This window comes from Falco rusticolus, chromosome W (assembly GCF_015220075.1).
Source record: "Falco rusticolus isolate bFalRus1 chromosome W, bFalRus1.pri, whole genome shotgun sequence".
In the NCBI taxonomy this organism is placed as follows: domain Eukaryota; kingdom Metazoa; phylum Chordata; class Aves; order Falconiformes; family Falconidae; genus Falco; species Falco rusticolus.
In genome coordinates this window covers 12,794,581-12,866,669 of record NC_051209.1, presented here as the reverse complement: position 1 = coordinate 12,866,669, position 72,089 = coordinate 12,794,581, and the positions used below count along the sequence as shown (strand labels likewise).

General features: G+C 40.3%; 1 long non-coding RNA gene across 1 annotated transcript; it reads right to left on the bottom strand.

The window, feature by feature from the left end:
- Window positions 1-29,289: 29,289 nt before the first annotated feature.
- Window positions 29,290-38,726, bottom strand: LOC119140637. The gene is made up of 3 exons (XR_005101663.1): window positions 38,715-38,726; window positions 29,966-29,967; window positions 29,290-29,541 (listed from the first exon to the last, which is right to left on the bottom strand). It is a non-coding gene; the product is annotated as an uncharacterized LOC119140637 (long non-coding RNA).
- Between the last annotated feature and the right edge of the window lie 33,363 nt (window positions 38,727-72,089).

Sequence of the window (72,089 nt, the reverse complement as noted above, 5' to 3'; positions counted from 1 at the left end):
CTGGTTGTCCTGCATGTGCCGTGTGGTGGCACTCAGGATGATCTGCTCCATAACTTTCTCTGACACCAAGGTCAGGCTGATAGGCCTGTAGTTTCCCAGATCCTCCTTCCTGCCCTTCTTGTAGATGGGCATCACACTGGCTAACCTCCAGTCTTCTGGGACCTCTCCAGTTTGCCAGGACTGGTGATAAGTTCATATGGACAATGTATTGATTTCTTTTAGGCTTACATTCCATAAGGAAGCTAAAAGTAGAGTTTTTCTGATGTAATTGCTGTGTCTGTAGGAATACTCTTCCTGAGCAAATGCCAAATGGATTTCCCCACTTCACAGCCCTCCTCAGCTATTTGCTCTGGATTTGAAATTGCAGGAAATGTCCATATCTACCCCAACTCTGTCAGAAAAAGAAAGCACAATAAACCTCAAAGAGCAGAATTTCCCATAAGATACAAGAGACTTCATATTTCAGTTATGAGAATCAATTACAGTGATTCTCATTGGATCTATTATTTATGTAGTCGTGATGCTATGCATAAAGCATCAGATTTCCACATTTTTGTTGGAAGTATTTTCTTATGTCCTGAGTTGCACGAAGATAGTTGCCTAGCTTGCCTGGGTTGGTAATTCCTGCAGTCCCAAATTGGACTCCAAGCCTGTGCAAATACAGACGGTACTTGCCCAGAAAATTCTTAATGTAGCAAAATGTATGTTCATACTACTGTCCATAGATATAAATGTAGACATAGCCATGTATTAACCTTAGATTTGATGTATTATCCTGAATAGGTTTGCTTCTTGTTGAAGGGAATCTTTTTCTTTTTTCTCATCTTTGCACTTTTCACAGAGAGCAGATACTCTGGGCTTTAGCACACACTGCTTCTTTCTAACTGGCCTGATCCCAAGCACTCTTGATTTTTATGAAACCACATCCTTCTCAGCCTCTACATCATGAGAGTGCTCTTGTCACTTCCCTGTTCAGCATTGGTTAGCCTGCTGTACTTAGCTCTTGCCCTCATCTGTGGAAAGGCTGCCTCTTCATGAGCTGCTTGCTCTGAGTTTTGCCTAGGGAATTGTATCAGGAGCAGAACTGATGATGCAGTGATGGAAGGGAGGGTATGAACCCCTGTGAGGATCCTCCCACAACCCTCTCTCCCAGGAAAAAGAGCATGGATAAAAGTAAATGATGTAATAGCCTTTTCTGCCACAGAGTGGAAGGTGTAACTAAACCCTGGGGGACACAGATGTAATATTGAGAAGGTGAACACCTTGAGAAGTTCTTTAATATATCTTGATAAAAGTCAGTGGCTGAAAGACACATGTTGCAGAGTGGAAATGTCAGTGATATGGGGCAATCGAAATGTAAAGAGAGCAGGTGAGGCCCCAGCTTGGACTTGTTGAATTCAGATGGTGTTTGAGCCAAATTAATTTCTGGTGTAGTCATATAAAGAATACCAGCCCACCAGCTACTGAATTTGTCTGGTATTTCAGATCACAACAGATACAAAAAGCAAAGACAGACATTAATGGTTATTAATGATATGTCAGCATACATTTGAGAGATACTTTTAAGATATCCTTATTAATATTTAATTTGTTAATTAATGAAGAAAACAAAGGTATATATTGTGGAGTGGCTGGAAGACAACAGACATATGAGCAATCCAGACCAAGTAACTTTGTTGTAATAGCAGGCCGAGCAGGCTGAAGCTGTAACAAGCTGCAGGTGTTGCGAAGGACATATGCAAGGCTAAGGGAGATAAAGAAACTATGTATTCACAGAGAGATAAGAGAGGTGGACAGAAAGATGATAAAAACCAGGATGCCTGCACAAGGGGGGGGCAGCGTGTCACCGGGACCAATCATAGGGGAGATGGAAGCGTGTGAACGAGTAGTTTTAACCTATCACCTTTTACATAACAAAGTGTGCGTAGCGTGTGTATTTGTAGCTGGGGGTATAAATTGGTGTGAGTCTATTAATAGCATCTGTAGAGTATAAATTGCTGTGTATTGTTGGAAGAAGGGTTCGCCGGAGTCAAGAAGATGCTCAATATGAGTTATGCATCTTGCTCAACTTTATTAGTTTCTAACACTACTTATATAGACTTGATACACATGCATATTCGTAAAGCAGAAATATAATTGGTTAGTAGTCTCTAAACACGCGCGGTTCTCACACCCCTAATTATCATGACTAAAATAAGCATTCTATCCATGCAGCTATTTGCGTTGCTGTGCTTCAGCCTTGAAGTTTGTTACTCCCTATTTTCCCATACCGGTCCCTAGCTTTCTTGGCCCTGCACCTGCTTTCCCAGCAGCTGTATCTTGTTACAGCCACGGCCTGTTGGCACAACATAATTACTTGGTCTCAGGATTCAAGAATAGCTCAAGGCTACCTTTCTTGTTAACTTCAGCACAGCAACTTCAGTACAATTCTGATTACAGGCCTATTCTAATACCAGGCCTGGATTGTGCAGATCTTCAGAGATTCTAAGGCCATGCTTCTGCAGCCATTCTTCTACAGTGTATCCCTTAATAAAGTGGCACTAACTTGATCATATTGGTCGTATAAGTTGTGTCCAAGCCTTCTGTGTCAACAATATAATGTAAAGCATGGGAGACGGTTGTTATTTCTATTGTAATTGTGGTAGATGTGGTAGTAATAGCATTTACTGTTGATATTATTACTCATGTATCTATTATCATTACTAATATTTAATATACTGCTCACCTGTAATAAACATCTTACCCATAGCCTAAATGGATTATAATACACTATATAGCTTTTATAGTGTTACAAGACTAGTGGAGAAGGTCTTTTGTCATGGCAAGAAAAAGATTTTTTATATATATATATATGTGTGTCTGCATGTATGTGTATAAGCATATATATAGTTTTTCTCCTAAGCAGGTGATAAAATGATCATACAGCTAGTTTCATAGTTTAATTTTATTTCCAGCAGCTTCAATAAAAGGAAACAGAGAAGTAGTGATGGCAGAAAAAAATTGTCTATTTGCTATTTTATTTGATTGCTGGAAAACAACAAGTGAACTTTCTGTTGCTATTTTATTTTGTTACAGATGTTTCTAGTTGGTATGGCCACATCCTAAGCTGAGGCAACTGCCATAGACTTTCAAGTTGCTAATCCCTGATAACTCTAGTAAATGACTCCTAATTAAACGTGATTAGGAGTTATTCCCGCAGTGATACATTCTAAGAATCAAGGAACACACTCAGGATTCTTTTGACTTGACAATAATAATGAAGAAACCATTCACCTCATTGTTTGGTCAGCTGGGATCCCTTGTCTTGCCTGGGGAAAAAATCTGTTGTGGAGTTCCTAGGGGTCAATAAAGTTCTTAAATTAAATGGGATGATGGGGGATGTAGCAAGAGATACAAGAGCACAGAACGTCATTTGTGCTCAGCTTGATAACATATTGACAGGCAGTATAGCTTTGTGTGTGGTTTACATACAAATCAGCCACACATTTTGAAGTAGTTTAATATGAGAATATTTGATCCACAGGTGCCTGTGACCTGTGGATTTCTAATAGTGTCTGGAATTAAATGTAAAAATTCTGAGCATTCTCTTTCCCTATTTATGTATTAATCCAACTCTTAAGATTTTAGGAAAGAGTTAATGAAAAGACACAAATATATGCCAGCTAGAGGAGGAAGGCACAGGTTAAACTTAAAGTCCACTGGATACTTGTAATATTTGTGGCTAATGAGTACTTTGAAGTGTGTAATGTACCATTTGCTTGCACAGTAATGGAAGCAGAAGTAATCATAACTGATTATGCCAAGCTAATGATAACTTACTTTACCAAACTAATAATTAGGTAAAATGATCATTAATTTGTTCTGCAAGTGGACTTAGAAAACCTGTTGTTTTCTGGGACCCACTGAGATCTGGTTGCCATCATGTTCTGCTCAGCTGCTCAGTAACATTTCTGACAAGTGAGCCCTGGGTTTAACTGCAGTGATTTACCAGTTACCCATCTCAGCCCCTGCTAGAAATGGCCATTGCCTCCTTATTAGCTTAAATGGCTGGTAAAATAAACATGTTCAGATGCTGGATTGTTAATTGCTGTGGCATCCTATTCTGGTACTCCTTTGGCAGGACAGAGCAGGATGAGTTTACACACAGCTAGATCCCCACCCTTCCGGTCCACAACTGGCTCTGCCAAGACAGCCAGCTCAGAGAGAGAGATAAGAAGCAAAAGCAACTATTCTCAGACTAATCCAAATATTGAAAGTATGAAGAACCTCATTAATTTAAAATTATAATAGTATTTTGTTCATTCTAGATATTAGCAACAATGAAGATAATCTCAAATCAAATTAAACAGAATTTCTTAAGGAAGGACTATTTACTGAAAATTCAGGTCTTTTTAGTCTTCTTATCCTGCAAGCGTCATATGTCAGATTCCGCAAGAGACAACTATATGGGGTGCTGAGAAAGGAAGAGTAGTGCTTTCCCTGCCCTTGTCCCCTCCCCATCCCTGACTTTCATCACAGTTCTACTTCATAATGAGATGCTGTATGCTCCCACAATACTGTGAAGGGGAAAATGCAGTCTTGGATCAAGGCACCACTTAGTAGTAGGCATGATGTGGCAAATCTGGTCACCAAAAAGTAGGCAGAAGAAAATAGCATACACTATGCTACCTGAGGTAGACAGCCCTGAGCCCTCAGTTCCCCTCTTTCACCAGCTTTTTACTCATACTACTGCTTAGGGAAGTCTAAAAGGTCCATTTCTGAAAGCCAGGTGGACTTAATGAATTGTACAACAGTCTGGTAAAACCATGCCCCCCGGTTTAGTATCACGCTGGGGGCGATGGTGGAAGTATCCACTCTTGCGTAGGGGAACAGCACCTGTGGAAGGGGCTGGTGCCGAGCGGGGATGCGGTAGGAAGTGGGTGGAGAGCGCTCAAGCTGCGCGTGTGGCGGCGGTTCCGGCGCAGCCCGCCAGGTGGCAGCACGGCACCGCAGGAAGCCTCCGGACAGTTCTGCCCGCCAAGGTCACGCTGCTGCACTGCCGTCCGCGCAGCGGGGAAAGGGGCCGTTGCTCCGCACCGACAGCGGGTCGTCGCGGCAGGATCTGATCCTGGGGGGCTCAGCGGAGGATGGCGGGACGAGTGCAGTTTGGGGTTTAAACCGGGTGTAGGAGCGCAGTGGAGACCAATCTGTGCATTAATCTGGTGCAATTAGCGTGCCAGCTCAACACCCACTAAAGATAAAGCTTTGTGTAAATCATTTATGTAAATCGCCCTTCTCTTCCCGAACCCCTCCCCCACCACCCCCCACCACCCCACCACCCCCCCCCCGCTCCCAGGGTCTGACGCTGTTTCCCAGCCTGGTTTTAATGATACGGTACGCAGAGTAACTTAAAATTAATTATAAGGTTCTTGGCTAAAAGGAAGGAGGGAGGTAGTGTCATTAGGCGGATCTGGTATTCAGAGCCTTGGCCACCTGCGCTTGGCAGCAATGCCCGGCTAAGAACAGCGTGGAGGGTGCTAGCGGTAGTGACCGAACTCCACGGGCTTCTTCAGCTCCATTTTTTGAGCAGCTGTGTGGGTCGGAGAGCGGGCAGCGGTTGCGGAGCCCAGCGAAGGTACGGTCCTGGGGCGGGGCAAGGCTGGCTGTGGGCTAGGGAGCGCCCAATTGGAGGAGTGATTTTTGGGGTAGAGAGTGTCTGGGGGATTTGTAGGTCTCCTCGCTGGGGCTCTGGATTTTCGTCTGCAGACTCTATTTTTTTGAAGACCTACATGATTTCTTTCCCTAAAAGCTGGCTTGTTGATTTCTGGCATATAATTATTTAACCCCCTCCCCCGAAGAAAAATGCTTCAAAATACTGAGAGGACATGACTACAAAATGCACTGTGCTGTAGGGAGGACAGTAGGAAGGATGTGAGGGCTAGTGAAATGCTGAAAAGAACAGCGTGTAATATGAATGTTATTATACAAACTTCTGTGTAATTTAGTCATAGGAAAAATAATAATGGGTCTGTCTTATAAGATTTTTATCTGCATCTCTCTCTTTTACATCTTTCTGTCTCCTCTATGTTCTGCTTTTATTACAAGTTTTGTTAATTCCACATTTCAACATTGCTAGCTTCAGACTGCACTACTATAGGAACTCTTTTTTTACAAAACTAGACTGAAAAAAATCTCCCAAACCTCCACTTAAAGGCACAACTGGTATGTATAAATGAAATCTTCATTTTTTAAAACGTGACGTGGATGTGGTTTACTCCGTAGCCTCAGTAATTTAAACAGCACCTGTCTGTTGCAGATAGAGTTGCTATGCATGTCTCTACTAGTGAGTTTGAAAATTTGAGCCCAACTTTTAGTTCCTTTCTATCAGTGATTAATGCACCATAATTAGCTAATCTCAAAGCCATTATTTACAACTGGGCAGACAAAAGGAAAAACTGATGATCCAGCACTTAATTCGGTTTGAAATTATGAAATGGAAATAAATGTTTAGGTCTCTGCTCGGAACCAGAAATCACAGCCCCAGGGGTTTTGTACTAGTAATAATAATAATTAATAATGTCAATATTTTCGTTAATCCATTATTGCTGGCATTTTTTCGGCCGAAAATGTACTCATATCATCTCTGGGTTAAAAAAAATAACGATCTGCTAGGAATCTTCCCTCTCCCTTTTTGTTGCTGTGTTAAGGAACTAAATGTGTGCTGCCCAAATGTGCGGGAGGTGGGGACGGGCACGGAGGAGGAAGCCCACGGCTCCATGCATGGTGGGGCACAATCCATGTGTGCCCGTGGGGAGCTCCACGACAGCTCATCGCTCCCTACACCCCCATCCCTGTCCACAATCACGTGGCGGAGTGTGCCGACCTGGGCGCCGACCTGGGCGCCGGGGTGACCACTCCGAGTGGGATGGGGCTGGTAGGTGGTGAAGAAAGGCTGGAGGGTGGCAGGCCCCGCCGCATCCACGGCCGCCTGCAGGGTGCACAGTACTCTGGGCCAGCCTGTGTGGGGCTGAGGCTGCGGTGCCCTTCCCGGCGTCACCCTGAGCTGCCCACGGGTGTCCGCCGCCTTCATCAACATTTTCCGGAAGAGTCCTGACTCCATTAAAACCTGAGACTTTTCTCTTTCTCTCCCTTTTTGACTGTGGGAATCTGGCTTTATAATAATAACCTAATCTGCCACCATCATCACCCCAGGATGGTAGGGAAGCTTTCATTTGATCTGGAAATTATAGGGGAGGCGGGAAATAAAATATCTATGAAAACAGCAGGGAGGGAAAGAAGCGATTCTATTAGGAAATTTGAATAAAATAAAATAAATAATAATAATAATAAAAAAAACCACAAAAAAAACCACCAAAACCTGAGGCGTGCTGGGAGATGGGCAGAGCAAAGGTGCCTGGTGTGAACAGGTGCTGATTGTTCAAGAGAAGAGGTGCAAATTATCTTTGTTCCCAAGGCGCCTTGTTAGAGGGGAATGAAAATCATCATTATCGTCAAAAACTATTAGCACTTACAGGAAAGAAAAGAAGAGGGGAAAAAAAAAAGCTAGCAAAGCAGAAACCTTGGGGGATATATATTGTAAGCTAAACAGCCTCCCCACCCTGTATATCATTCCGGGGGGGGGGGGGGGGGGGGGGATCTGCAACCTTTTCAGTTGCTACTCGCTCTTCCCCTCCTCCCTTCCTTGCTCCCTTCCTTGCTCCCTCTCAAACAAACAATGAATTACGGATAATTGCCCTGTGCCCGCTGTAACGAGGTTACATGGAACAAACCAGGAGGAACTGGGCACAGGAAGGAAGCGAAACGTTGCAGGGATATCCCAGGGTAGCACAGGACTGGCCTCCCTCCGCGAGGACTAAAATCTCCCCTTGCTTTTCTTCTTCCTTCTCTTCTTGCCTAATGAAGGATTGATTGAGACATATGAGCTATGCCTGATACTACTTGGCCCGTAAAAAAACGAATCTAGGCTCTACATTCCAAAGAATTTTGCATGGGATTTTGGTTCTGAGAAATTACCACCGTTGTACTAAATCCAATCATGAGGGAGGGGGTTTGGTCGGGGGACATCTGTTTAATTGGAAGTAATAAATATGTCGAATCCTTGACGTTTTGGGTGTTTCCATTTTTAAAGATGATTAATCCCACTTCCACCCTGCAGGAGGGGGCCTGGAAATCAGGACCATAAGTAACAATCAGTTAGCTGAAAGGAATGTGCTCGAGCTGGTAGGCCACAAACCCTGGGAGGACAAGGAATATGAATAGATAATCAACAGGATGAGTCATGCTGAGAAAAGATAAGGGAATGAGGAACAGATGTCCCCAAGGAGAAGTAAGGCCTTGCTGTTAATTGATGACTGTAGAAACTTACTTAAAGTGTCCTTTGTTTGTAGTTAACCAATTAGGGATTGCCTAGTATGTAATGCTTAGCTTAAAGAACCAATCTGTTTAAAGCGTGCAGCTTCTGAAAACATATATAAACTCGTGATTGTGTACAATAAATCAACATCTTGCTTGCATCAAGCAGCGTCCCGTCTCTTCATTCGCTGCAAATTGGTGACCCCGACTTGATCCAGTTAAGGATCCGACGTGAAGGGCTCTCGAATCGCTTAACTGAGAGACTTGCAGCGAATCCCACAGAACTTTGAATGGACCGCTGAAAGGAAGCAGGAGCTGGTCGGCCTGAAATCCCTCCAGAGTTGAGAGGTGAGCTGTGGGAAATCCGTAATGGGGAATCAGGCTTCGTCCCTGGAAAGAGATGTATATGGACTCATAAAGGGTCTTCTAGTCAGATTCAGGAGTCCGTGCCTCAATCTCCTCAAATGGTGACCCCTAAGGAGGAGTTCTGAAGCCTTGGAAGAATAAGGATGGAACTGGTTGATAAAAAAGACAGCTCGTGGAAGAGGGCTGCGTTCCGGAGGAGACATCTTGGCTGAACGATCGTCTTGCTGGCTGGAGATAAAGCAAGTGTTCTTATGAAATGTTCGTGAAGGTTATGCTGTTTTCTAAAGAACTATAGTCTAATTATTGAATGCAATGATCATCTGGCTATTCTTATTTTTTTATCATAGCTTACTGTGGGTTGTTTACCATGAGCTTTCTGGAAGACATTTTCCCCTTCGGATTTATAGCCCAACACTTCGCAACAAATTTTGTAAATATTCTGTGGGGGCTTGGTCCTGAAACATAAACACTTCTTCCTATTGAGGCAAGGAGGAAAACCAGACCCCCTCATTTATTATGTGATATCCAGAAGGCTAAGGAGATTTTGATCTCCTTTTTAAGGAACATCTTCTTCAGTCAGAAAAATGAAATGTCATCATATTAAGGTGAATCATAATAAATGCTATGTCTTGGCTGACACTGAAAAATAAATCAAAGTTGTGAGAAATATTGGTGACTTTTTTTCCCACAGAGATTTGGACCAACTTTATAAATTAAACAGTATGAGATGACACCTTAGGGGTGGTAATGAAACCATTCAGTAGATAATCTCCATAGTAACAAAAAATGTTTAACCATCTCAAACCAAAATAGCACATCTGGACTTAACATATGGCAATAGGGAACATTTTATTGTTGTCTAAATCACAACATATAAGAAAACTGTGCACAGTTTAATCCTTGTTAGCAGAAATTGGTGAAGTGCAAGCAATGTTTTTGGGAGGATTTTTATCCTATAAATTATTACATATTTGTTTGACTTTATGCTGTGTAAGGGTCCTGTTGCAATCCATCTGCTGTTTCCAACTTTGGAAAAAGCAGCCTTTTCCTTAATTAATATGGACTCCAGTCCTGAAAATTCTTGCTCTTGTTGGTAGTCCTAAGTCATGATGTCAGAATTCATTTGAGTAATAGCTGAGGCACTGGGTTCCTTATTAGAAGTATTTAATTTTAATTACACTAAATGTCAAAGTTGAAGACCTACTTTACAAGAGAAATGCAAAGATGGAATAGTTTAATTGGTGTGGGTGCTGTAACAGAGAAAAAAGCAAACTGCTGAAATTTTATTCAGTAAGGACAAGGCTGTGTGTGACACTCCATATCCCTGCCTGAGAATAAAAGAGAGCAAGGGCTCCACTTTGCACCTTGTTCAAACTGCATAAACTCTGGGTCAAACCTTGCTAAACTGTGTAGATGATGGCAGTGGGTGGTTGGCAGGAGCTGCACGGGGTCCAGCTGCTCTCTTACTGCAAAATTCACTTTTGTCCACTACATGGTGTTAATTTGCCCCTGTTTAAGGCAGCAAATACTCAGGGAAGGAAACAGGTATAATCTTTATTCTGTCTTTATGGTGAACTTGCCGTTCCAGACAGGTCATTTGCATAGAGGGATGTAGCAATTTGTAGGTATGGACTATGACACAAATTGTGTTTCTGAGAAACTGTTTTAGAGATTTTGTACTTCCTGAGGCTATTCCTGGACTGGGATATTCATGTACCTCCTTTTGCTCAGAGTTGAGCTCAAAGGGACACTCTGGGGCTCCAGAGCTGCAAAATCCTCCATCACTAGCCAACTCTCCAGTACTGTGTGAGAGCTCTACATTCAGTCTAGATCTCCTGAAAGTAGTCAGTTCTGCATGCTTTCAGCTCTTCCTCATCCCTACCTCGATACAGCTAAAGCTCTAAGATCCAGGAGGTAGCTCAGTCTCCTTGATTGATTCAATCCTTTTCATCTATTGGAGAATGTCAGGACAGCTAAAAAGAGCCAATATGGGTTCCAGTATTGGGACTAGAGAGATCCCTAGATTTATGTCAATAATAGTTATGGACAGCAAAGATCACACAGCATCACTCATTTCTAGCACCATCTCCTTCCTCATGGGGCTATAACATGGTCTATGTTTCTGTCTTTCTGCATCACCCCCTTCTTTAGCTCAACCATTTCCCAAGACAGGTCCTTGGACATATCCAGCACCACAGTCCTGTGGACTAGGAATGCTCCTGTGTGAATGGGTGCTTTTTCCCCCTCACATGCTTGTAGGAGAGGGAATCTGCCCATAGCAAAGCCTCCTTGTGCAAAAATCTTTAACCATGGTTTAGACCTCTCTAAAGAGTTCTAGTATGAAGGAAGAAACCTGCCTGTTTCCCTTGAACACTTAAAAACTATTCCCTAATCCTGACCTAAAAGGATGGCTACAGTTGCAAACCAGGATTTGCAGTCTCAGGACAGCAATGTATGTGGTAACAAATTATTTGATATAAATCCTTCAAAGACAAAACAAGCATGCAAAGTAGAGGCAGGTTTATAAAGCTAGGTGATGAAGGAAGGTCAGTACCTCTAATCTAAATGCAATAATCTTTGCATTGCATCACAAGAAGCCTCCTAAGCAACCTTTCCATGGCTCACTGAAATCATACATTTCACAATCTTCCCTTTCATGCTTCCTTTGTTAAATAATTTAGTGGGGATATTTTGGATGAGATTATCATTGGCACACATTTATCTTTTAACACAAATGGTTCCCCTGTCACCTCCCCCTCCCTTGGACTATGTGAGCATGCCAGGCATTGTGTGTTGTTGGAGTGGAGGGCATTTGGGTAATTACTTTTTGTTATTACATTGCACAACAACATCCTTTACAATTTAAGGTTGTCAGTACTTCAGCAAATCTAAGATTCCAACTCAGACTTTAATAATGTGTTGCAAAAAAGGGGGTTAAATGTTGTTTATACATTACATTTCTGGATGTGGCAAATTTCACTTGCACATGCCAATGGCTTACTGATAAATATACACTGGTAGAAGTTCAACAGCAGTGGGCCAGTGAGTTAGATAAATATCACATGACACCATAAGCATTGAAGGATAGTGTTTTCCCAGCTCTCACACTCTGGTAGACATAAACTCTTTTCTTAAAACAAATTAGAAATAAATAAATCCTCTCTGCAAGGTAAAAAATAAATAAAATAAAATGCATATTCAAAACACAAAATAAATTTATTTTAAAGTCTATCACAGTCATCTGCTAGGTTTTCTGCCTCTTGGATATTAATTATGGTTTACTTAAGTTTTGTGGTCAATTTTTACGTATAAAAGCATCTCATATGACTAGTTGCCAATTCTGAAGCCTAAAGGCCTTGCTTTATATTGCTGTAGTAGAATAGAAAATATAATCAAAGATTGACCTTCAACTTTAATGTTATAAACAGAGAATTTGCTTACTTTACCTTGGAAACAGATGTGATGCATCACAGTAGCCCATAAATAACATGTCAAACTGTTAGACTGATCAATGAAAATACGTTATTGAAAAATAATGTGATTGTAAGGTGTCTATGTAAAATAGCTTAGTGTTATTTTTAAATGAAGAGTGCTTTCAGATTGGAGTAAATATATATATTTTTAATGAGGATAGTTACTAGATATTAAATACAGAAAAGATTAAAGATATTTGGCCTACGCTAGCTATTCTTTTTCAGGAAAAATACCTTAAAATAAATAAGCATTATGCCTTCAAGAGGAAGAACTGGGCTCCGCCCAATTGGGCAGATCAAAACTGCAACTAGCAGGTTACCTAAACTGCCTGTTGCTTATCACTGTGCCTGAAAACAAAAAACATAGGGTGAATGCTTGTCCACATGGGAGCCCACAAAAATGGCTCAATCACTGAAAATGTGCATTATAGACCTCAAGGCTTCAAGCAGAAGTTCTGGGAACTGGATGAACTAAGTATCCACTTTTTCATTGTGGATACTAACTCTGAAGTCTGACAACAGCAATTTAAATAGGAAGCTGCTAACTGTTTCATGACTTATGTTTTCAACAGGAATACCCAGATAACGGAGCATTTCACAAAAGCCTTTCAGGTGTCTTCTTGGCTCCAGAAAGTCTGATTTTAAAATTATTTGATGTAGTAGCACAACACTTATTCAAAGAATATGCCTCACACTGAAAAAAACCCCAAACATGGGGATACTGAACTGAATTGAATATCAAAATATATAATCTAACTTTGGTGCATGTGTATTATTGCAATTTTATTATTCAGTTAATCAAAAAGCTATTTTACTGAACTGGAGCCTGAAGCTGATTTTAGTGTGCTGTATCAGAATTAGACTTTGTCCAGCACTTAGATCTACCAGCTGGAGAGTTTGCTTGCACTCTTCATGTCAGTAATAGTGGAGATATTTCTTATATCTAAAAATTAGGCCAGCTATTTTTATGCCAAAATATGAATAACATTTTTTAGTCTACTTTATTCAAAAGTTCTTGTTTGTATATGATGGAGTCTTTCAATATAAATAATTAACATATGAATCGACTGTTGCTGTTCAATGACACTGGAAGGCAATGGAATAATACCTGATGACGGCTATGTACATTAATTTTTTCTCTCATTGGTGTCATAAAAATAATTAAAAAATAAATACTTTACCTCATACAGGAAAAATTCTGCAGAGATTATGTTGTGAATTATGTAGTGAAATAATATAATATAAACAATTATGGTCATGAGAATAATTTTCTGAAAGAGCAGCTCTTCAGTACTTTTTGCATAAATATGGCTTTGTATTTTCATTGTTAATATAAATGGAACATAGCTGGAATCAAAAGCATTCCGGATTTGCATCATGATAGATGGAACTCTCTCCTGGACTTTTCCTTTGTCATTTATAGTTTATTTATTTACTTAAACCTCAAACCTGATGGAAGAAAATGAAGAAATGTCAGGAATCCCATGCAGACTCCATGAATCTCTGCCAATAACAAGCAACCCCAAGAACTAATGTGCTGAAAGCCTCTGCCCCTAGTGAAACAACACCTTCCTTGTCTTTTGCAATGCTTTGTTCCAGATGTAGCCTCTGCCTACCTTGGTGCCACAGCCATGGCTTCACCAGTGTGATGAGCTCGGGCCCCAGTTCTGGCAGGGGTGAATGGGCTCCCAATGAGCACAGGATACTGCTTTAGGAGAGATCCCTCCTTATAGCAACAGCAAAGCCAAGGTGACACCTCTATAATATTCATTTGCAACACTACTGGAGTGCAGAAGAACAGTAACTAAGGTCCAAGTGTGCAGGACCCTGAAGAGAAAAATCTGTTTAAAGTGACTTGTAGCTCAAGCAGAAAACAAAAGATGGTTTAAGGACATGGATGGGGCAGAGCAGAAGAACAGAGGGAGGGTTAGGGGATGGAGTGTTGTACCTCTTTAACCAAGGCACCTACTTTTCCATCCAAGCTAGTCAGTCTGCCCTCCCTCTGGAGATGGAGAGTCTGCTGTCAGGTATGACCCATCCAACATGAAGAGGGAGGGTCTCATGGCCCTGTGCTGTGCACCCACCCGGGCAGCAGCCCAGTGGCCAGGGCAGTCCTGCAGAATGGGAGCTTGATTTTCATCACAGCATATGGAGGCAATATATAAAAAGGCCGTTTTAAGGAGAGGTTTGAGGAATTATAATGAAACTGTTTCTGGACTGTTTATGTAAACCTTCTTGCGGATCTGCAAGATGGGAAGAGACAAGGCACAAAGATGCCTGCTTGATGATTTAACAAATGGAGTTGCCATTCTCAGCTGCCTGATATCAACACTTCCAGCTCTTATAAGTTGCCTGTAAAATGAACTTACTACTTCAGTCAGCATTTACAGACATGCTTCAATATATTGTAATTGAAAGAACCTTTTATAGAATGTTTACTATATATAATAAAGCTTACTTTCTAATAGAATATTTTTAGACAGCTGCATGTTAAAAATCATCTGTATATTCACAAAACATTTTAATGTCATCCTTACTGTAACATCACTTAAAGCATCTACCATATTATTTTCTAGGTTCTACTTTAATATTGTTTCTGGGTTTTTAGATTTTTATTTTGTGTTTGAACATTTATGTGTGGAAAGAGAAAGACTTCTGATATGAATACTGTAGTATCAATTCTTTGATTGGTGCAGGGCAAATTTAAGCAGATAAACCACTTAAGGTTATGAGAGATTAAAATAGAAATTGCTTTCTGGGGATGGAGAAGAGACTCCTCCCTTAAAATGTTTTAAATTCCCTAAGAAACCAACTTCTTTTTAAAAAAAAAAAAAAAAGAATACTGAGCATGAAACAACTTTTTGTTGTTATTACTATTTTTCATTTATTAAAAGAAACATATGTTTTAAGAAAAAATAACAGTATCGTGTCATTACTCCTTTCTCTTGCATCTGTCTCTTCTCACCCAAACATATGTTATGGATCAGAAAACTTTTTTGTCATTTATACTGATAATATAACTAACTCACCCATGCATGCTGTACTGGTCTCATAACACATGCGAGTTTATCTCATACATTGCTCAACATTTAATGGAAAAAAGAGCCTGAAATATCAGAAAGAAAAATTGAAGAATATGCAACTGTGACTGAGCCAAGAGAAGTGGTGCAGAGGTTTATAGATGTAGTTAATAATACTGTGAGCAGTGCTGTTGCTGGCAGTCCTATCAATTTAAAAAAAAATAAATCACTGAGTTTGTTGTGTAGGGTCGAGCAACTCACTAAAAATAAATCATCCATTCCTTTCTACTGCCATGAAATAGAGGAGAAATGTAAGCATTGTAGTTAACAGCAAGGCTGACCTAAGAGATTCTGTTGCCCCGGAGCTGACAAAATTATAGGGAAAGGAGAGTTTATAGCAGAGATTTTAGAAACAAATACTTTAGGATTTCACTCCACATTTGGGGGAAAAAAAAACAAACCAGAAAAACATTCTTTGTCTGTCCTTTAGGACATCTTTCACTATTATATCTCCTCCCATCAAGATTCATCTTTTATAAAATCTTATGTTGTGTTTGTACTGCATTGTTGCCAGCTCTCTCTATTTTACCACAAAACTTTAAATAACTGATACCGGAGTAAGGTCGCTACCTGAGCATCTCATTTTTCACAAAGAAACAGCAAAAAAATAAGTGCCCAGCCCATGGATCAGTAAGCAGGATCATTAATCATGCTGACACCAAAAGACCTATAAAGTAATTACTGTTTTTTAAATTTAATGATTATTAATAATCTTTGTGATATTATCCATACAGTTTGTGAATAGGAGTTAATAAAGGACAAAGCAGTTATCTTTTCTCTTTCATCAGAAAGACAGCACACAAAAACTGGGCACAATAAAGGGGGTGCTAGCAAAACTTCATGTATTTCTACTCTAAAAGTACATTTATATCATCTTTGAATGTACAATCCAACTGTGAGATTCCACAGTTGGCTATTTTGAATTGTATTGAACAGTTTCTAAATATTTAAATTCTTGCTTTTAGAAATTAATTAATTAAATTATTTGCATGTTGAATTAAAACTAAATTTATTTGGAAATTCACAACCAAATTGGTATTCAGCGGGTCTCTAACCTATACTAGCATGCCTGCAAAAGGAAAATACCTGTTTTCTCAATACAGTTGAGTTGGGAGTGTACATAACATATCCGGTAAGTTTTAAGAAACTTTGAGAACTACAGCATGAAAAGGGATACTAACACATTTCATTCATACTCAATGGTGGAAGCAAGATCAAACACTCCATGGAATTTAACAATACATGATATTCCTCTTAAAATTCCTCAATCTGCATCCAGATTTTTGTCATGTTTCAAGCCTTCACTAATGTCAGTTTTCTAGAAAGTCCAGATTATTTTAGATGAAGTGGCAGAAATGGCCTTCAATAATTTGTTTGCTGGAAAATAGTTTGAAAATATATATCTGAGCGGTAATAAATAAAACTGAAATTTCTTTCCCTTTTTCAGTTTTGCTGTGATATATTTTTGGAAATGATTTACATTTATGGCTAAGGATAGTGTCATCAATAATTTACCCTTCAGCAAAATTCATTATGTTATAAAACTGATCACACACCAGATTATTCTAATTTTAAGATTGTATAATAAATCCCCTTTTTTATTGGGACAGATACAGTATTCAGCCATGAGAAGTGCCTTTGCATTCACCCTTAAAGAATTAAGTTATTTCAACAAGCCAATATGTAGCTAAAAAACTAAAGTAACTTCTAATATGTTGGGAAATGTTAAATTTTGTTCCTCTTTTTTTTTTAATCAAAAGTATAGAGATCAATAAGTTTTGGGGGCTATACCTCAGAATTTTCATATATTTAAGACTGACATAATAATATACCTTCTCTGACTCTGAAACTCTCTTGACAGATGAAAAAAAGTAATTGAAATTAAAATAACTGAAATATTTGAAATGGAAAGAATTACTAATTGAACAATTAGCAGGAAGTCCTTCTCATTTTCCAATAGTTTGTAGAGTGCTGTCTCCTAAAGTTGGCATTATAGTTTGCAAATGATTATGTATAGTTGAAGTTCAAACTTTTTTAACTGTAGTATACATTTTAAATTTACAAATATTTTTAATGCAGTTTCATGTCTTTAAAAGGATTTCATGTCTTTAAAAAGGATTATTGCCCTTTTGGCTCTATAGTAAGAAATGGTTTTCATCGATACTTTTATATTTCTATGGTTTCAAGCATCCGTGATGATAGTAAAGAAATATATTCTTTTCAATCAACTCGTTTCCTTTAATTATAGAAAGAATGAATACACTGATGGCAATACAGAAAACTTGAATATGATAAGCCATTTTAGCTACATGTGAAACTTCGGAAGCAACACTTCAGTTTGCTGCTATAGTTCATGAGATAGCACACACTTGCTTCTGCAGAAGCTATCTTGCTGATCTCTGAATTCCTTAGCAATTAAAACAGTCAACAAAACAATTATAAATTAAAAGTAATTCAGTATTTTTGTTCTTAGATGATGTGATAGAATTATATTTATGATTTCATTTTCATATTGCCCTTCATCTGATGAAGTGACAGGAATATTTGAGTAATTTATTTTGCATATGCTTCAGTCAGTCTTATGGTAATTATCCATATGGAATTCTTTGTTCACTTGTTTTAGAAAACATAATCCCATTTCTTCTGTAGTAGAGAACTTGACTTGTTTATAGATTGTTATCATGGGAGTTTTTGTCACTACCATGATTTATGTAGGATTGTAACTTAACCATTCTTGTATCATGAGCACCGCTTGACACTTGTGTGTTGGGTATGTATTTCCCAGATTACTTTGTATATAGTCCGTTATCAAACTGAAGAGAAACATGTGAAATAAAACAATCTTTAAATACCAGATGAAGATAAATCCTCATTGCAATCCTTTTAGGTAGACTAAAAGAATTCTGAATATATGTTTCAGGATTTTACTTTTAATTTCATTGGTAGTTTAAAGGAATTTCTGAGAAGTTCATACTTCCAGGTTCTTGTGTTTTATGGGCACTATGTAAGCAACAACTATTATTTGAGATCTCAAACCACTAGATGTCTCAGAGACATTTTTACCTTCAGCAAAATAAGCTTAGATTTACTCCCTTGAAGTGTCTATGTGGGCATGAATATTTACCATATCTCATTTAATTGATCTGGCATCTTTACCTTTCACTACTACAGCTACTAAGTTTTAAAGCCTGAGCCTATACACCACACTTATGGAGCTTTTGCAGTAAAATATACACCTACCCATTTGGCAAGTATTTGTTGTGAACATGGATATTAAATAATTTTTTCAGACATTGAATTCTTCTCTTTTCATATCTGACCTTTCTTCATCTGGGTTACAATTTAAATAACAGACTTGGCCAACACCATATTTTAATAAGCAAAACTCAAACAATACAATGTATTTGCATGAGCTGTTGATACAACATAAAACCAAAAACCTTTTCCACCAAAGCTAGTTGTCTAGGTTTGTCCTACAGTTAATAAATATATGTAGAGAGATCCCTAGCAAGATTTATCCCACCTGTCCTAGGGATAAATTGAATTGTTCTGTGAAGGTTTCTTTTTTCCATTGACTGCAGAGGGTGTTAGCTAGTTTAGAGAGATATCTCATCTTTGGACAGGTGAACTTAGAAATGAGGAATATCAACCTTAGTTTTTTCAACTTAAGATCTAGGCTGTGAACATGGTATAATCAATTACATTACTTACTGTAATGCAGCTTCAAAAGCTTAACTTTTTGACTTCATCCCTACATATGTGATAAATGAATAAATAAAGGATATCTCCTCTGAGATCCAACATGCTATTTCCCAAGAAAGTGTTTTCTGTTATCATTGATCATGGTGTGTCCAAAGCAATAGTGTACCAGTCTTCCTTGTGAACATTTGGTGCTACTGTAATATAAATATAATTTCATATTAATATATGTTCTGATGTTCACACAGGTTTATCTTGAAAAAATATTAGATATGATCAACTTTTACCATCACTACTTATGTACTGTCAATGGTATGCTAGTTGCATTGCATTACCAAGGTTTTTGACATTGCAATCCTAAATATTTTACCACTTCTTAGATTCTTTGTAACCATATAGAACTCCTGCCCTGTGTCCTGGTTTCAGCTGGAATAGAGTTAACTTTCTTCTTAGTAGCTAGTACAGTGCTGTGTTTTGGCTATGATGTGAGAACAATGTTGATAGGACACTGATGTTTTCAGTTGTTTCTGGGTAATGTTTATACTAAGTCAAGGACTTTTTGGTTTCTTGGACCTTGACAGCCAGAGGGCTGGAGGGGCACAGGAAATTGGAAGGGGACACAGCCAGGACAGGTGACCTGAACCAGCCAAAGAGGTATTCCATACCATATGACATCATGCTGAGTATAGAAACTGGGGGAAGAATAAGGAAGGGGGGGATATCCAGCATTATGGCATTTGTCTTCCTGAGTAACTGTTACGCGTGATGGAGCCCTGCTTTCCTGGAGATGACTGAACACCTGCCTGCCCATGGAAAATAGTGAATGAATTCCTTGCTTTGCTTTGCTTGTGTGCGCAGCTTTTGCTTTACCTATTAAATTGTTCTTATCTCAACCCTTGAGTTTTACATTCATTTCTGATTCTCCTCCCCATCCCTCCAGGTGGCTGCATGGTGCTTGTTTGCCGGTCAGGGTTCAACCATGACACCCTAGTATAGTATACACATTCACAAAAGCCAGAAAAGAGACATGAACTGTCAATAGAAAGATCAAGAAGGTATCTGAGTTTGCAGGGGAAAGAGAAAACTTCTGAGGCTTTATGGGCTATGGACTGTCTTTTGGGGAAATACTACTAAATCAAAGCAGTCCATCCTTGTTTCTCCCTGCCTTCTAAAAAAAAACCCAAGCCAAACAAAACCCATCCCCATTGCTTTTTCTGACATTCACCTAAACAATGAATAGAAGAAAACACTGGCCTGGAACAGCAGATGGGACTCGGTCCAAAAGTGTCTTAATTACTGCTTTTGCATACAATCCATGCCTCTATGAGGTTGTGTGGCTGGGGAAAGCAACCTCTTTCACTCTTTTTTAAGCTACTATCTTTTCCATAAAATAAAGATTTATTGAGAAGGACAATGAGACTTCTTTCCTCCCATCTCAATGTGTTGATATTCAGTACATCTCTTGTTTCCTATGGAGGGCAGCATAATCTCTGATTAAAGAAACTGAATCGCAGATGTGCCCAAAGATCATACATACTATGATCTACATGGTGGTGATTGTGGAAGTATTGCAAGATTGTGTGTCTTGGCAAGCACAGTGGTAAACATAACATTTATTCTCTTATTATTAAAGGAGATAATGAAGATGAAATAATAAGGATAGGTGCCATAGAAATGCAACGTTACATAAGCCGTCTCTGTGTTCAGCTCTGTAGTCACTAGCTTTATACTGAAATGTATTACCTATGTATGGGATATAAATAAAAATATCAGATCTTGAAGGGTTATTTCATTAAGCCAAAAAATTACCTTTGCCATAATTCCTATCTTGCTGATGTCCTAACTGACAACAGCATTTCCCACATTATTTAGGAAGCACCAAGGGTAAGATTAAATTTTTGGTATTCAAAAATTACATACTTTTTTGATGGATGTCTTCTCCTTCCCATATAGATATTCAGTCTGTTCAAATCACACTAACGAGAGGAAAGAACTGATTTGCAGTACTCCAAATCATGGACTTTTATTCCAGAAATTGCATAGCTTGGGATGGATCTGACTTAAGTCTTCAAGGAAGGCTGAAAGGCCAAGTGGACATTTCTGAACTGTGGGACCAGGATCTGTACTATGCACTGGTTGTCAGGGGGCTACAGGTCCCCCAGCCTCTCCTAGGAAATCAGTTGCCACCTGGGGTTTGATGTAGTTTACAGCTAACTCCTATGTTAAATTATAGTTGATGCAAGCTCTAGTGGTTTGTTATTTGACTGTGACTTGCTTCCAGAGCAACTCCTGAGCAGAAGATGACACAGTTCCTGCAGTTTCCTACACTGAAAGTCGAATTTTTAATTTTCATTACTGAACTTCCAATTTTATTCAAGATATTAAATAGATTTGATATTTTTTTCTATACATTTCTTTCTGACTTTGAGGAAAACACACCAAAATATTTAATGAAATCTCTTCTTGCCCAGAATTGGAAAACCAGCAACAGTACATCATACATTTAAAGAGCATTTCATTAAAGATAACATGAGAATATACTGCTAATTGTAGATAATTTATGTCTTAAAAATAAGAAATATTTCTAACATTATTTTCAAGCTTTCATATTCTTGAAATTTATTATGTCAATCATCACCTGCTATGACATCACAAGATGCATTCAAAACAATGATTACTTTAGTATTTAAAATGCTTGGAGTGTACCAATTATTCAGGATGCTAAGTGAAAGTAAAAATGTCAATTTAGCTATCTATAATACCATAATGTTTAAAGGTTTATGAATTACATATGGACCAGATATAAAGAGAGAAACTAGAGTTTGACTAAAAGACATTTTCTGTGCAAAATATGCTGAAACCATATTTTTTAATGTATTCTAGTGATTAATCAAAGTGATTTAAAACATTTGATTATTTAAGGCCCTGTATTTGAATTTACTTTCATTGTAAAGCTTTCCTATATTAATTGCAATATGTAAGAAAACAGCATATCTAATGCTTTGGAAATATTAATCTATAAAATGTAAGGATCCAGATAGGCATTTTTTTCTATTTGAACCAAGCTGAGAAATACAGACACCAATAACATGTGACTGAGCCCCAAGGTTTTATTAATTTGTTTTTAAAGTCTATATCATGGTGTTCTCCCTGAATAGCTTAGATGAATGCTGAAGTACTTCAGAAGTAAGGTTAAGTTTCCTTTTCTGGTTCCAGATAATGGAGGTAGAAGAAAACAGCCTTGAGAGGAGACTCTGTCCAGTAGACCTCTACAGAAAACTATTGCTAGAGGCTAATGAAGAACTAGAGGGTCAAGTGGTACATCCTATTATTGTTCAAAGCATCTTTATAAAATAATCAAGAGGCAGGATTGATTCTTTGGGGTTTTATACCCTCCATGTTACCAATGCCAGTTGTAACTATATTTAAGCTTGTACTTATGGTGACAGGAATAGAAAACATTCAGTATTTACCCATCTTTTTAACTAATTCAGAAAATATTCAATATAAATTTTCACATTCAATTGTGGTTCATATACATGTTTAAAAATGAAGAATGTCCTTTTCTTTGCAGAGGTTTGAAAATCCTTTCCTCTTCATGTCTGCCTTTCTAACGCTTTCCATTGGAAGTCATAGATTAGCTGTGTTATTTGGCACTGAGCACTTCACATAAGAAGGCATTGTTAACCCAAACCAATGAGCAAACAGATAAGACCTCTGTTTTGCAGCTTTGCAACACCTCTGGAGAGCTTTACTGAAGCAGCACATCTCAAAGTGGATGCAAGAATCTCTCTTTCTCTGGATATAAGCAAAAGGGTCTGACTCAGTTACAGATAAAGAAAACCATGCATCAGATGTATCAGATATGCAAACTTTAAACTATGAAGGTTTGTTTTAGTTTCTATTCAGATATATGGATAGTATGGTGACAGATCTGGTTGAGCCTATATCTTTAATGGTTGTAATGCATTTGTGAACTGTTTATATTTGTATTTCAGAATAGAAGCTCCATTATAGAAGTTTCACACTGTTCTCTGATTATGAAGGATGAATAACCTGCCTTTGAGATCTTATCTGGTTACAGCAAATTGTGTTTCGTCTCAGGATGAATTTCTTATTTCTCTTCAAAAATATTTCACTGGTGAAATTATGCAGAGGCAAGTCACTGGTTATTAAAGGCTTTGGTTTGAAAAATTCTGATATGTAAGCAACTGCAATCACATCCTTTCACAGATGATGCACAAAATATTGTGACCCACCTGGTTTTCAAGTCTTTCAGAACCTGAGGAAAATTGAAAACTGCTGTGGGAGTCATGTATCAAGTGGGAGAAGAGGCCAAGAAATACTATTGTACTAGTCTGTGTGGGCTTCCAAGTGTCTTTAAAATAAGGACTGATGTTGTGTTTAGACTTATAGTGCAAATAAGAATACACCTAGTGTTTCCTGGGTGAATATTTGCAGTTTTCAGGTGAAAGGGGTTCACAGTTCAGGAGACTTCATTGACTGGAGAGGTGTCACCCTCCTCTAATTCATATTATTGAGGCTATAAGTGACAATTTTGGAATACTCTATGATGGTTTCCAAGTCCAGCTCTATTTCTTCTGGCATATTCTGAATCTTCTTTGGAGACAGAACAGGAGGGTATGAGGAGAAGAGTCTTTTCTCAGGTTATTAGTCACACTCAGCTCATTATCTTCTCTGCTTCAAAGTTAGAAATCAGCATGACTTTTTGTAAGCTAAGATCCTATTATAAAGATTTGACTATATAAAAGAATAAAATTTTGTTTTTCAGATCTCTCTGCTGGTTATAATCACAATTAAAATGTGATTCATCTATTCAGAATGATCACGCTTAATGATTTCCTTGAAATAATCTTCAAATACCTTATGAAAAACTAAAATCTCAGTTAAATTCTAAAGTGCATTGATTCTGGCTTACAACTTATGATTTGAAGAATCAGTCAGCAATATACAGGCGAGCGGAGGTTATCTTTATTCGGCAGCGCTGGGTGCATGGGGGATCGCTCCACCAAAGTCATGCACACCGAAGGGACTTTTCAATCCCCCCTTTATACAAGTTACTCATACCTATTCATTAGTTTTCCAAGAAATTTTTTACATATTCATTACAATTCTGAGAATTCATTTACATATCTCGTGCCTGCGCAATGTCCTTGAGGAGTTGTCTCTACGCAGACTCTATTGCTTAGCAGCCATGTTTAAAGTCTCCATCTTCACCACATTGCATGTACAACAGGAATCTAAGACAAAATGTCCCTTCTAAAGATAACCAACCCAAGGACTTAGCAGTCTGTACATCCGTCATGTGGCAATAAGGGTCCTTGGACATTTCCCAACTTTTAACTAAACATAGGTGCGTCATCCTTTAGATAAGTGGTACAGCATTCACTATTCACTTATACTGTATTAATCTATTATAAATGTGCGTGCTATTCATACAAACTGTGAACTAGAGATTCCATTGAGTATTACACTTTAAAATTAGTTGATAAGGACTGGCATCTGAGGCAGACACACATTCTTTTCAGTAAGTGTTATTACCATTAGATGATGCTGAAATAAACACTTAACTATCATGCCAGCATAACTCTAATGTATACTAGGAAGACAGGTTTAGCTTATTCTTAAAACATCAGCAGGTATATATCGTGTAAATGCAAATGCACAGGTTAAAACCAGACCATATTTGAAGGCATAGTTATGTTTAAACGTGCAAATATCAAGGATTGTACAGAGCAGGCCAAAATATTAACCAGTAAATATATAAGAAATTTGATGATTAAACATTAGAAGTATTGATACAAACATTTGTGAATACAGGAACCTGTGGGACAGGGCCTGAGAGGCAAGTCTCCAAGTACAATCCAACTGATAAGCAGGGATGTACTGGAGCTTGTCGGCCATAAACCTTAGGAGGACAGCTACAAACCTCGGGAGGACAAGGAATGTGAATAGATAACAACTGACAGGATGAGTCAGGCCGAGAAAAGATAAAGGAATGAGGAACAGATGGCACCAAGGAGAAGTAACAAGTTTGTGCTAACTGATGACTGTAGAAACTTACTTAAAGTGTCCTTTGTTTGTAGTTAACCAATAAGGGATTGCCTAGTATGTAATGCTTAGCTTAAAGAACCAATCTGTTTAAAGCGCGCAGCCTCTGAAAACATATATGAACTCGTGATTGTATACAATAAATCGACATTTGCTTGCATCAAGCAGCGTCCCGTCTCTCCATCACAGCAAACTGGTGACCCCGACGTGATGAGTTTATGAACCGCCAGGCTGAGCAGCAGGTTGCGAGTCCCACAGAATGTTGAATGAGCTGCTGAAAGAAAGCAGGAGCCGGCAACAAGTCCCTCTGGAGTTGAGAGGTGAGCTGTGGGAAACATGGGGAATCAAGCGTCTTCCCCCGAGAGATGTATATGGACTCATAAAGGGTCTTCTATTCAGATTCAGGAGTCCATGCCTCAATCTCCTCAAATGGTGACCCCTACGGAGGAGTTCCGAAGCCTTGGAAGAATAAGGACGGAACTGGTCAATAAAAATGACAGCTCGTGGAAGAGGGCTGCGTTCCGGAGGAGACATCTTGGCTGAACGATCGTCTTGCTGGCTGGACCAGGCAGACAACCTAAACCCTGAGGATAACACCTGTATGCATCGAGACAGGTGAGCAGCCAAGAAACTTTAGAGACTTTGAAAGAAATGAAAGCGGTCAATAGACAATTGTATGATGCTGCCGCGGAGGGGAACTCCGCGACTGGAATGCATTTAGCACCTTGGTGGCAACTTCTGACTACTCTTTGCCAAGTGTGGACTAATTCTACTAACGGTGCTAAACCAGAGGAAGCTGTAAATTCCACCAACAGTGTAAGCACTGAACTAGAGGAGGCTGTAAATCCCACCGACAGCATGACTCTTCTCAACACACTGTCAACGATGGTGATTCTGTCTACACCTCCTCTGCCCCCAAAGCTTCTGTCACTGATTACAGCAACGCTCACAGCACAGGACCAAGCACGGGAACAGGACAACTCAGACAATGATTCCATTGACACTGATAAACCTTTTGATTCAGGTCCTATAGATCCAGAAAAGGAACCAGACTTACCCTACCCTCCCCGCCACGTCTCTCCCGATGCATTGACTGTATTTTTGGGAAGAGTGAAAGGGGGTCTGAGGGATTGGTGGCAGGAATGCAAGTGGGAAGCACTTAAGCAAGGGGATTTGGGAGTCAATATGGCATCTTCAGTATTTTGTCAGACAAATCAACCTCCAGAGTGGCAGTCTGTGCAATACGAGGCTGTTAAAGAGTTAAGAGAAGCAGTGCGGGAAGGGAGTTTTCGTAATACATTTGCTATGTCCCTTCTTGAACTGATGGCAGAGCCTCATACACTCACACTGCATGATTGGAAGTCATTGCTTTGTATGGTACTAACTCTGACGCAGTCTATGATGTGGTTATTTGATTTTTGTGAGCTATGTGTAGTGGCCTTGATTGAAAACCTTAATCAGGGAATTGCTGTTAACTATGAGCAGTTGGCTGGAGAAAATAATTGTGCTGATTCTGTGACTCAGGCAAGGTATCCCAGGGACAACTATTTGCAAATGAAGGAGATGGCTATTAAGGCAGTCAGGATGCCGGAGTCTGAGCGAGCCTCTAGTGAGTCCTTCGCCACAGTCTTGCAGGGTCCTAGAGAGTCATATACTAACTTTATTGATCGACCAGAGTATTTGGAACGACAAGTTGAACATGAGGAAGCTCAAGGGTTGCTTTTAAAACAATTAGCTATGATAATGCCAATGAAAATTGTAAACGGGCAACTTTCACAATTGCAACCCCAACATGAGTCAAATGATTATAACGCAGAACTCACAGCAGACTTTAACTCTCAGGTTGAGTTCTGGAATGCAGCGTAACACATTTTTTTTTGGCTTCTCTAATCTCTTCTGTAAGATTAGTACATGCTCTTAACTTGCTTAGTAAATTAGGCTGCTAGCTTGCTAAAGAAAGTAATATTAAAATACTTTTTTTTTTCTGGCTTATTAACAGATGTCGATTCTGTCCATCATATCTTGCTACAGAACTGAGATGCTATTGATTTTTATTATTAACACAGGGACACAAGTGTGAAGACTTTGATAGGATGTGTTATGTGAATTTGAGTGACCACTCTGAATCAATTCACAAAAGCATACAAAACTTAAAAGCCTTAAACAAAGATCTGCAGCAGAGCCAGGGGCGGGATGCCTTTGGTCTCTTCTCACGGCTGGGAAACTTTGGGCTGTGGATCAAAAGTATTACAGGATTTATTATAATTACCTTAACCACGTTATTGATGTTTGCCTTATATATCCCATGCCTTTTTTCCTGTATTCAGTGTTTAGTTGATTGTAACATAAATCAGGCCATGGTCACCCAGCTACACACCACCTTTGCCTCGTTGCAATTAACAAGCAAAAAAGAGGAGGATAGAGAATGTCTGAAGAGAGATATAGGAGAGGAAGATAGAGAATATTTGACCTAACAAGAGATGAGAGAACAGCTGGGTATTGTGAAGGAGAGTAGGAAAGATGAACATGGTTATCTAGTGATAAATAGGTGTCTGCATGCTTATAGTGATATATAGCTATGTAACTGCATGAATGATTTCTGCCCTGAGCCTGGTGGTGCATACAGCTGCGGTTTGTGTCTGGGCTCAGAGATGTAAATATGGGCTTCTCTGTTACGGTAAAGTGTCTCTGGTTGCATGTTGGGGTCTGCAGCGCATCTGCAGACAAGTTAGCTGACCTCAAAGACTTAGCCGTGTACCTTTAAGACAGCCACAAATTGTCAGGTATGTAAACAGGATGTGAAGAATCGTAATTTAGAACCGGAAGCATACAGGCACCTACAGCAACAGCAAATAGCTAGCAAGAAGAAGGACACAAAAACCTATCAGGGTCTAACACCTGTGCTGTCTAAGATATATAAATAGTTTGTATAAACAATAAAGGCCATTTTGTCCGAACCCAGCCACACAGACATAGTGTTTCTTTTCAGTCCGCCTCGACTTGTGTCACCACAGTTGCATAAAAAAAAAAAAAAGGTGACTTTAATAAGACTGCAACCTAATCTAATTCCAAGCAATTTGAGATAAAATGATCTTCTGATTTTTTTTATAATTTATAATATAGTGCTACATATATATAAATGCTAGAACATAACCCTATTTCAGTGTGACCAGAATTTAACATACAACTGCATCAGCATATTGACAGAATACCTTTTGAATTATTTCTTGTTTTGTTAACCTCTAAATTTGGAACAGCTCAAGGTGAAAAGACTGTTCAAATCCTCAGCTGTTGCTTCAGAAGGAATAAGTGTTCTTTGTGTACAGGTGAATTTAACACAGCCGAAAATTTGTTTTGAGTTAAAAGTCAAATATCTGTCACACCTTCATCACCACCACAACCTTTAAGGTCAGTGGGAAAAGTATTCTATACTCTTGCAGTGGTGAAACTTCAGTTGAGCTGCATTAGTTTGTGTACTTAACTGCAACTCCTTTGGCGAAAATGAAGTTGTCATAGAAGTTAGACTTAACTTGAGTAACATACCATTTGATACCTTGTAAGTGAGAAAGATTGTGTCCCGACAGCATGCTGTTTCCCACACTTATGCCTAGAGTTATACTTGAAATCAGTTTGCGTGTTAAGTTTAAATGTAATCACACAGATATCTCAAAGTCCACAAGGATACATTACTGCTTCAGATATTCTTGCAGTATAGCAGGTGCAAAACCAGTTCTAAAGTAATGATCTAAAGAAGTGTTCTCTTTCAGGAACACCATTTTTCATTTCTAATAGTTCATACACAATACTACATAATATCTCTCCATTAAGTGTCTTGTGGATAGAATGCATTCTGCAAATTTGTATTAGAAATAAATGTTTGTATTTTCACCTGGTGAAGTTGCCTAAGCTAAAGGATCGTGACCTAGGCATTGTTACGAAGCTCAAAGATAGTGACAACAGTGATGGAGAAGAGTGATTTAACATGTAGTTGATTTACGGTTCATACAGGACTAGATTACACTGCAAAAAAGGTATTAATTCAGAGTTGTGGATATACTGCATGTTCAGGTAACAGTTTATCTACAATTACAAAAAAAAAAAAAGAAAAATGGGTGACTAAGCTGTAAATACTGTATATCTTTCCTTTTTTTAAAGCAACATTTTTATTTCCCTGTTTGTGTATTGTTGGGGCTCTTGCTGTATTGAATGATTATACTGAACTCTGAAGCAAGTGGAAAAATACTGAAGAAATAAGACGAGGTCACGGCCAGAACAGTGGGATGAAGAAAAAGGAGCAAATTGCAGATGTTTGCACAAAACCAAGGCCGACAGGACGCGATAAGAAGAACTAGGAGACCGCAGAAAGGAGCCTACGTGCCAGAACAAGTAGAAACAGAAATCTTCCCAGTAAACAATTGTTAACCAATCATATTATTATATGCTTGTAAGATAGCCAATCACATTATCGCATGTTTATAGAATGCCTTATAAAAGTTTACCTGGTTTGTACAATAAACGGATCAGATCTTGAACTCTGTGAGTATTTGAATCTGACTCCCGCTCGCCCGAAATGCCCGCAGCAGTGTATAGTTATATATATATATATATAAAAACCAACCAACACAAGGCAACCAGAACATTTTGAGAAACTTTCATATTTAATTTCTACATTTAATTCCAGCAACATTCTAAAGGTGTCCATTCAGCTGTTTGTTTAGTTCTAAGTTTTCATTGTATACTTTCAGGTTCTTTGAAAAGCAGCAATAACAGTTGAACAATTATTTAAAGTAAAACTTTGTTCTACACAATTTCCACTTCCATGCTTTAGAATGGAGGCAGAGTGGAACACTCACCCAAGTGCAAGATTTCAAGAGCTTTTAAGTAGGTTTTATCTTTTTTTTAGGATAGAAAATGTTTCTTAACAGCTTATATTTTCAAGTTAAACACAATTTCTCATGCTCATTTATTTGATTAGAAGCTTCTGATTGAATATTTTCATAAAATTTCTATAGCTTATTGCATGTTCTTATAAATAATCATAAACCTATATGTTGACCTCTGTATGAAATGCACTGATAACAAAAGTTTTACATTTTGTGAACCTGATTGGAATGTACAAATGTACACATAAAATAAGGCTAAAATTGGAAATTAAGTAATGAGAAAAAAAAAAAAAAGAAACAAACAGTCCATAACATGTAAAAGCAACCTTTTGAAAACAAAAACCAAAAACAAAAACAAAAAGGGGGAATTGTAAGGAATGGAGACAGTGGGTTGTTTTGACATTGATAATGTGCAGCTTTGGCCTTGCTTTGACAACGTGCAGCTGCGATCCTGCAGCAAAGAGTTAAATAACTTTGAGGGAGTATGAGAAGAAAAACTAGGTTGAGACAGAAACAAAGGACGAATGTGATCTTACCTCTAGAAGATAAGGAAACAGCATGAACAGCAGAGAGTAGCCTATAGTGAACAGTGCTAAGGAATGTGTTGTATGAACCTTTCGAACCATTTGGAGTCGATTCACAGTTAGTTACAAAAATTGAAGGACATGTCAAAGGACTTTACAGCATGAACTATCGGGAGATTGGTTGTGGAATCTTTTTAAGTCATGGGGAATCACTGGATAGCTGCAGGAGCTTACAATACGTGGAGGAATGTTGTTATTGGTAACTGTGGTTATATTGATTATTCCCTGTATGTTGAATTGTATAAGATCTATGATTCAAAAGCAGTTTAACCTGTATGTTGTTTCTGTTAAAAAATAAAGAAGGGGGAATTGTAAAGAGCTTTGTGGCAGGTGCTGGAGGCTGTGATGCTTGTGAAGAACCTTGAAGGCTAAAGAAGAAAGAAAGTAAGAAAAGGTTGGCTGAACGCCTGGAAGAAAAACAGGATATGAAGCGAGGCCGGAGCATATGCGCGATGCCACGTCTCAGTGGCTGGCTGAGAACATGAAAGTCACAGAGATAAGAAAGAAGAGGAAAAAAAAAATGCAACAAGTTCAGTGCATTTCTAGCTTAGTAATTAACCAATTATATGTAGCCAAGAAGTGTGTGAACAGTATTGATTAACCAATGATATTTTAGTATGTTGCACATGAACAACAAATGAGGATATATAAGCGCGGGGTTTGGACTAATAAAAGGTCTTCTGGTCAGATTCAGGAGTCTGTGTCTCAATCTCCTCACACGGCCTTTCTCAATCAATTAACTTTTAATTTGGATACTGTTGACCATAAAGAATAAATTGATTGTATAGTGTGTTTAATGAATGCTCACATTTTTAGAAACTGTCTGCAGTTGTTCCATTCTTATTTGAAAGCCAGAAACTCAGTAATGGTAATAAACTATGTTGAATCCACACTTGGAGTTGCATCTTGCAACAAACTAGTGATTTTGCTCCTTTCCTCAGGCTGTTTAATGGCTATGTGACACCTTTAGAAAAGGTCAACCTGCTATGGGGTCTGATATTATCAGTTCATCAGTGATACCCATCTGGCTATTTACTGACACATATTTTACTCTAGCAACCAAAAGCAAACAAGCTTTGGAAGAATAGTGACCCAGTCACGATAGAAGTTGAAAGCTGGTTCAGGCTACATTAAGAATGACTATTCTTCCCAATTTGTAACCATTTTGTGATTGATAAAATCAGAACTTCAGAGATCATTTGTAATTACGAGTTTCTCCTTTCTACTAGAATTGCAATGTAAAAATACTTTGCTGATTTGTACAGGGAATAGGAACGTGGAGAATACATTTTGTGTTTGATCTATTTGACCCAAGTGATGTGGAAAATTTACGTCTCTTATTTTTCATAGTTCACATAATTTGAGAATTTCTTGTATCTGAAATTGGAGGAAATGGACAGAATATAAGGATTTCAAGATGTCTAATGATAAAGTACAAAACTTAAAAATTGCTATAGCTACCTGGATGCTTAATGTGGACATCCACTTGGGCCAGATCAAAAAAGAGATTAAAATCTGCAGAAGCTAACATTGCAGTGCTATCTTTTAAGCACCAGGTCCCAGTATGGATGCAATCAATGCTTACTGTCTGATGTTTTAGGAAGGCAAGGTATCTCATAACGGGTTTCACAGGAGCTACCATGCTGTGGAGGATGCCATGTAAACCAACCAATTGAAAAATGTTAAAGAGATGTGAGTTTACTAAATCCTTGTCGAGGATAATCTTTGCTCAGTACTAGCTGGACAACCCATTTGTGCTGTACAGCCTGGGAACATAGACCCATAGCAATTTTTCCACCTTTTTTAAAAAAATAGAATAAGTATTATTCCTTTCTTCATTCAGCTTCTTGGAACCACCACTCTAAGGATTTCAAAACCATCCCTTGCATGTAGAAGCCTCTCCTGATCTTAGACCATAAACAGCGACAACCCAAGCCTGAACAGAATATGAACCTTTGGAACATCAGTTTCTCTGCTTACATAGAGCTCCAGTTTTTCAACCATCTCAAATAACAAGAATAAAACTACTTGCTTGCTTAAGAAAGCTATTTATTTCCTCCTGACCAAAAACACAGTAATGAAAGATCAAAGCAGCACTATTTCTTGATGCTTATATGGTAGTTGAAAATGCTTATATATTTGCTTTTTTACAATTTAGTACATTATATCTCAGTAGAAACTTTTAACCCCATTTACTGGAGATCTGGACAAAAGTTGATGCTTAACATTTAGGTTGTCACGTGAGGTCTCAGCTTGCCTATCCTTCTTTATTCCTCCTTTTGATTAGTCTTATCTGTGCTTAACCTCTGTGGTAGGTAAAAGGACATTGTCAATCAATGCTTAAACTGTGTAGGCCCCTTAAAAATAGCATTCAAACCCTGGAAAAGCAAGAATGTACAGGGTAATCGATGGTAATCTCAACACTAGGAATGCTTTTGATTGGAATGGTAATGCAGCTGAAAAAGTAGCAACTTTTAAGACAGTCTTCCTGAAAATATAAGCACATTAATAAGAGTCGGTTTGGCTTCTTTATTTTAAAGCAGAAAAATGGAGAATTTCAGCAATCTCACCTGATAGGCTCCACCAAATGTTACAAAACACTATGTAAATGTTGGCATCTGTCAGATTTCTGGCAGCTTTGCCTTTCTGTTATTCCACATATGGAATACATGAAGTACAGTAGCCATGTCTTTGCAACTAAATGGATAAAGATTTTTCTCTACACATTAACACATACAAAAAAAGATTAGCTTATTAACACATGCTTGGTTATTGTCCACTTAAGTCTAGAAATTATAGCCTTCCCAGACATCACTTTCATTTATATAAGACATACTTTTTTTTCTTTAAATAAAATGCGAAAGCCAAACTAAGATTTACTATGTTTGTTTTTTTGGGGGTTGTTTTCTGAGGTTTTTTGGGGGAGGTTCTGTTGGAGACCAGCCTTGCAACATTTTCATATTGATTCAACATCAGGCTTTTAAATTTAGGTACAGTTACACTAAAATTAACATGTGAGTAGATGTGTTTAGATAGCCAGCTTCCTTCAACCCTATTGCATGTGTAATTGTTCATAAGCAGTTTCCATGCTAATCATTCAAATTTGGTATCCCAAAAGATCTGCAAAAAAAAGCTGTTTAAGAAATAGAAAAAAAAATGTTCTTATTAAATCACACTCCTCAAAATACTGAAAATATTGTTTTCATATTTTACATTTAAAATATTGTAGTTTCATTATAAATTAAATTTCTTTGTAAGAACTTTTCCTTTTTCTTTAAGATATCTAAGAGATTTAAAAGCCTGGTTTTCTATTCCTAAACCTTTTGCAAAGGCATAAATGTCTTGCATGTTAATTTTCAACATTCTCTTTCCTGAAATCCTCTAAAACCTTTCAAATATGTACAAGATAGTTTATAAGAAACTCATCTAAGCACTATTTAAAACACACATGAGGAAATTTGCTCAGCAACTATTATGTACCATTGAGAGTACATATAAATGCATTGCTTAGAAGAGGCATGTGATAGTCAAGTCAGTGAAGCCTTTGTGAAGGCAAGAGAAGGGCAAGCATCCCTGTACTGATGAACAGAATTAGCCAACAAGAAAGTAGTACTGCTAAAAGTGAAACATGGGTTAGAGTAGTCACCAGAGCTGTTCAATATCTGACCGCTTTAGCGTGGTTTGCAGGAAATGCAATGAACTTATCAATGTAAAAATATTCAGACCTAAAAATTAATTCACAGGTACAGAAACTAGGATTTTGCTGCACATTTTCCACCCATCAAACTTTAGGGGCCTTCAAAAAGATAACAAACATAAGCCATTGGTTTAGAGACCTTTGAAAGACAATGAAAGCCATTTGTAGGTTCCTTGACAAATTCTTAAGAGGATGTCTCCTGGTCTTGCTAGGGCAGTTAGTTTTCTTTTCAGTAGCTGGTAAAACGTTGTGTTTTCAATTTAGTATGAAAATAATGTTGATAACACAATGATACTTTTAGTTGTTGCTAAGTAACGTTTATACTAATTCAAGGACTTTTTCCAGTTTCTCAGGCCCTGCCAGTGAGAGGGCTGGAGGGACACAGGAAGTTGGGAAGGGACACAGCCAGGACAGGTGACCCAAACTAGCCAAAAGGATATTCCATACCATAGAACTTCACACTGAATATATAAACTGGGGGAAGTAGGCTGGGGCCAGATGATCGCTGCCCAGGGACTGGCTGTACCACCGAAATTGGGAATCAAACCTCTTAACACCAAGGTAGTATTAAAAAGCAGGCACTCCTTTATTGCAGCGCTGAGTGCTGGGTGGAATCTCCAAAAATCAAGCACACCTGTGTAGGTTTCACTGTGGCATTTATACATAAAATTACAAGGTTGTACACTCCCAGTTACAATGATTAGTTAGTAATTTGCATATAATTGTAATATTTGCTGTGTCATCCTCTTCTGTTACTACACTTGCAAAGGGGAAGGGTCTTTACCTGGGCAAGGGTCTTCTTGACCTGTGGGTGTGTCTTTTAGTATTATAATGAAGGGAGTTCACTTCAGGACACCTTAAAAGTAAGTTTTGTTGCCAAGTTGGACGGCTGGAATTCAGCCTTGCCAAACTGTCCAATAACTCATCCTATACACAACAGAACCTAGGTGCTCTGGTTATGGTCTGGAGAGTAAGGACTAAGGGTATTATGGTCTATAGCATAGGGACTTCAAGTAACAGACTGATAACAAGCAGTACAGCAATTCATACATCAGTGGTTAATAAATGCTAACATAGTTCTAACATGGAGGTTAACTCAGAATCAAAATGTTCTTATAACTAACTGTTACATAAACACAAAATATAGAAAGATTCAGTAAAATCTTAAGATATTCTGCAACATTTCCCCCCCTTTGAAAGTTTTGAAAATCATTTCAAGACTTTGATCCCTATTTTTAAAATTTAGCTATCAGGGTTTTTTTACTTATGTGCTAGTGGGAGCCTTAGAATCACTTATTTTTCATCTTGTTGTCCTGTCACTGCCTGGATTAGCATCCGATTAAAGGTAGTCTTGCTGTTTGTTTCTTTAGACAATAATTAATCAGAAAAATTGTTCAGAAAGATTAACAAAACTAACGCAGTGCTAATCAATGATTTAACCCATGAACTCAAATTCCATCCTAGTCCACTGAAGATTTTATCTATCCATTTTTTCTTGTATGTTTTGTTGGAATTTTTTGGGTATCAGTTTTTATTTTCTCCAATAAGTTTAAATCATATTCCACATCTTGAGTCACATTTGGGATATGTATACAGCAGTGGTCCACTCTATCATTTAGATATCTGCATATACCAAACCAAATCCCAAATTATTTTCTTCCTTATTGAATTTGGTTATTCTTTTTATATTTTGTCTCTGTTATCCATATACTGGTGTTTGTTCTAACAATCTTAGGGTAATAACACCATCCCTTATTATTTCCTAAACCTTCATATAATCTGGGTTTTGCTACAAGTAGTCCTTTATATTCTCAACACATTTTGCAAATTGGTGAACTCCCTGATTAATCCTAACATTAAGTTTCCTTCCCGAGTTTTCCTTAGGAGATACATCAATTGTTCTGTTTCTGTTTGTCTTTTATTTCTATTTTTTCTCTCCCTAAGATCGGCATCTTCATATCCTTTTGACACTTCATTTTTTTTGTCTCAAACCAAGCTCCCACTAACAATTCCAAAATCAGTATTAATTTCACAAGCATTACAAATTGATATCCAAAATTAGACATATTTCAGGGTCAATTTTGAAGTTTCAGCATCCCTCTTAACAATCCTCTATGCTGGTGGAGCTTTCTTCAGTCTAGTATAAAGTATCCACACATCCAATTCAGCAATTTTGATGGCAGTGAATGTAGTTAACAACACCTGGAAAAGTCCTTTCCAACATTCCTGAAGAAGTTCAGAAGTCCAGGTCTTTACATAAATGTAACCTCCCGGTTGAAAATCTTGTACTGTTTTTTCTAACGACAGTAGCCTGGTCCACACAATCACTCTCCGAAGCACAGTTAGAGTTTTTCCTAGAGAAAGCAGATAGTTATATACATCTTGTTTCCCTTTTAAATGCATGTTTACATTTGGTTCAGGAGATTCATAAGGTTTTCCATATAATATTATATGGTAAACATTATGAATTATTATTATCTCATAAGGACTAACTGATGTCTCCCCTTTTGGTCGAATCCATAAAAGAGCCAATAGAAGAGCTTGAGGCCATTTTAAATTGGTTTCTTGTCATATTTTACTAATTTTCCTCTTCAATGTTTGATTCATTCTTTCTACTTTCCCACTAGATTGCAGCCTCCAAGGTGTATATAAGTCCCAAGTAATTACTATTTATAAAGTGTAAATAGTTTTTTATAAAAAACTATTTATAAATTTATGTATCATAAATCCCAAGTTGGAAATCTGGATATCGGCCTTGCCAAGCTGTCCAATAACTCATCCTATACACAATAGAACCTGGGTGCTCTGGTTATGGTCTGGAGAGTAAGGACTAAGGGTATTGAAGTCCCTATGCTATAGACCGTAAGTAACAGACTCTGATAACAAGCAGTACAGCAATTCATACATCATTGGTTAATAAGTGCTAACATAATTCTATCATGAAGATTAACTCCTTAGAATCAAAATGTTCTTATAAGTAACAGTTACATAAACACAAAATATAGAAAGATTCGGTAAAATCTTAAAATAATCTGCAACAGCCAGGCATCAGTCAGCAGGTGGTGAGCAATTGTATTGTGCGTCACTTTGTGGCATATGAAGGCACAGACCCCATGTGAGATCATTGCATACATAAGTGGTGGCTATATACAATTGCTTATCCACTCAAGTTCTGCCCTAGAATATGCCTACATGCAGCAAGCATCTAGCTAGTTCCCACTCCACCAAGCTGTTTACTTCCTCCATGCTCATCTGAGGAGGTCTCTTCTTCCCCAATTCTTAAGATGTGGGAAGCTTTGGGCATATCCCTCATTACAGACAGGTGTGGCATAATCACTCTGCAACCTGGCACCCAGACAATGAATAAAGCCTTTTCTCAGAAAGGGCCCTTACAATTCCCCCTTTTTTGTTTGTTAAATTGGATAAGGTTAAGGCTGTGTGAATTTGAACCATCAAACACACTAGACATAACAATAGCCAAAAATCCTAGCAAGATAACAAACCCACACATCAATATCACATCCTAACTTATCCAATGCCGCGATTGAGAGACGGAGACCCGGTCAGGTGGAATCAGATCAGATCTCCTTTATTGTTCTTAACATGCTTCTTTTATAAGGCTGCATACATAGTCTAAGATTATCGTGCACAAAGCTCATTGGTTATATATTGCAAAAGTGATTACATATTGCAAAAGCTAAATTCCTTATTCGCTGTTCCTCTTCACTCTGCTTATTTCGTTTCCTAGGGTTACAAGTTCTGCTTCGGTACTTTCCATTGTATGCCTCAATCTTATGCTTGCTGACAGTTTCGGTTATAACCGGACCTACATCCTGTTTTGTATAACCACAGGCCCCAAGGTCGCAATGCCCTTGCGGCCTAAACCTCCACTAGTCGTATTGCATTATGTTCTTTCTCCTGTGGTCCGTTCTTCATGAGTTCCCACAGGCCTCCTTCAATTAGGTGAGTTTCACTGGGGGTCCTTTCAGGATTAAACAAATCATTCCCTTCATTTAAGATTGAGGCATACAATGGAAAGTACCGAAGCAGAACTTGTAACCCTAGGAAACGAAATAAGCAGAGTGAAGAGGAACAGCGAATAAGGAATTTAGCTTTTGCAATATGTAATCACTTTTGCAATATATAACCAATGAGCTTTGTGCACGATAATCTTAGACTATGTATGCAGCCTTATAAAAGAAGCATGTTAAGAACAATAAAGGAGATCTGATCTGATTCCACCTGACCGGGTCTCCGTCTCTCAATCGCGGCAAATTGGTGACCCCGACGTGATACGTTTAAGGATCCGACGTGATGGGTCGACGAACCGCCTAGCTGAAGCGGCCTGCTGCGACTCTCACAGAACTTTGAATGATCTGCTGAAAGGAAGCAGGAGGCGGCCTGAAATCCCTCCGGAGTAGAGAGGTGAGCTGTGAGAAACATGGGGAATCAAGCGTCGGCCCCTGAGAGAGACGTATATGAGCTTATGAAAGCTCTTCTTAAAAAACATGGGAAGAGCATTCCTGGGCAGGATCTTAAGACAATTCTTAAGTGGGTTCAAGTTAAATTACCTGCTGTAACCGCATCCACTATTTTTACACGAGACCTTTGGGATAATGTGGGAGTGAAGTTATGGGATGCGGCGACTACGGGGAATGCTGAAGCACAGCGTATGCTCCCGTGGTGGAGAAGCATTTTTGAGGTTTTAAAAGCCCAGGAAAACAATCATAAAAAAGACTCAGACAAAGAGGAAGACCCCCCCCCGGTGTCCCCACCGTTACCGGAGGGAGCAAAGCCCTCGGCACCACTGACAGTATGCGCCGCCGAGTATCCACCTGAAGACGACCCCTTTGACCCGGGACCCATAGACCCTGAACAGGAGCCAGATTTATACCCCCCCGACCCACATGATGTGTGGGCCAGCATTAGACGTCAAGCCTTACAGGAGGGGGAACTGGAGATTGCCAAAACGATAGTGGCTCCTGTACTCTATCCGCGAGGCGGAGGGCGAGTCGGAGGGGGCCAATGGGAAGCTTTATCTTTTTCGGTAGTTAAGGAACTGCGTCGTACTGTTACTGAACATGGACTTTCTTCACCATACTTTGCAAGTTTGTTATCTTCTGTCTTTGATACATATGTTATGACTCCACATGATTTAAAATCTTTGGCGCAGCTGCTCCTAACACCGACTCAGTATACTTTGTGGGAGGCCCATTGGAGGGGGGGACTCCAAGCGCTCCTCTTAACTTATGCGGGTCATAACAACAATGCAATTGCTGTATTGACTTTGGAACACCTTACAGGCACGGGTCGTCATTCTAACCCGGCAGATCAAGCCCGAATCCCACGAGAAGCTCTTGAAGCGATTCGTGAGGAGGCAAAAAAGGCCTTTTTTAAGGTTCCTGACTCTCAAAAACCGCAGAAGGCTTTTACCACTATCACACAAGAACCTCGAGAACCCTATATGCAATTTATCGATAGATTAAAACAGGCTTTGGAACGCCAAATAGATAATACGGAAGCACGGGAAATTTTGTTGTTAAAATTGGCTGTTGAAAATGCTAATGCAGATTGCAGAAAGCTTTTAAAATCTCTCCCGAATCAAAACCCTACTTTAGTTGAAATGATCGAGGCATGTAACAGAATCGGTACTGTAGATTATAAATTTGAGGCCATGGCTGCTGCTTTTGCAGCCATGCGTAGCCAGTTGGGGAATTGCTATAGCTGCGGTAAACCTGGTCATCTAAAGAAAAATTGTCTGGCTACTAAGGCTGGCGCTAAGCCCAGAGTCCCAGGAATTTGTCCTAGATGTAAAAAGGGTCGTCATTATGCTAATCAATGTCGGTCCAAGTATGATTTGCAGGGACAACCAATCCAGGGAAACCGATCTCGGAGCGTGGGACAGCGACGCGCGCAGACACAAATAACGCCGTCACCCTTCAACAATTCCCAAAGAGGAGCAGCAGCAGCGCCTCAAGTCTTCGCCCAGCAACAACCGGCAGCGCAGGATTGGACCTGGCAACCGCCCACACAGTAACGTTACTTGATTCCTCGGTTCACTTATTGTCAACAGATGTTTCAGGACCCTTACCCCCAAAAACACAGGCCTTATTGATAGGGAGGTCTTCTACAACATTATCTGGTCTTTTTGTATTACCAGGTGTTATTGACTCTGATAGTACTGAAAACATTAAAATCATGGCATGGACCCCGTTTCCTCCCTGCACGGTGCCGGAAGGTAGCCGTATAGCACAACTGATCCTTATGCCCACAAGCAAAGATTGTTTAAATTTGGACCAGCTCCAACAAAGGCAGGGTGGGTTTGGTTCAACTGGGGACCCACAAATTTTATGGGTACAGTCTCTTTCTCAAAAACGGCCTATGTGCCAATGTACCCTTATTCGAGGGGAACAAAAAGTAGTTTTGAATGGGATTATTGACACCGGAGCCGATGTTACAGTAATATCTCATGCTAAATGGCCACCGCTGTGGCCGCTAACCAATACTCCACAGGCATTAGCTGGGATTGGCGGAACTGGCAAAAGCCACCAGAGCCTGGAGCTGATCCAAATTCAGGGCCCAGAAGGGCGTATTGCTTCTGTTAAACCTTTTGTGTTACCTGTTCCCATGGTTTTATGGGGACGAGACGTGCTATCACAGTGGGGAATGACAATTCGTACCCATTTTTAGGTGGGGCCATTGAAATGCGCGACACCCTAAAATTAACCTGGAGAACTGATGCTCCTATTTGGGTAGATCAATGGCCCCTACCTTTAGAAAAGCTTCGCGCCCTTCAGGACCTGGTCACAGAACAACTCGAAAAGGGACACATTGTGCCTTCTACCAGCCCTTGGAATTCTCCTGTTTTTGTTATCCGAAAACAGACTGGCAAGTGGCGCTTGCTCCATGACCTTAGAAAAATCAATGACGCCATGGAAACTATGGGGGCCTTGCAACCTGGACTCCCGTCTCCTACAATGATTCCCAGAGATTGGCATTTAACTGTTATTGATCTCAAAGATTGCTTTTTTAATATCCCCTTGCATCCAGATGATGCTCCTAAATTTGCTTTTTCAGTTCCTAGCGTCAATATGCAGGCTCCATTGCAGAGATATCAGTGGGTTGTGTTGCCACAAGGAATGAAAAATAGCCCGACAATATGTCAATGGTATGTAGCTAAGGTACTTAGCCCTGTCCGAATCACAATGCCTGATGTCCTATTGTATCATTATATGGATGATATCCTAGTGGCTGCACAACATCACATAGTCATGGAGAAAGCTGTAGCCCTTGTCACGGCGGCCGTTAACTCGGCAGGCCTCTGTATTGCGCCAGAAAAAATTCAAAAAACACCCCCGTGGAAATATCTGGGCTGGCGCATAAGAGCCCAAACCATAGTTCCTCAACCTTTGCAGATACAGACTGATGTAAGAAATTTACACGATGCACAAAAGTTGTTAGGAACAATTAATTGGGTTCGGCCTTTGCTAGGGATTTCTAATGCAGATTTGAGCCCTTTGTTTGAGTTGCTCAAGGGAGACACAGATTTACGTTCTCAACGCCGTCTTAACCCTGAGGCTGTTACCTCGTTACAGAAAGTTGCTACAGCCATTGCTTCTAGACAAGCACACCGATGTGATCCCAATCTCGCTTTTTCTTTAATCGTTTTGAACCCAGCTCGACAACCCTATGCGTTAATATTTCAATGGGATCCACAAAAATCGGATCCGTTGTTGATTATCGAGTGGGTCTTTTTATCTAACCAGTCTACGAAAACTATTGTAACACAACACGAGATGTTTGCTCACCTGATAATTAAGGCCAGACAACGGTTGTTGATGTTATCAGGAACTGACTTTGCTTATATTTGTTTACCTGTGACAACCATATATCTGCAATGGCTTTATCAACAATCAGACATTTTTATGTTAGCATTAGCAGGTTATATGGGCCAGATTACATCCCACCCACCTTCACATAAGCTGCTTAATGCTAATTTTTGTATAACTTTTAAACCAAAACGAAGTGATCAACCATTGCAAGCCCTTACTGTATTTACAGATGGATCTGGAAAATCACACAAATCAGTTATAGTATGGTGGGACGACCAACGTGAGCGTTGGGATTCAGACGTTAAAACAGTCCCTGGCTCCCCTCAGATAGTGGAACTGGCTGCGATAGTTCGAGTCTTTCGAAAATGGTCAACGCCAGTTAATGTTATCACTGATTCAGCTTATGTTGCAGGAATAGTTGAGCGAGCTGAAGCATCTGTGTTGCGTGACATTCCGCACTTTGACTTATTTGCTTTATTACAAGAACTCGTTTTTCTTCTGGACTCTCGCCCTTACCCCTATTTTGTTATGCATGTCAGATCGCACACTTTTCTACCTGGCTTCATTGCAGAAGGTAATCGCCGAGCTGATCTTTTGACATTACCGGTACAAGTGTTACCAGATCGTGTAGCTCAAGCTAGACTCAGCCATTCTTTTTTCCACCAAAATGCTGGAGGCCTTAAAAGACAGTTTGGCCTTACCTCCCAGCAAGCATCTAACATTATTGCTACGTGCCCTGACTGCCAAAGATATTCTTTTCCGTCTGTTGCAGGCGGAGTCAACCCTCGAGGACTACAAAGTTTACAGTTGTGGCAAACCGATGTTACCCACTATTCAGAGTTTGGCAATTTGAAATATATCCACTCTTCTATTGACACCTTTTCAGGTGCCTTATTTGCTTCTTGTCATACAGGAGAAAAAGCACGTGATGTCCGTAAGCATCTTATGCGTGCTTTTGCTACATTGGGTATCCCGGTACAAATCAAAACAGACAATGGTCCTGCTTATGTCTCTAAAGCAATGCAAACATTTTTTGAATCTTGGGGTGTAACTCACACTACTGGCATCCCTCATTCTCCTACAGGCCAATCTTTAATTGAACGCTCCCATCAATCATTAAAACGTTTACTACAACAACAAAAAGGGGGAATAGGAGTTGTTACTCCTGAAGAACGATTACAGAAAGCCTTATATGTTTTTAACTTTTTGAATTGTTCTTTATTAGACAGCAATCCTCCAATAATCCGACATTTTAACACAAATACTTCACTCGAGATGCGAATTAAAGCTCCTGTACTGGTCCGTGATCCAGAAACGGGTAAGATAATGGGGCCTTATCCCCTTGTCACGTGGGGCAGAGGCTATGCTTGTGTTTCCACAGAGAGAGGCCCCCGATGGATCCCAGCAAAGAACGTGCGACCATTCCGTGAACCCTTACCACAAGTTTCGTCTGAAGATTCTGAACAGCGTCTAGGAGAACCTCTCGCAAAAGGAACAGAGCCTGAGGACTCAAATATTTTAAATGAATAGTCGCTATACGCGTGAGTGCCACGAAGTACTCTCTGGGAAAGTTCTTTGCAACTTGTGCGGACACTGTGACCCTTGGGTGTTATGTGTATGTTATACTTGTAGCAAGGAGTGGTGGTGCCGCTTAACTCATTCTGGGCGTTGGTGTAATCTTTGCCTAAAGAAAGAATTTGATACAGTGAGACTGTTATTTATAACAGGGCATGAACCCTTAGAAAATAGTCGCTTTTTTGATTATCGCGCTGACTGGCAAAGAGTGATTATTGAGAGGGCTAAAATTATACAAATTTGTGGTTTAGAATGTAGTAAAACTAATTTAGTACCTGCTATTTGGCTAGTCTCGAGAGAAGACTGGGAACGTACAAAGCAAAAGTGTGAAAAGCGGTTCGCCTGGAAAAGAAAAACCAAGCGATAGAACTGATCCTATAAAAGGAAAAAATGAAAATGATTAAGAGTAGCTCTAGCATGATGTGCCTCTTGGCAGGTATCATTACCTCCATCCTCGTTAGCAGTACAAAAGCTTGGGAAACCCTCAAGCACATAGAGGAGAGAAAGAATCTGTGGGTCACTTGGGCGGAAAAAAATCAATCAGAGTAGCCTTTGTCTCTCAATGGCTACTCCTTCTGATCCTTTTAGAACGTGTTTATTAGGAATCCCTATTAACATGAGCCTGATAAACAACTCTACTATAACTCTTGACCCTTCTGTTGTCACTTGTGGTTTCCGTCACCAGCCACCTTTTAGGACACCTCTGTGTTGTGACAAAAATAATATTACCTTTAACGCTTCTTCCCCTTTTATGAAATGTAGTAGCTCTATGTGTACCACAGCTAGAGAAATACAGGAGTTTAACCTTTTAGGCTCTGCCCCCTCAGATCAATGTTTTTGGTTTAACTCTCATATTAATCAAGATGATCCCGTTGATGTCACGTCATATAGGCCATACAACGTGACAGCATATTGTCAAAAAACTATTAATGTTATAACGGTCACCTCCAACGCAGGGCGACTGCCGGAAGGAATGTTTTTAATCTGTGGTGATCGAGCTTGGCAGGGAATTTTTCGAAGCGCTAAGGGAGGGCCTTGTTATGTTGGCAGTTTAACGCTATTTACACCAAGTATTACTAATATCTTTCAAGCCAACCATACCCGCAGAAAAAGAGCTCTTGTAGAATTAAGCAGTGATTGTAAGGATAATGTAGAACTCTGGAATCCTCCTGAAGTTATTTTAGCTAGCATATTTGCCCCCGGGATAGCTACAGCACAAGCACTGACACAACTAAGGAAATTAGCATGTTGGACCGGAAAACAGGTTAATATAACGACAAATGTTTTGTCTGAATTGGCCAGTGACGTCCAAGGAATAAGACATGCCCTGTTACAAAATCGTGCCGCAATAGATTTTCTACTTTTAGCACAAGGGCACGGATGTGATGAGTTTGAAGGGATGTGCTGTATGAACCTTTCTGATCACTCCCAATCAATACACAAACAACTTTCTATTTTAAGGGATAATATGAAAAAACTTCGAGAAAGTAGTGATCCTTTTACAGATTGGTTATCTTCATTAGGTTTGTCTGGATGGTGGATTACAATTTTGGAAAAAATAGCTGTTGTAATAATAATAGTGTTATTGTTAGCTTTGCTTTTGCCGTGTGTTATGCAATGTTTACAGAAGCTAATAGCTAACTCTGTGAAACGAGTTCTTATGGTGCAACAAGAAGGGGGAAATGAAGGGAATGATTTGTTTAATCCTGAAAGGACCCCCAGTGAAACTCACCTAATTGAAGGAGGCCTGTGGGAACTCATGAAGAACGGACCACAGGAGAAAGAACATAATGCAATACGACTAGTGGAGGTTTAGGCCGCAAGGGCATTGCGACCTTGGGGCCTGTGGTTATACAAAACAGGATGTAGGTCCGGTTATAACCGAAACTGTCAGCAAGCATAAGATTGAGGCATACAATGGAAAGTACCGAAGCAGAACTTGTAACCCTAGGAAACGAAATAAGCAGAGTGAAGAGGAACAGCGAATAAGGAATTTAGCTTTTGCAATATGTAATCACTTTTGCAATATATAACCAATGAGCTTTGTGCACGATAATCTTAGACTATGTATGCAGCCTTATAAAAGAAGCATGTTAAGAACAATAAAGGAGATCTGATCTGATTCCACCTGACCGGGTCTCCGTCTCTCAATCGCGGCAATCCAATGTTGTTAAAGCTTGTGCAGCAGGAACATCAGGTACAAGGAAAGAAGCAGGAGGAAGAGCCACATTATTCTAGCTTGTTCTCTGACTCATCATTGGTAGGAGGTCTGTGATCAGCTAGTCAAACAAGCCAAGCTGGTATCCACTAAGGCCCTCAATCTATATCTTTCATGTTAATTAAATTAACTATTGCCTGCACAGTAGCTCAGTCCCAGTACTCCATTATCCAAACTGTATACTGTATGAAGGTAAGCATCATATGACACAGTGCTTTACTACCATATAGGGTCATTACATATCCTTCTGCAATAGCAGTGTACAAGCTCATGGTAAATACCAATGTTGTTGCAGATTGCCTTAAAGCTTTGCTGAATCTTTCTATATTTTGTGTTTGTGAAACAGCTATAGAAACATCTTGATTTTAAAGAGTTAACCTCCATCTTAGCCATGCTACTTGTTATCCAAGACTGTGTTACTTGAAGTCCCTATGCTATAGACCATAATACCCTTCGTCCTTATTCTCCAGACCATAACCAGAGCACCCAGGTTCTATTGTGCATAGGATGAGTTATTGGACAGTTTGGACAGCTGGAATTCAGCCTTGCCAACTTGGCAACAAAACTAACTTTTAAGGTGTCCTGAAGTGAACTCTCTTCATTATAATACTAAAAGACACACCCACAGGTCAAGAAGACCCTTGCCCAGGTGAAGACCCTTCTTCTACACAAGCATACTAACAGAAGAGGATAAAAAAGCAGATATTATGATTATATGCAAATTACTAACTAATCATTGTAACTGGGCTTGTATGACCTTTTAATTTTGTGTATAAATGCAACAGTGAAAGCTACACAGGTGTGCTTGATTTGTGGAGATTCCACCCAGCACCCAGTGCTGCAATAAAGGAGTGCCTGCTTCTTAATGCTACATTGGTGTTAAGAGGTTTGATTCCCGATTTCTGTGACAATCCAAGTCCAAAAATCTTTAACAGTGTTTGAGTTCTTTTACGGCTTCATATGGGAATTGTTTTCACACAATTGGTCGCTCTACTTGGTATCAGACAAGGAATGCACTGAATAATTCCATGTCTCCCTTTTGCATAGCCTCCTTTCTGCACTAATCTAAGGCACCACAGTACACTCTCTTTCGCTTGCTTTCAGAACTGTTTTAGCTCAAGTCTCTCTTCAGGTCTTTGTCAATGAAATACATAGTACAATTTAAGTCTACAGATCTAGTCATAGTTACAAAACAGCACAGGAAAGACTCAGGTTTTTCCTCTTGCTCCTTGCTGCAAATACATGAATGAAATTCATACAGCCTCTACAGGACATGATATCTTACTGCTGCAAGAGGATAAACATGATTACCAAGGGAATGTTTGTTTCAAAAGACTATAATCACAGACAACTCACCAGAATATGACAACTCAGTTGGTTTTTCCCAAAATGCAGAATCTGTGGGTGGAGGCAATTTCAGCTGTTCCAGTCCATAACATCCTTATGATTTTTCTGTTCCTCATTTTTCTATTCCCATATTAACAATCACCCCATGATTCCCAACCGCTCACCTACCTTCCTGCAGTGGTGACGAGGGCGCTCACATATCCATCTTTACATATCTGTCCTCCATGGTTCAGCTAGGTTACGCCACCAGTTTGTTTGGTTTTTTTTCCCCTTGAGTCCCTATTCAGGTTCCATTTGTGGCATATGAAGGCATAGACCCCATGTAAGATCCCCCATCACACACATAAGTGCTGGTTACATACAATTGCTTATCCACCCAAGTTCTGCTCTGGAACACGCCTACACGTAGCAAAGCACCTTTACAGCTAGCTCACATTGCACCAAGCTACTTACTCTCTCCATACACGTGTGAGGAGCTCTCTTCTTCCCAGATAAGGATTTAAGATGTTGGAGGCTTTGGACACGCCCCTCATTGCAGACAGGTGTGCACAGAATTATGGACACACCCCTCATTACAGACAGGTGTGGTATAATCACTCTGCAACCTGGCACCCAGACAACAAACAAAGCCTTTTCTCAGAAAGGACCCTTATATCACTTAGTTTTTTTTCCTTTTGGATTTTATTTCTTTCTCTCTCTCTCTCCTTTTCATTACAGTTGTTATTATTATAATTATATTTCATCTCAATTATTAAATTGTTCTTATCTCAAGCCATAAGTTTTAGCTTTTTCCTGATTCTCCTCCCCATCTCTTGGGGGAGGGGGGCTGCATGGTACTTTGTTGCCAGCTGGGATTAAACCATACAGTCCTTTTTGGTGCCCAATATGGGGCATGAATGGTTGAGATAACATCAGATTTGACTAGTGTGTGTTAAAATAAATTTATTGTAAGTATTCTTTATATTGGTTTAATAATCACTGGCCACAGTGTTGAATTTCTTGCTCTCAGTGTTGCTGCCCATGATCTCAGGGTTGCGTTATGTACTTTACTTGCAGTACGTGTTCCCTGTGGTGCTGTTTATTTTCCTTGGGGCCTGGGCTAATATTATAATTGTGTTGTACTTTATAGCACTGGTTTCTGATATGATAGACTCGCTGGTTGTGAAATTAATTTGGTCTGTGTACTCAGCATCGCCATCACCTCTTTACTTCAGGAGTCATCTAATGGGAACTATTAATAATTACACCTTTTGCTTTTTCTCCTCAGAGAGCCAACCTATGGAGGAGGCATCCTTCCACATCTTGCCCTTCTCTGCCAGGTTAATTACAATAGCATTTGAGAACTTTGAAAATTTTTAATATCTTTGGGATGTTGAAATCAGCATGGTCCTATTGCTAGGATTGCTGAATGTTTTCCAGGTCTTGTTTAAGGATAAACAACTATTTAAGATAACACCCAGAAAATTTGTCCTGAGGCTGGATAGTTATGAGTGGCAGGGTGTGTGGGATAGTATGGGCAAGTACCTAGGATGCTGGGCACCTCCAGTGTTTTAGAACTTCGCCACTAAACAAGTGCAGAATCTGGAAACACTAGTAAAATATTTGGAAAAAATATGCTGTCACCCTGGCAATTGGAGACAGAGGAAATTAAGCAGCTGTCTACCCTGTCCAGCCTTTCAAAGGACCCTTCTGTTGTGGGGTTATTGAAGGTTTAAGTACAACAGGTGCCAATTGCTACCACAACAGTGCACCAGTGGCAATACTGCACCAACTGAGACTCCCTGATTCCCATCCAGGAGCTGATTTGCTGACTAGAGAACCAAGGAGTGATCAGCAGAACCCATTCACCCTTTAGTAGCCCCATATGGCCAGTGAGAAAGCCTGATGAAGAATGGAGACTAACAGTGGACTATCATGGCCTGAACAAAGTTATGTCACCATTGAGTGCTTCCGTACCAGACATGCTAGAACTTCAATATGAATTGAAATCAAAGGCAGCCAAGTGGTATGCCACTATTGATACTGCAAATGCATTTTTCTTGATCCCTTTGGCTGCAGAGTGCAGGCCACAGTTTGCTTTCACTTGGAGGGGTGTCCAATACACCTGGAATCAACTGCCTCAGGGGTGGAAACACAGCCCTGCCATCTGCTATTGACTAATCCAGGCTGCACTAGAACAGCGCGGAGCTGCACAACATCTGCAATATATTGATGCCATCATCGCTTTGGGCAATACAGCAGAAGAAGTTTTCAAGAAAGGGGAGAAAGTTATCCAAATCCTTCTGAAAGCCAGATTTGCCATAAAACAAAGTAAAGTCAAGGAACCTGCACAGGAGATCCAGTTTTTGGGAATAAAATGGCAAGACTGATGTCATCAGAGCCCAATGGATGTGATCAACAAAATAACAGCTATCTCTCCACCAACTAATAAGAAAGAAACTCAGGCTTTCTTAGGCGTCATGGGCTTTTGGAGAACGTACATTCCAAATTACAGTTTGATTTTAAGCCCTCTTTATCACTTGACCCAAAATAAAAATGATTTTAAATGGGGTCCTGAGCAATGACAAGCCTTCAAACAAATTAAATGGGACATAGTTCAAGCAGTATGTCTTGGGCCCGTTTGGACTGGGCAAGATTTAAAGAATGTGCTCTATACTGCAGCCAGGGAGAATGGCCCTACCCGGAGCCTCTGGCAGAAAGCACCAGGGGAGAGATGGGAGGTCAACCCTTGGGCTTTTGGGGTCAGGGATACAGAGGATCTGAGGCCTGCTACACTCCAACTGAAAAAGAGATATTGGCAGCTTATGAAGGGGTTTGAGCTGCTTCGGAAGTGATTGGTACTGAAGCACAGCTCCTCCTGGCGGCCTGAATGGGATGTTTATAGGGAGGGTTTCTTCTACACATCATGCAACTGATGCTACATGGAGTAAGTGGGTCACACTGATCACACAGTAAGCTCAAATAGGGAATCCCAGTCATCCAGGAACCTTGGAAGTGATCATAGAATGTCACAGCACTCTCCAAACTAGCCAGCTGCAACAAAGTCTTTTACCATCACATACCAACATACTCTTCATGCCAGTCCCCCTGCTGCCTTCTAGTCTCTCCTCATCCAGGGTGCACTCTCTCTTCATTGGCTGCTCAGCCACTTAACAGAACCAGCCACAGCTGCACCTTATCTACATCAGCCAACCCACTGCCCCTGAAGCCATCCCACAGCTGTATATTATCAATGTTAATTAACCCAGCTTCATTCCTCTACAATTACCCCTTTTTTCTCCTTTTTAACATTTCATACCTCATGTTTCTATCAGTCATCACAAACTTTTCACAAATAAACTTCTCATACAGTCCTCTATAATTCCTATACAATTCTCCCCCCCACCCTTTTTTCTTAACATTTCATGCCTTATATTTAATAATCATCACAACTTTTTCACAAATAAACTTCTTATACAGTCCAGACAATTTGTCCCTGAACTCATACACATATCCCTTCTTCAATTTTGTCTTGGGCTTTTCAGCTTCTGGGGGCTGATGACCTTTCTTCTCATCTGTTTTCTTGAAATTTGGGATTTTGTTTTCTTCAGAGAGAAGTTCTAATGAGCTTATAGTACATCATCCTTTTACCTCCTGGGTCACACTGGACAGTAACCTGAGTGAGCTTTTGACAGCAGCAGATCTAGAATACAGTACTAATACACTACTCCCTGTCCCAACAAGCTTCTCAACATCCTTGTGGTCGCTCATTTTTTCTTCAACTGGAGACACCTTCAACAAGCACATAAACACCAGCAAGAATACCACCAGGCCAAGCAGCAGCAGCAACAGCAAGAGCCGCCCGTGGCAGCACACTGCTCCCACACCTTCCCCCGGCACAGCCATCACTGCTGTCTAGCCAGACTCACTCTGGACCTGTCACCACTGCAGGCTGCTGCCACATCTGGCAGTGTACCCTGCCGCTATCACCCATTACCCTCAGCCTCTTAACTCCACAGTAGTCAGGCTTCCTTCTCTTTGATCCTAACAGCTCACGTTTATTGGTGTCTGATCCAGATACCCAGGCTCTTCCCACCTATCTCAACATGATCTGGATCACAGGCTGTCTCTGCTACACTGGGCACTGCCATCACCACTCAAAACTTCAAACATCCCCTGGCACAGCCATTACCACTGTTGCTGCTCATTACACCCAGTCTCATAACCTGAAGGGCCTCACACGGGGCACCAATTGTTGCAGCACTCTCAAAACTAACCAGCTACAACAAGATCTTTTACCATCTCATACCAACATACTCTTCATGCCAGCCTCTCTACTGCCTTCTCCTAGTCTCTCCTCACCCAGCACACACTCTCTCTTCTCTTACTTCTTCCTCCTCTCTGTTCCTTGGCTGCCCAACCACTTAACAGAACCAGCCACAGCTGCACCTTATCTACATCAGCCAACCTGCCACCCCTAAAGCCAGCCCACAGCTGTATATTATCAATGTTAATTAACCCAGCTTCTTTCTTCTACAATGGACTTGCCAGAAGGCAAAGATTTCACAATGTCACCAGAGGAGAAAGTGACACATGCTGAAGAAACCCCATTGCATAATGAACTGCCAAAACATGAGAAGCAATATGCCTTGTTTACTGATGGGTCCTGTAGTACTGCCATATTGTAGGAAAGCATTGGAGGTGGAAGGTGGCTGTATGGAGTCCCCTACAACAAGTTGCAGAAACTGCTGAAGGAGAAGGTGAATTGAGCCAGTTTGCAGAAGTGAAAGCTATCCAGCTGGCTTTAGATGTTGCTGAATGAGAAAGGTGGCTGATAATTTATCTCTCTACTGACTCACAGATAGTGGCAGATGCCCTGTGGGGGTGGTTACAGCAATGGAAGCAGAGTAATTGGCAACACAGAGGTAAAACCATCTGGGCTGCTGTGTTGTGGCAAGATATCGCTGTCTGGAGGGAGAACCTGGTTGTGAAGGTACGTCATGTAGATGCTCATGCACCTAAGAATTAGGCCGCTGAAGCACATCAGATTAACCAACAGGTAGATGAGGCTGCTAAGACTGAAGTGACTCAGGTGGATCAGGATGGGCAACATAAGTGTGAATTATTCATAGCTCAGTGGGCCCATGACACCTCAGGCCATCAAGGGAGAGATGCAACATATAGATGGGCTCGTGATTGAGGGGTGGAGTTGACCATGGTCACTATTGCACAGGTGAATGTGAAACATGCACTGCAATTAAGCAAGCCAAGCTGGTAAAGCCTCTGTGGCAGGGGTCCTCAAACTTTTTAACCAGGGGGCCGTGGCGCGGATGAAGTGGCAGGCAGTCATCTGCAGCTGCTTGGTTTCCCCCCCAACCCCCATCGGGGGGGTGTGTGTGTCTGTAAATACCGGGGGCTGGACTGAGGACCCTGGGGGGCCGTATCCAGCCCACAGGCCGTAGTTTGAGGACCCCTGCTCTGTGGTATGGAGGATGATGGCTGAAATATTATGCATGATATCATGCACCAGCCTCTGGGAAGATCAAGCAATACAATGGACTGTTAAAGACTACACTGAGAGCAATAGATGGTGGGACCTTCCTCATCAACATCCTTAATGTCAAGGCTCAGGCCCTGCTGTGGACGCTTTTTGGAAACTGACACAAACCAGCTGGTCTCGCAGTCACCTCTGCTACCCAGTCTTTCTGATGGGTTCATGCTTGGAAGAATAGAGCTCTGGGCATCTGCTTATAAACTGGGCTTGTGGTACAGCCCACACTCAGTTGAAGTTGAATGTTGAGACCTGTGGAGACTGTTCCAGGTCAGCTGGCAAGCCTGGTGCCCCCAGCTCTGTGTTCTGGAGCTCAGGTTCAGGTGTCATTTTCATGGAGACCTGGTGGACCATGTTGGATGTCTGGCCAGTTAGTTTTTGAGAGTGCCCTTTGACCTGCCTAGCTTTAACTGGGTAACTGTACACAGTAGCTAATAATGACCTGATTTACAAGTCTGCTGTTAACAATTTTTTTTGCCTTACTGTTGGCAGAAGTTTAAGCTCTCTGGAAGTTTCTCTCCCAGCAGTGAAACTAAAGATTGAGGATCAGTGCCAATGTTCACAAAAGTAAACTGTTCAGTTTTATGTGATTCTATGAAGTTGGTGTTGAAATGCCTGAGAAATGTGTGTTTTCTACAATATGCTACACATGGCTTTAATTAAATAACAACTCCCCTGAAACACTATTTTTAGTCACAAATGCTAAAACAGGAGCATCAAGTGGTAATGCTGGCTATGAATTGCTTTGAACCAGATTGTTTTTAGCTTCAGGGAAGCTGTGTTGTTCAAAGTCTGTTCCAGTCTTTGGCCATATTATATTGGGAACAGATTCTACAAACAGAGAGAAAAAGAAGTGCTCCATAGCACTGCCTTTTGCTTTGGAGCGACCATCAGATCTCTTCACTACTTTGGAGATGATAAATTCTTAGACCCAAGAATCGTCTCCGCTTTGTTCTGGGACTGACACTGATAGGTTTGTTGTCTTCAGCTCCTCCTGCCTCAGAGACAAGCTGGGGCTGCTCCTATCTGCATTTGTGGTCTCTCCCCAGGGGTGCAGAAAGGCCTATGCTACATCTCTTTCACACACCTTACTTGCAGGATGGTGCTGATCATTCAGTTTCAGCTCTCATGAGGAGAAATGGGTGCCAGGTTTACTATTTTAGAGAAACAAATGCCTAATCCATCCTTTTGCATTGGTGCATGCAGACTCAGGCATTGCCTGCTGCCTTATATAATCTGATTTCTGTTTTAAAGCTTTGCTTTGCAACTGTTGTTACTTAGCTTTCTTTTGCTTTTGTTGAAGGCAGAGATTATGGCAGGATCAAATGATTCAAGAAGCTGAGGACCGCAGCAGAAGTTAGAATGCCTTTGCCTTAATCTAGTTGTGCTTTCTCTTATCCCTGGCCACTACACAGATCCCCATTCAGCTAATGCTCAGCTGTTATGTCAGGAGTGCTGCCACCTGCCCAGTCCTGGTATCTTAGAATCATTTCATTTAGAATCATAGAATCATTTAGGTGGGAAAAGACCCTTAAGATCATTGAGTCCAGCCATAAACCTAACACTGCCAAGTCCACCACTAAACCATGTCCCTAAGCGTCACATCTACGCATCTTTTAAATACCTCCAGGGATGGTGACTCAACCACTTCCCTTGGAAGCCTGTTCCAATGCTTGATAACCCTTTCAGTGAAGATTTTTTTTTTCTAATAACCCATTTAAACCTCCTCTGGCACAACTTGGGGCTGTTTCTTCTCACCATATCCCTTGTTACTTGGGAAAAGAGACTGTCACCCACATCCCGAGCTGATGAATGTCACCGGTTGCCTCCAGCATAAACAAATGGGCCACCTCACAAATTATTAGCCTGGAAAATAGCTTATGTATCTTAATGGCATCCTAAAGATGGGCTTTTTTATTTAGATCTTCTCCAAGCTCACAGACTGGTCAGGTATAAAAGTTGCAAATATTAAGTGAAGACCCAGAAGTAGCTAAATGCATGATGCAGCAACATCTACTCCTTAATATAAGAAAAGGCAAAATAATGATTAATGCCACTAACATTGTCCAACATTTAAAAGGGTAGCATTTCTACTGCTCAGCCAACAGTTGAGTGGTCCCACCCCACCTTTTCCACTTCTTCAAGCAGAAAGACCAAGTTCCCCAGCAGTGCTCTGTCCCACCTCTTCCAGCAGCAGTGACTCTGCCCCAGTCCTGGAGAGCTGCATTTGGTTTTGCTTATACCTCTTTTAGGCACCCCTGGAAATGCTCTTGACTGTGACAAAAGCTTGGACTGTTGTTTGTTTGAACTGTCTGGTATGCACCTGAATTAAAATGTTGTTTATTTCCTAAAAGGCAGGCTTTAAGACAAATACTTGAAACAAATGTTTGTGTTGGCTTCATCTTTCTGTCTCTTGCCAATGCAAATAGTTTTTCTGTGTAGCTGAGGATGCACTATTACATTTTAAAATAGTTATGTTACAAACTGAGTGTGGTACTTTTACTCTGAAGTATCTGGGGAGGATAAAAAAGGAAAACTAGTCTTATTTTTCAGGCACTTATAATTGTACATACACTTAATTGCTGTTGTGACTGTTCTGTTTTTCCCACTTGCATGTACTGATGGGCTCTGACTGCTCAGTGGAGAGAAGGAATAAAAAATATCTGCCCTATATTTTAGATTTTATTCAGTGTCTGTCTGCACTGCTTGCCAAAGGGGACACTAAATAACTCATGATGTACTCTAAATGAATGGGAGGTGCAATAATCCCAAAATGCTGTCTGATTTCCTTCCCCTAATAAAGTAAGTTCTCCTACACATCTTAGCATACTGACTGCTGCAGAGTCCCTACCCAGTCTTTGCATTATTGCTTGATCTTTCTGCGTTCCAGTAGTTAGTGTCAAAGACTAGGTTTAAAATAGATATTCTTTTTAGGACTAATATCTTCTACTTTTGCTGTTAAGACAGAGTCATTTCATACTGTTGGGTCTCATATGACAGGTTTCCTTTTTCCCAGTTCACAGAGAAAAGAAAATCTACTTCAAGTTTTGGTGTAATGCATTTAATTCAAGTGATAGCACCTCAACCTGTTTAAATCTGAAGATTCTAGTTCAAACCTAATGTATTGCCCAAGGTGGCCACTGTCCCAGCATGGGGAGATGCTGCTCCTCTCCCAGGACTAGTGATTCTGGGATCAGTCTCTAGACCATTTGTGGATTGGTTGTGATCAGCAGAACATCAAGACATTTTCACCATCACTATTTGTAGACATGGAGTAAGCACCTCCATAAGGGAAATGCAGTTACAGCATGTCCATTGACATCATAGCAGTCATCCAGCCTAGGGACTCTGAATGCTATGATGATGCTTTACATATTCATAGAGTTTGCCTACCTCTGTATATGGGATGGCCATGTGCAAAATTCATACTTTGACATCCCTGACAGAAGTGCTTTTCTGCCCATATGGATTACAACACATGCACATGATATAAAGTGAGTGTCTCTTCCTTGCCCTGTTTAGAAGTGAAGACAGTCTGCAGTGTTTCAGCTGAAGTTTTAATATGTTGCTTTTATTTTCCAAGGCCTCAGTAGAACAGCCAAATCTGTTTAACTCATTTCCTATTTTGATCTGAACAACACTTGCTACTCTGCTAAAGTTTTTAATTTTTAATTGTTTAAAATTAGCATCTAAATTAGCATGAGCTTTTTCATGGACCCAACAGAAGTAATGTTAGACCATAGTGAACATTGAAGAAAACCAGCTTTTCTAGTGAATGTGTAAGGAGGAACTTGCTTACACGTTGTGCCTTCATAGGTAAGTTAAACTGGTATGAGCTGAATTTAAACCTCTATATTTTTATCAGTGTAAGTACTTTTGTGAATGGACTCTTCTTGTACAAAGATATAGTCATTTTCTGTTTATCTGATATAACTTCCAAAACTATTTAATCCAAATAAACAAATACACAAATACACAAATATTCACTCATATTTGGAATAAGGGTTGTCCAGATGGAAAGTCATATAGACACCAATATTATTGATATTAATGAAAAAAAATCTTCCCTGGAAACAAACCATGCATCTTTCATGACTTAAAAAAGCATGTATTAAAATATTAATGGATGAGATTAAAATGTGAAAGTTTTCATGCTCTACAAACATATCTTTTTGGCAAATTTGATAGGTTGTATCTTTATCAGAAACCTGTAAGTAATCTGACATATTTTTCCTTAGAAATGACAGTGTAAATATTCCATGTTGTATTCAAGAGCAAGAAAACTTCTCCATGCTAAGCTTTTCACATACCTTTCAGGGCAGTGTTAGTTCATTGCTGGTATCATCTAATAATAACAGAGAAAATAGCAACTGAGATGCAAGACTTGAAATAGTCTGTGACAGGCATTGAACCAGAGCCTTCATAAACCTTTTTGCTGTGGGGCCACCAATGAATAATCCTGGAAACTCACAGGCCTGAGCCTTTGCATTTATTCTTGAAGAAAAGATTGGAACTGTTAGAAGAAATGTCTCCTAGACGTTGCTACCTATAACCCTCATTAATAAGAAACAAAACTGATTACTTTTTTATTGATTATCAGATTAAAGCATTCACATATAAAGGATGGTATGAGTTTCATATTCCAAATCCTGCTGTCAGAATAGGCAGATACAAACATTTCCATGACCTTTCAGGCTTCAGAGGAAATGTATCAGTAGCACTGGAGAACTGTATGACTTGTTCTTGTTCTTGAAAATTCAACCCCAAAAGAACAAAATAGAGGTAAAACTGCAGTAGTCACAAACTGTGTGAATACAAGCATTTTGTTTTTCTTATTTCATTTGTTGCTGGTTTTGTTGTTTTAAATTAGCAGTCTAAACCAGATTAAATTAGTTTTTCCCTAGGTTACTCTTTCTCTCTCCTTTGGTTACTGAGGGAGTCAAAATGCCCAGCTCTATAACTAGTAATAGTTAAAGCTAAATAAATTAAAGTCAATTTAACCACCTTTATTTTTGATCATTGTTGAAAAGATCTATAAAGTAAAGAAAGGTAGATACTCAGGATGCAAATTTCAAATTTGTGGGGGTTTTGGACTTCTTTTTGGTCACATCTGTATTATTGAATAATTCCCTTTTCAGGTTGTGGCAATCTTCTCTCATTTTGCTGGAGGAATAAGGGGGAAATAAAGAATAGGAGGCAGGATAGGATGAACTGAAATGTCTCAAGGAGTTGGAATTTTGTAAGTCATCATGGGGAAGATGAATTGGTAGGCAAAGGGCAGGTAAGATGGTCAAAGGTGAATATAAATAAATGGGATGGTTCCACAATTTATCATGTGGCTATCACCTGTACATATGCAATATCTGGCAATGATCTTGTCCTTGGATCTGGTTACACTGTTTGTATATCCAGAAAGACATAAGCCTGTAAATAGGTGTCTACTCTTTCTTATGCTAATCTCCTGGGTCACTTACACTTCAGAGTAAGTAACAGGATAACTGCATCATAACTTTTAGCTACTATCGTGCTTAGAAATCACTAAAGCTGGTCAGCTCATTACTCTGAAATCTTTTAAAACAGCAAATCAGTTTAGAAAGACTAGCACTGAAAAATCTCTAAGAATGGGCACAGTTATACAGCAGGGCTAGTGTGGCATATGAAGGCATGGACTCAGGTTGTGGTGCAACCAGAGATGTTTTCTTGTGCAAAGAAGGTCATATTTCTATCTCTGAGCCTGGATACAAATTCCAGCTGTATGTTACACCAGGCTCAGGGCAGAAGCCATTCATGCAGTTACATAGCCATATATGGTTATAAACAGGCAAAGACCTTTTGGCCAGATAAACATGTTTCTTTCCTTCATAAGGCCCAGCTGTTTTCTTGCTTCCCACTGGTAACAATCAGAGAGTCTCCATCCTCTCCTCTCCCACAGGCTAGTACTGAGCTGGTTTGGGGACTGTAGTCTTTTCTAAGAGAATTTATAAAACACTGCTGTAGAAATATGCTAATTTTTTTTGTTCTTTGTCTCATATTTTGAATTTGAAATGTTATTTAGTCATTGTCTATAGGCAGCAGAACTATCTTTAATAATAAAGCCCTACCAGTATCTCAAAATCTCCCAAGTATCTGAAAAATATTTAGTTCTAATCAATTCAAACATTCATTTTCATTTGTCTTTAATAGCTAATACTAGAATTAGCATAATATCAAATTAAAAGCTATCTAGAATGAAAATAACTTAATTTTTATTTTAAAAGTAAAAAACCAGAATGTTTTATCATTACTATTGTTCAATTCCAAATTCAAAGAAACAGTAAATTTTCAGAAATTTTTTATGTATCATGAATTGAGTTTGCATGGCAAGATTTTGGTAGTGGGACGGCTACAGGGGTGGCTCCTGTAAGAAGCTGCTAGAAGCTTCCCCTATGTCCAAGAGAGCCAATGCCAGCCAGCTCCAAGACAGACCTGCTGCTGGCCAAAGCTGAGCCAATCAGTGACAGTGGTAACGCCTCTGTGATAACATATTTAAGGGGGAAAATAAACCATACAACACCAGCAGCAGCTGGAAGAGAGGAGTAAGAATACATGAGCATCACAACTCTGCAGACCCCAAGGTCAGTGAAGAAGGAGGGGGAGGAGGTGCTTCAGGTGCTGGAGCAGAGATTCCCCTGCAGCCCATGATGAAGATCATAGTGAGGCAGACTGTCCCCCTGCAGCCCATGGAGGTTAATGGTGGAGCAGATATCCATCTGCAGCCCATGGGGAACCCTATGCCAGGGCAAGTGGATGCACCTGAAGGAGGCTGTAACCCTGTGGGAAGCCTATGCTGGAGCAGGGTCCTGGCAGAACCTGTGGACCTATGGAGAGAGAGGACCCCACGCTGAAGCAGGTTTGCTGGCAGGGGCTTGCGACCCCATGGGGGACCCACGCTGGAGCAGTCTGTTCCTGAAATACTGCATCCTGTCAAAGGGACCCATGATGGAGCAGTGTGTGAAGATCTGTAGCCCATGGGAAGGACTCGTGTAGAACTATCTCCTGTGGGAGAGAACCCACTCTGGAGCAGGAGAAGAGTGTGAGGAGGTAGTAGCGGCAGAGATGTGTGATGAATTGACCTCAACCCCCATTCCCTGTCCCTCTGTGCCACTCGGGGCAAGGAGGTAGCAAAAATCGGGAGTGAAGTTGAGCCTGGGAAGAAGGCAGGGGTGGCGGGAAGGTGGTTTAAGATTTGTTTTTTATTTTTTATTGCCCTACTCTGATTTGATTGGCAATAGATTAAGCTAATTTCCCAAAGTCAAGTCTATTTTGCCCATGACGGTAATTGCTGAGTGATCTCTCCCTGTCCTTATCTCAACCCACAAGCCTTTTGTTATATTTTCTCTTCCCTGTCCAGCTGAGGAGGGGGAGTGATAGAGCAGCTTTTGTGGGCACCTGGCATCCAGCCAGGGTCAATCCACCACAATCATTAAGCAAAAGCTGAATTTGTAAAAAAAAAAATAAAAAAAAAAAATATCAAATCTGTATAGTTCTGATCCTCACTGAAAATATGCTTATTGACTTGCATGGATTTTTAATGAAGTACAGTAGAATCCAAAATCTAAATATTTTACTTTTGTTTCTTTCTCATTGTGGAGCATGTGGAACTGTCATGGATAAATGAACCCCAAATTAATTAGACATTTAAAATAGAAATCTGACCTCTAAAGGATAAGGTACAAAGAACCAAGAAAGATGTTGAAACTATGCTGCCAGATGACCGTACTTCACCCAGTTACTCTTACTGTCCCGCACATGAGCTGTTTTATTAGTAATTCTTGCAGTGATTGTACTACTTCCTGATCCGGGGAAGAATCAAAATATCTTTCATACAGAGTTATAGTTTCATACTCCCTTGTCTAGTTGATACTAGGAAGTAAAGCTGTCCATAACAGGGTTTTGAATAGTACTAAGATATTATAACACTGTTTCTAGGATAAGTCTCTTTGTAAAATATATTCTACTTTCAAAACTTTGGGCTGGAATTTCCAAAGCCCAAGATCCAGTCCACAAAAATTTCTCTGAGAGCTGAGCACTAAGATCCTATAGGTTATAATTACAAAGGTCCCCAAAGATGATCTAGGAATAACTGGCTATCTGCATAACCCAGGTTATGTAGGGAGCTCACAGGAAAACTTTGTAAAATGCCCAGGCACACATCCTGAATGCACCACTACAGTCAGGCTCCTGGTGTAGTGAAGATAGGCAAGACTACATCTTCTCTGGAGAACATCTAACGCCACATGAGGACATGTAAGCCTTGTTTAGTTGTTTAGACAGAGAAGAATATTGGTACTGAGCGCTGTCACAGAATACCCCTTGTAGATGACTCCAGGTGTATAGCTTCCTTGGAAAAATCTACCCAGAGCTGTAGATAAACATTTAGATACAAGTCTGTTTGGGCAACTGCCATGCTCCAACTTACTGGGATAAAAAAAAAATAAAAAATTTCAATTTATTTATGGAATCATTCCAGTTTAGAAAAAGTCAAGAGAACATAGCAAAAAAATGGTAGAGTTCCTCCTATCAGGTAGTACTATTTCATAACTGTCTTGGTTTTGGCTGGGATGGAATTAACTTTCTTCTTAGTAGCTAGTACAGTGCTGTGTTTTAGCTATGATGTGAGAACAATGCTAATAGGACACTGATGGTTTTAGTTGTTGCTGGGTGATGTTTATACTAAGTCAAGGGCTTTTCAGTTTCTTGGACCTTGCCAGCCAGAGGGCTGGAGGGGCACAGGAAATTGGGAGGGGACACAGCCAGGACAGGTGACCCAAACTAGCCAAAGGGGTATTCCATACCATATGACGTCATGCTGAATATAGAAACTGGGGGAAGAATAAGGAAGGGGGGGATATCCAGCATTATGGCATTTGTCTTCCTGAGTAACTGTTATGCGTGATGGAGCCCTGCTTTCCTGGGGATGGCCAAACACCTGCCTGCCCATGGGAAGTGGTGAATGAATTCCTTGCTTTGCTTTGCTTGCATGTGCGGCTTTTGCTTTACCTATTAAATTGTTCTTACCTCAACCCTTGAGTTTTACATTCATTTCTGATTCTCCTCCCCATCCCTCCAGGTGGGGGGGAGTGAGCAAGCTGCTGCGTGGTGCTTGGTTGCCGGCTGGGGTTAAACTATGACAGTCCATTCTGGAACCCAATGTGGGGCTCGAAGGATTGAGATAACGACAGGTCTAATCAGACTGTGTTAGATTAAATTGTTTGCAGTATTCATTGTATTAGATTAATAATAATTGGCTACAATGCTGGCTTCTCTGCTTTTGAATTTGCTGCCCATCATCCCAGGGTTGAATTGTCTTGTTTATTTACAGTATGTGCTCCCTTTTGTGTTGTTTTTTTTCTTTGGGACATGGGATAAAGTTATTACAGTGTTGTACTATATAGTACTACTTTATAATATGATGGACTTGTTGGTTATGAAACCAATCCATTCTGTGTACTTGGTGTTGTCACCTCTGTGTGTCTGGTGGCCCCTGAGGGGGAATGCCAACAACCGTACCTTTGGCTTTGTTTTCCCAGAGAGTCCGGCCTATGGGTGGGGTCCACACCTCCCCCTTCTCCTCAGGGCTAATTAATTAAACATTTAGGATTTTAGGAGACTCTTGAGTATCTTCGGTCCGCTTGAAGCCCCATAGTGTCAGTCCTGAACCTAGTGATAGGAATACTGAATGCAGTTTTCATGTCCTGGAACTGGTGGAATTCTAAGCGTCTAACTAGTGCTCCAGCCCCTGCGGCAGCTGCTGAAGTTGCTCTGGCCCCCACTCCAGCCCCCACAGCCATTTCTGCAGCTACTCTAGCCCCTGTGGCAGGCATTCCAGCTACTTTAGCCCCTGAAATGAGTGATGCAGAAGACCGACTGGTATCAGTGTTAGTGGCCCATGTAGATAAGAAGAAATGGAAACAGAAAGCAGCTCGTTTGGGAAATGAGGATGAAGGAGCAGGCCCATCACAGGAACAAGATGAAGAAAGCTGTTGGGGTCTTCAGCGGGTCTGCAGACGAGTTAGTTGACCTCAAAGACTTAGTCGTGTACCTTTAAGACAGCCACAAATTGTCAGGTATGTAAACAGGATGTGAAGAACCGGAACTTAGAACCGCAGCATACAGGCACCTACAGCAACAGCAAATAGCAAGCAAGAAGAAGGACACAAAAACCTATCAGGCTCTGGCACATGTACTATCTAAGATATATAAGAAATTTGTATAAACAATAAAGGCCATTTTGTCACTTTGTCCGAACCCAGCCACGCAGACATAGTGTTTTTTCAGTCCGCCTCGACCTGCATCACCACAGAAAGCAAACAAGAGGTAACCTCTCAATCCCTATCTCTGAGTGAACTGTGGGATATGCAGAAAGATTATGCCTATAAACCAGGTGAACACATTATCACCTAGTTGCTTCGATGCTGGGGTAACGGGGATCATAGTATAGACTTGGAGGGTAGGGAAGCCAAGCAGCTGGGATCACTTGCTAAAGAAGGGGGCATTGACAGGGCAATTGGAAAAGGAGTGCAAGTCATCAGCCTCTGGAAGTGACTTCTGTCAAGCATTAAGGAAAGGTATCCCTACAAGGAGAATTACATGTCGCCCAACCAAGTGGACTGCAATAGAGAAGGGTATTCATTACTTGAGGGAGTTAGCTGTTGAAAGAGATGATCCATTATAACCTGAACGATCCACAGTCACCCACAGATCCTGATGAAGTCCAATGCACATGACCCATGTGGTGGGAATTGGTACAGAGCGCACCATCAGCGTATGCCAACTCATTGGCAGTAATGGGTTGGTCAGACACTGCACCACCAACAGTGGATGAAGTGATTCATCAGCTCCAAGACTATGAAGATAGTGTCTCTACCTCCATCATCTTAGCTGTACAGAGACTGGTCCGCCAGCTCTTAACAAGAATATGTCCTAATTTCCACCAATACAGACTCGCATCTCAGCTATCAACCGTAGACACTCTTCTGTTTGGAGGGGAGAATGTAGAAAATACACACCACAAAGTACTCTTGTGGTTTTATCTGCAAGACCACGGAGAGGACATGAGGAGGTGGGATAGGAAACCTACCTCAGTTCTGGAGGCATGAGTGCGTAAACTACAAGGAAAAACAGTCACAAATAAGGAGTCTTCCAGGAAGGTTGCTGCTCCACTCTCCAGAGGACAGTAACCCAGACAGAGGGCTGACTACTCTTGATCCTGTGAAAAGGAATTCTTACTCCTTCTGACAAGACATAAGTGAGCAGAACCACTCCACACTACATCCATTTTGCACCACTTGCCATCCTAGCAGGGAGTCCCTAGACCAGCATTAGAGGGACCCTGTCTCCGGCCAGGTGGAGGCCAGGGATAACCGGGTTTACTGGACTGTGTACATCTAATGGCCTGGCACATCAGACCCACAGGAATATAAAGCTCTAGTAGATACACCTGCACAGTGTACTTTAATGCCATCAAGCTATGAAGGGGCAGAACCAATTATTATTTCTGGAGTGACAGGGGGATCGCAACAGCTAACTGTATTGGAGGCTGAAATAAGCTTGACTGGGAATGAGTGGCAAAACCATCCCATTGTGTCTGGCCCAGAGGCTCCATGTATCCTTGGCATAGACTATCTTAGGAGAGGATATTTCAAGGATCCAAAAGGATATTGGTGGGGTTTTGGTACAACTGCCTTGGAAACAGAGGAAATTAAGCAGCTGTCTACTTTGCCTGGTCTTTCAGAAGACCCATCTCTGGTGGGGTTACTGAAAGTCAAAGAACAACAGGTGTCGATTGCTACTACCATGGTGCACCGGTGGCAATACCGCACCAACCGAGACTCCCTGATTCCCAACCGTTGAGTTTTACATTCCTTTCTGATTCTCCTCCCCACCCCACTGGGTGGGGGGGAAGTGAGCAAACGGCTGTGTGGTGCTTGGTTGCCAGCTGGGGTTAAACCACAACCATCTGCAATAGAAATAAAACAAAAATTATTGGTTTATTTAGGCACCTGATTCAGCAAGCCTTCAGCCTGGTTCTTGGAGCACTGTTCGATTTTCAGTTCTGTTGTAATCCTTCATCATTGTTATAAATCAGACCTGAGGCTCTACCTAGGAAATCTGAGGTTGTGTACACAGAAAAACAATATTATGCCCAGCAGCCATACATGGCCATGTGCCTGCTTCATCCACAGTACAGCTATGTGTCAGAAATATCAGCTGGCTGTAGTTATTCAGAGTGTTTCCCTCAAAGACCATCCTTTGTCTGCTGGATTTCTCTGCTTCCTTTACAACATAGCTTCCAACCTGCATGGCAGAAGCAGGGGTTTAAAGGTAGAAGCTCTATTTCACTTAAAATAATCTTTTTTTTTTTTTTCCCCCAGATCACTGACATGTAGAATATATGTCAGAAGTCTTTTGCAATAAGCACTTGGTATATAATCACATACATTTGAATCTTAAGATCATCACAGATCTCAGCATTTAAGCATAACCTCCTATATCCAGACAAAAAGGCTCCTTGTTTGACATGTCATTGACAAAATAAGCATAAGCAGTGTGTATGTGTTTTTTAGAGCATCACACATCCATTACTCTCTCAGAAAATAAATTAAAATCCAGCTAAACAAAATATAGTGAGTAGACAATTTACTCACTGAAGATAGGTGAAAATATTAAACTGGTAAATGGAATAGAACAGAACAGTTTATTGGTGTCATTTTTTATATTTGTTTAATATTAGGGGAAATCTCAGGAACATATTTAAACAACAATAAGGCAGAAATTCTCAAGGAAAAAAAAATCATATATATCCTAATATACGGTACCTTCCCTAGCTAATAAATCAGTAAAATAAAAATTGTTTTTACACATTCTATTTGGCAACAGTTGTGAATCTGTTCCTCTCTGATTTTGTGTCCTTAATGACCAAAATGATGCAAATTAATTTTATATTCCTTTCTACAGCTAGAGAGGTTTTAAGTAGTAGTCATTATTTTTCTCATACATATGTAAAATTCGCATGTTGAAATAGGCATTTAAAAGAGAAATACTCTGGTTTTATCTGAAATAAAAAATAAATCTCTCATACTTTGCAACAAAAAAAAAGGAAAAAGGATCTTGTATTAGAAGCCTCAACCTAGTAAAATCCCTTTCTCCAACTATGATGCACTGCTGGTTTTCTGTATTTTCCTGAAAATAGAAACTTTGTTTGATTTATTTGTCATGACTCTGGCTCAGAGAAGAGAGAGACCCTTTGAAGTCGATTACTCCATCAAGCTTAAGATTTCATACCACAACAAACCTTTTTGTACTGATAAACAGTGAGACAATAAAGCTCTGAGACACGGTGTTTCCCTTCACATTAAAGTGAGGATTTGCAACATAAGTATGTGAGGGACATAGTTTATATACTCTCAAGAAGCAGACATTTCTTTTAATGGCAGATTATCCCTGTTTCTATTTCCTGGAGTGAAGACCTCGCAAATTAATGTATCTGTCATCTGAGTTTTCAGAGAGACATTATGGCATTTTAAAATATTAATATGAGAGTACATTTAGCTGAAAGTAGCTAGTCTGGTAGTCTCTTGTGGCTGCTATACAGGTCACCAGAGACTTCTTGTTTCTCAAGGAAAATGATTTACTCTAAGTGTATCATTAAGATATACTTTTTGGAACTTATGATAGTGCTTTCTTACAAAGTTATACCTTTTCTATAAAAATTTAAGCATTTCTATGCTATTTTCCCCCTTCATACTGTTCCTTAAAAACCTGGCAAATTGAAAGTGCCACCCCCTGTGCTGCAATAGTGGGTCTGTGTTGAACACTGATCAGCTAGGACTGGATGTCACATCTTGTTATAACTACATAGCTGAAAAATTTCCTAGGAGATTTGAAAAGAACAGAAATTATTCCTCCGATGTAAAAAGAAGGAAGGAAGGAAGATAATCTCAAATGCAGTAAATGTCTAGATGCAAGAAATGGAAAAATATTAATCAAAAGCATAGATACCAACAGATCAACTCAAGAAGTTTCCTATTACAGAAAACCTAATAGTGAATACATAGTAATGTTTGTTTCACATTTTCTTCTGAATGACAGATGATACCAAGGGTGAATTTATGACCTTCAGAACTTCTAGAGGAGTGTCATCAGCTCAGCTTAGTGTTATTAAAAAAGTCAAGAAAGTATACAGATCTCATTTCTATCTGCTGACATTGTATTAGATTTGGCACTTTCACATTCATGTACAAACACACACACAGATAGTCTTGTGCCTTTTCACAACTGGCAAAGAGCCTGTTGTTCTTCCCACAGAACCATTCTTTGGACATCATGGAGACAGCTAAGTCATGAAGTCATCACAATGAGCTTGTTTTCTGGAGGCCAGACCTATTGCCAGCTAAAATCAGTGTTCAACTTCACCAGTGCAGGATCATGACCTGTAAGATTAGAGGAGTTAACTTAAATACTGGTCTTTGTTTTCTGTCTTGAATTATTCAAGCCTAATCAGATCTAAACCAAAGCAGCACTGTAATATATTAGCTGAAGTGCAGTCTTTCTATATTTATAGCACTACATTTGAAGCATGCCTGGCAGATTTCACCTCCATTTCATTAGTCTATTTTAGTTTAGTCATGTACAGAAGGAGAGAAATTGAGTTAATACTTGAATTTGAGCAAGAAACTGAAGCCTCAGAGAGAGTGTAGTGAGTTCAGTGGTACAGCATAGCACTTGCACAAACAATGCATCTCCAAGAAGACCACCAAAACATCAATTAAGTATTTTTTAAAAAACCTTCCATTTCTAGCATAGTTTAAAGCCATGTTCATAATCAGGGGTAGACGCTAAAATGTTGACAAAGAACACAGTCCCCTTAGCTTCAAATGAATCATGGAATCATGTAGAGGGATTTTTAAAGGACCAAGGACATATGTTACCATTGTCTGGGTTGGACAACCCAGGCCTGTTAGTTGAAGCTGCAGAGCAGCTTTAAATTGTCCTGGGAACAAGCAGGGTGAGAAAGAAAACAAGCTATGCACAAACAAGAAGCCAGGTGCAGAGCAAGTCCTGGGAACCTTGGAATCAACACACTCTCATCGGCACACTCTGGTCAGGTGCCTGCAGCATGCCCACCAATCACCGACACGGACGCCCGCCCGCGTGACCAGAAACATTTATCCAATCACCTGTGTGTAAAGTCGTGTGAGCGGTCGGTTTAAGTTATAAATATGACCTGTTTGTTTAATAAAGTGAGCATGGCATGTAGCCATATTGGTGTGATTGTCGTGACTTGGCCGACTCTCCACGGGGGACCCTCTTCATCTGGCTCCCGAACAGGGACCCATTTAGTCGCTTAAATGCTGTTCACTTAAATGCGGAAGTCTCCGTGCATTGGACCCTAAGGGAAGTTGTCCGATTAGGGAGCTGGAGGTCGGAGGCGGGCGGAAACTGGAAGGCGAAAAGCGGAGTCCAGAGTTCGGTGTGGAGCTGCAGATCGCACCCCCGCCAGAGGTAAAACTGCGACGAATAAAGCGCGGCAGGGCTCCCCGCTGATTTCCTCTCTGTGAGAGGGGGGAGCACTAAGGAAGACTGCGACAAGTGCGGCAGGGCTCTCCGCTGATTTCCTTTCTGTGAGAGGGGGGAGCTCTCAGGAAGACTGCAATGGAATTAGACGCGGCAATTAAACTTTTAACTGGTATCCTCTTTAAGAGAGGGGAGAGCATTAAAGAAACAGAAGTGGAGGCTTTAGCTCACTGGGCACGAAAAAAGGATAAGATTCCTGAACCCGCGTTATTGCTTAGTATTACGAAATGGAGAGAAGTGGGAAATATCCTCTGGGATACTACGATCGAGGGAGGTAAAGAAGGAAAAGAAGCTAAAGCGTTAGGAGCTACATGGCGGTCTATAATTAACACTCTGGAAACTATGAAGGCGGAAAAAAAAGTAGCGGCAGCAGCTATAGAAGCGTTGGGAGGAGATGAGGTAGAAAAGCCAATAGAGCAGAAGGGTGATTCACCTAAGCCTTCTCTCTTGCTACATATTTTGGAGTTGGGCATGCTCGTCCTATGAAGGGTATGTCACCCTCTGCGTGTTCAACAGTACAGGAGTTTTTAGATAAGACAGCAGACAAACCGGAAGTTACTCCTCGGGGGTCTGTTGTAAATGAGCCAAAACCGGAATGGCCTGTTGAGCCTCCCCAGGATAGAGGAGCAACGAGTCCTGCTGCACCAATTGGAGCTGTGGGTGGAGCAAGGCCAAAATGGAGGGTGGCTACAGCTCGTAGGTCAAATCGGGGGGGCGGGGGGGGCAAAAGCACCGTCCGATGTCATATCCTCCTCTTCCTGAAACATCATCGGATGAATTTAAGGAAGAAGGTGGGGAGAAACTTTGTGATAACAATACAGAGAAATCCTTACAGGAGGTAATAGATAAATTAAGAAACCTGGAAAAGCGAGTTGAAATGACCCTGCCAACTACTTCAATACCTGTAATTCCTCCAGTTAACCCAACTACACCTCCGATGCTGAACTCGACAAAAGATCCAATTCTACAGCGTTGGTCTGGTGGTGTTTGTGATGCTATTTTGGAGGGTGATTGGCAGGTGACCAGCTCGTTACCTTGTCCAGTACTGATTATTAATCTTGATGCACATAACTGGGACATGATTTATGGAAGATTAATGATCGGATTTTAGCGATGGGAGTGTTGCAACCTGCTCTTCCACCTTTTATGATGATCCCTCAGATTTGGCAAATTGTTGTGATAGACTTGAAAGACTGTCTTTTTCACGATTCCCTTACACCCTGATGACATGCAAAGAGCCTCACTAAGGATGATTTGCAACCGTTCCAATACTGGTTGCATGACACCGAAGCCAACAGTCCTCGAACTTGTTCACCAGAACAGCGGGCTGCCCTAGAAGTTGTGTCCTGCAGGATTCAGACTGGCTGGTGTGGTTGCCAAATGGCGAATCATCCGTTATCTTTTTTGGTTTGTAATGTTGCCACTTCACCTTTTGCCCTTATTTTGCAATGGCAAAAGAAAAAGGGGGAAAATATGGAGATCGTTTTAGAGTGTTTGCTTTTGCCATTGCAACCCAGACATTGTATTTTAAGTCGCCCTGAAGCAGTAGCGGCCTTGGTGAGAAAAGGAAGAGACAGGATTGTTGAAATTGATGGGACTGAACCGGTAGATATCAGTATTCCAGTCCGTGGTGATGGTTATGAGTGGCTCCTGAGACATTCAGCAGCCATACAGGAAGCCTTGATGGGCTATACAGGTGTTGTACACAACAACCGGCCAAAAGGAACTCTCTGGAAGATGTTAGAACATTACAAGTGGACTGTGAGACCTTTATGTTCAAAAAGACCAGTTGATGGGCCAACGGTGTTCACAGATGCAGGACGAAAGATGAAGAAGGCTGCGTGTGTTTGGCAATCCGATAATCAGTGGCAGAAAGAAGTGATCACCGGTGAACCACGGGACAACCTTCAAACCTTAGAACTGAAAGCAGTGTGTTGGGCATTGGGAAGCCGGAACGACACACCTGTAAACATAGTATCAAACTCATCGTACGTAGTTGGTGTAGTACAGAGCACTGAAGATGCCTTGTTGAGAGAGACAAAGAACCAACATCTTGGTGAAATGTTTATACAACTGCGTAGTACTCTTTGACAGAGAAAACATGAATTTTGTGTTATGCATATTAGAAGTCATCAGTGGAACATTGGATTGGGTGAAGGTAAAGCTAGAGCTGATGAAGCAGTCAGCTGTCTGGCAATAACTCCTCCAACAAATAAGTTTGAAGAAGCTCGTAACAGCCACGAGATGTTTCATCAGAATGCAAAGTCTTTACATCGACAGTATCAAATACCCATAGCAGATGCAAAGGGTATTGTCCGCTCCTGTCCTCAATGTAGTCATCATGGACCTGGTTTAGGGGTGGGCACTAACCCAGAAGGTCTGAAGGCACTTCAGGTTTGGCAAATGGATGTAACACATGTACCTGACTTTGGGAAGCTTAAGTATGTGCATGTCACAATTGACACCTATTCTCATTTTATATGGGCCACTGCACAAACCGGTGAAAAGGCATTACATGTGGAGAGATGCTTAATGTCTTGTTTTGCTGTCATGGGAGTACCTGTAGAAATAAAGACAGGACAATGGTCCAGCGTATCGTAGTCAACGAGTGCTAGGTTTATGGCAACTGGGGGAATTAAACACGTTAAAGGGATTCCCTCACTCCCCAACGGGGCAAGCAGTTGTTGAAAGGGCAAACCGGTACCCTGAAGGATTTGCTTCAGAGACAGAAAGTATGGCAGGACATAGATGTAACTAAACGGTTGACTAAGGTGTTGTTTACCTTAAACTCTCTCTCCCTACGGAGGATAGAGAGGGACCACCTGTTGTTATACATTCACCAAACAGCACGAGGGAACCAAACAACTACAGTTCCCGGTTTGAATGTTCTGTATAAAAATATGGCTTCAGGCGTATGGGAAGGACCTAATCCGGGTTCTTTATCGGTAGAGGTTATTTTTGTATCTCCACAGATAAAGGACCTATATGGGTCCCTAGCAAGTTTGTGTGACCTGTATGTCAAGATCAGAAGACGGAAGAGAAGACTCAGAGCGAGCAGACAGAAATAAACTGTCTATGTGTAAGGGATGTAACCCGTGGGTATGTGCCAATGTATGCGTGTGGGGTAAAACGGTTCTGTAAGCCAAGCTTAAATGTAAATGGTGGTAAAGAGTGTATGTGTTTGATTAGTAACCGGGCATGAAGCAAGAGAAAACATATGACTAGTGTAATACCATGCTGATTGGAGACAGCATACATCATCAGAATCTGTGAAGCACAGATTTGTGGGTGGAATGTAAAAAAAAAAAAAAAAGTGGAAATTGTAGGACTAAACATGTTTAAGTGGTGGACTTGGTTTACGGTCTTGATGAATTTTTTACCCATTGGCCAAAGTATTTTTGACATCTTGCCTAGGACAAACATATGGGTGACATGGGCAAATATCACGGGAGTAACAGACTTTTGTTTAAGTCTGCAACAGGCAGACAACCCCTTTAGAACTTGTTTAATTGGTATTCCCCTGCAAGAGAATGAAACAAATTTGATGGTTTTTGGAATGTTAAAACAGTGGATCTGACTTCCAATCAGAATGGTACATGTATGAGTCCAAATGGGCAATTTGTTTGGCCTTCTATGCGTAATGCAGCGTGGCAGAAGACGGTTATTGAGAATTTAAATCAGCCACATCATTTACCTTGGAGGAGTTAGACCTATTGGCTAGCGTTGTACCTGTTGAATGTTAATGTACTGCAACTGGTATGGCAGT